General features: G+C 38.1%; 2 protein-coding genes across 5 annotated transcripts; one reads left to right on the top strand and one right to left on the bottom strand.

Moving 5' to 3' along the window:
• Positions 1–1,909: 1,909 nt before the first annotated feature.
• CCPG1 (cell cycle progression 1) lies at positions 1,910–30,116 on the top strand. Of its 2 annotated transcripts, none has more exons than XM_075208034.1 (10): positions 1,910–2,076; positions 5,751–5,815; positions 6,761–6,875; positions 6,951–7,030; positions 13,256–13,520; positions 16,979–17,224; positions 18,339–18,460; positions 20,103–20,228; positions 24,550–25,919; positions 29,501–30,116. In XM_075208034.1, exons 2-10 carry the CDS (start codon positions 5,756–5,758, stop codon positions 29,688–29,690), a joined length of 2,574 nt encoding a protein of 857 aa, XP_075064135.1. In that variant the 5' UTR covers positions 1,910–2,076; positions 5,751–5,755; the 3' UTR covers positions 29,691–30,116. The 2 variants fall into 2 exon arrangements, with proteins under 2 accessions (XP_075064135.1, XP_075064136.1); XM_075208035.1 differs by having other exon boundaries at positions 1,910–2,092.
• Positions 30,117–30,410: 294 nt separating this feature from the next.
• On the bottom strand, positions 30,411–47,915 carry PIGB (phosphatidylinositol glycan anchor biosynthesis class B). Of its 3 annotated transcripts, none has more exons than XM_075208031.1 (12): positions 47,694–47,915; positions 46,473–46,620; positions 45,331–45,451; positions 44,323–44,427; positions 42,644–42,774; positions 42,425–42,565; positions 41,968–42,019; positions 40,480–40,691; positions 38,711–38,775; positions 38,040–38,241; positions 34,920–35,100; positions 30,411–30,678 (listed from the first exon to the last, which is right to left on the bottom strand). In XM_075208031.1, exons 1-12 carry the CDS (start codon positions 47,830–47,832, stop codon positions 30,559–30,561), a joined length of 1,617 nt encoding a protein of 538 aa, XP_075064132.1. In that variant the 5' UTR covers positions 47,833–47,915; the 3' UTR covers positions 30,411–30,558. The 3 variants fall into 3 exon arrangements, with proteins under 3 accessions (XP_075064132.1, XP_075064134.1, XP_075064133.1); XM_075208033.1 differs by having other exon boundaries at positions 45,331–45,433; positions 46,485–46,620; XM_075208032.1 differs by having other exon boundaries at positions 46,488–46,620.
• Positions 47,916–56,296: the final 8,381 nt, after the last annotated feature.

Genomic DNA, 56,296 nt, shown 5'->3' with positions numbered 1-56,296 from the left:
GTTCATACTATCCTCACCTCTGCTTTGGCAAATTAGGAGCGCAGCCAAAAGTTATCTTATAGTTTTCAATTTGACAGTAATTGTGGGGCCACACAACAATATTACAGAAACTGCAGATGTTTGTAGGTGTGTGGCCAGCTGTAGCCATAACAGGGCACTTTTATTAACTATTGTTGATTACAAAAGATAAAAAGAGATGCAGTGGTCCCAAAATATGGACTGGGGGGTATTCAATTCACAGCGAGATCTCCGGAAAACGAGCGCTCGAAAAATATTACCATTAATACGGTAATTACTCGCTGAATTTCAGCTGAAATCCAGCGAGTAAATTACCGTATTAACGGTTTTTACGCACATATTACCGTATTAACAGTAATATTTTTCGAGCGCTCATTTTCCGGAGATCCTGCTGTGAATTGAATACCCCCCAAATGTGTTGTTCACAGGTAAGCACTGATAGAGTGGTTGACTGCAGTGCCCTAGGTGGCCAAACCACACGGAAATGGAGGCAAGACAGAGGAACCAAGGAACACACTCTCCTACTAATTCTAATTATAATGCATAATAAACCTCAACTTCCTGCAAAAAAGTATCTAAAGCACATGTTATTTTTAATTAGATTTACATATTTTCCCAGTGCATATTTGAGAATGAGCCCTCGATACCTGAACAAGTTATTAGATTTACAAACACACTAGTATTTCCAATTGTTTTTTTAATCACTAAAAAAACCACACACAAATCAAATGCACTTCACTAGTGTTTTATAGAACACTAAACAGTAAGTGCAAAAAAGGCTAAAGCAATACAACGGAACACAAGGCAAGTAAAAAAGCTAACACAAATAATGGTTTATATTGTCTTCCCATTAACATGCAATTTACAACGAGACTGAAGTTAACTTCTTATTCGGCCAACTTCTTATTCACCTCTTATTCATGCTCCAGATTCCTATTCAGAAAAGCTAATTTTTAAACGATTAAAGCAAGTTGCATCAATGATTTCACATCAGATTAACACCAAAGTGGGTCCCTTATACAAACTGCAATAGTATTTAGCCTGACCCAACAAGGTTTTGGCCATGAAATCAGGGGGCAGAGTGGGCAAAGTCACCATATTTTATAATTTTGAATAAAGTAGCTACTGTTTTCCAAGGGTTAAATGTTGTTGGGCCACCGATTTGACAGTGGTAATAAACACAGGGTGGTCAGTTACATGTAAAACACCTGTCTTTTGCCTGGCCCAACACTGTTTTGGGCATGCAATCAGGTGGCAAAATGAGCACAGGTAGCATTTTGAGCGTATTGAATAAGTAGCTGCAGTTTTGCAAGGGTTAAATGCGTTGGGCCACCAATTTCACAGTGGGAATCAACACAGGGTGGTCAGTTACATATAGAACACTTGTCTTTTGCCTGGCCCAACACTGTTTTGGACATAGAATCAGGTGGCAAAATGGGCACAGATAGCATGTGAGTAATTCCTATGAACCACTGAAGGCGCTACCTATACAGATCTGTACCACACAACCACTACAGGGACAACAGAAGAAAAGAGGGACATATATAGTTTGCCAGAGAAGACTTAGATAAGTTAACAACCAACATCCATTTTTAAATCAGTATGTTCATATTCATATCCTGTACATCTAGGTATTACCTGGCCGGTGCCGTCACCTCACTACCGTTTCCCCCTCGCTCAGCCTCAGAGCCGTCTTGTTTGCGGCTGGGTTGCTATAGCTACCTTGGGGGACCGGTGCCTACCGACCTCGCCCCTTTGTTGACAACGGAAACCTCCAGTTTGCTGTGTCTCATGGGAAATGTAGTGCGTACGATTGGTCAAACGTTATACTGAGGTGCCTTTGTGAACTACAACTCCCGGCATTCCAAGTAACCTAAGCACGCCACCTCCTCCGCCAGCTGTCTCTGGTCTGGTGCTCAGCGCAGTTGTTTTTGCAGAGACGTCACTGGGGAGTGGAGGTGACAGTTACCGACCAACGGGTGGCGGACTGCAATCTGTGATCCCGGCATATGTAAACACGAGGCGTGGGGGTCCCCAGGGCCTGCCTGCGTGACCCTGGTAAATCACTCGTGGGGTAAAGTCTCTCCTATGGGTAGAAGAGGGTTCATTGCACTTGTAAAGATTATCTGTGCTGGGCTGACATTGGCCTCATATTGTATGTCAGTCTCTGTGATGCTAACTTTCTGCTTTATGTGTGGTGGATCTTCTGCGATTTGGTGCAAAGTGATGAGAAAATTGAGAAAGATTTCACCAGCACGAAATCTTATTTAATTGTACAACACATGTATGTGTCATGAGGATATTTATTTATCCATATGCTAGTGACATCTGATAAATTAAACAGCATCGATTTGTGTCACTTCTGGGTCTGATCCCAACATTGTCAGAGTACAAAAATGGTGCATGTGATCATTATACAACTATTTGCTCAAGCAGGCTCTCTTTCTGCTTATTGCAGTGTATTGCATCACTTTTGCGAATAAAACAGTTACTTGGTATTGGGTCAGCATGTGTTTGCTACTGCCAGATAAAATAAGGACAAGGTGATAATGCAATTCTTGTATTGTGTTGTTTTATCAAACAGTGCAATTTTCTAATTTTAATAGACAATGCAACTCAATTCTATGGATTTTTTATTTATTTTTAACAATTGGGATATACAGTATACAGATACCATGCAACTAGTTAAACCCTCTGAAGTGAGCCATAATAAATTGTGCCTGTTAATCTTGATATGTTCAATGTCTGTGGCATCATTTATCACTGTTGTAATGTCTTATATTTTGTTTTGTTTTAAATGCACAGAGTTTTTAGGAAAGGCTTCAATTAAATATGGCTAATTAGCTATTATAGAGAGAAGATAAAATATAATTAATACTGCAATGTAAAATTTGTTTATTAAATCCATTTAAATCACCTAATTTTTAGACTAAAATAAATATTGTTTGGACATGTTCCTTTCTATGGAGACTGCTTTCTGCCGGTGTGCAATTGCATGGCTTTTTCCCCTCTAGTAAGATAATTATAGACTACAATTGGAAACATAAACGTGACTGATTCCTCCCAGATGGGGCAGAGACTGATGTGAATGAGTTCTCTGTACAGCGCTGCGGAATGAGGGGCGCTATATAAATAAATAGATGATGCTGCTGGTGACAGTAGTCTTGTGACTTTTAGGCACTGTCTAGACAGTGCAGAGGTGCACTGAGCAGTCTGTAGCATGATATAACTGGACACACCCAAAAGAAACTTGCTTATGACTACTAGTTTAAATGCATGTCTGCAGTTCTTACATTTAAATGTGCATTCAATATCTGTGGATTTGCATGGAGGATCTGCCAAACTTAGTCACTGTACAGGATAGTTTAGTAATATACTTTCTTACATTATATCTGCAGTGCATTGAGCAGACATTTCACAGTTGAGAGGTACGAGGAGCAATATTGTCAGGGGTAAAGGTACACCTGCTTTAAGTGAACCTGTCAGAATCAGACGGCTGAGGCATCTGTTCTGTGGTTTGAACTAGTATCAATTTGCAAGGAACTATTGACATCACTGAGGCAGTAGCCTATTAATATTCATGAGACCTGACCTATTTATGAAGTTCTACTTCCTATAGCAGTGTTGGCTAACCTGTGACACTCCAGGTGTTGTGAAACTACAAGTCCCAGCAAACCCTTCCAGCAATAAGCTGCTATATATTGGCAAAGCATGCTGGAACTTGTAGTTTCACAACACCTGGAGTTTCACAGGTTGGCCAACACTGTCCTATAGTCTTACAAATATTAGTTTAGTCCACATAATAGATGACTCCATGGTGTGTTGGTGAAGGGTCTATTTTAAAATTATCTGTCAGACCCCTGCTCATTTTCAAAAATACCTCCATACATTTAAACTGTCCGATGTACTGTGAAAGCCTATGTTTACCTACTCAATCGCTGAATTCCTCTTGATGATTAGATGCTCTTAATGATTACATGTTGCCTCAGTCCTTTCCAACTTACTTTTACAAGGACAAACAAGAGTTGACTGAGCTGAAATACTCTGTGCTGGTGTTAACATTCTGACACTCAGGCTGGTTGTAGCACAAATGCCAACTTCATAACTTGCATGCCCGTCTGTAACACGTTTTCAATAATTAGTACAGCACATTTGCACAAAGTAAAATGCACTGTATGGTGCGTTTACCCAGGTTAAAGGCAAAGCTTATCTACAAGTGCTTGTTTTAGGTTAAGAAATGCTTTATTTGAATTGTTGTGAAAAACACACACTAGTGGCAAATAGTGCTAGTCAACCTTAGTTTATAATGTTTTGTGTCTTTGTGTGGGCTGTTATGTAGATTACACAAGCACAGAAAGTCTAACCACAAAATGGTGACTTCCCATCCTAACGTTACATACACCCTTCTGTTTTGTTTTACTTTCTGTAAAAACAAGTACAGAAATTAATTATGTTTCTTTTTTGTAGTGATAGGAAATGGAGAGCTCTGTAGCTCCATGTACCACTGAAATAACTAATATGCAAAACCAGAACAGTTGAATAAAATGTTAAATTTTAATTTCTCTTGCAAGTGCTTGAACACACAAAAATGCAGTCCCAGCACTTCTTTTGGCCCCATAGTCTTTAATGTTTAAAGATCATTTTTAATGTCTTACTAGCATGTACATAGTAATGAGTTACATTTTTTTTTTTTTATCTGACTTTTTTTCTGTAAATTAAGTACTGGGTGTAAAATTTGTGAGCCTGAGATGTCCGTTGAGTTTAAGGCAACAGGTTTATCCAACTTAATTGGTCACTGCCATTCTACTGATAACCATCATGACTTGCCTTTTACAACCATCACATAGGCACTAAACTATGCTAGAACGCTAAGGAGGAAGCAACATCTTTATACAGCGGATGTAACTTTAAACTGTCCTTTAAATAGTGTATTCTGAATAAATTGCTTGTATCCCTTCTGTTTTTCTTATCTATTTAGTCTATGTCTTCCTTTGTATAATGCTCTATATGTACAATAATCATATCATGTGTTGCTTAGTTTGAGCCAATCCTGGACAGATAACATATTGGATGCGTAGCAGTGTGAATCCAACTGTTATCATAAGTCACTCTTCTGGACCCAAACTTGTTGTCCCTCTTTCCTACAAATTGTCCCTTATTTGGGGTCTCGTATAGATCTATAGGAACACCTCCATCAGCTCCCAAAAATTTGAATGACTTCTAAACCTATAATAGCAACTAAACTATGTTTACTATTGGCAACAATCCCAGAGTAGATCTATATTTTATATTGTTTTCTTAGATATGTAATCTTCTTTAACATTTATTATTTAAAACTGCTTAGCAGCACAGTGTGCAGATATGTAGCCAATATATAAAAAGAACGAAGGCGATGGAAGGCATAGTGGGAGGCAGTGGGACAATTGTATGTTGCTAATAGTAGAAAATGGTGAAGGCATTCTGATTAGACCACCCCATTCACATATCCCAGTTAATCTAGTGTTAATTGTACCCGAAAATGTTCCCTGTACAGCACAGACATTTTTAAATAAAAGTAACTATTAGAGACATTAGTATGATAAATGATTGTCTATAATGACCACAATTTTATTTAAAAAGCTCTCTCTTGGGTTATAGTAAAGACAGTGGAGCGCTTTCAGACCTTTATCGTCTCAATGTTGTCTCGAAAGCTGATTGTGAATTAATAATAGCCCTTTCTGTTGTATTTACAGCAAAGATGTCCGGAAACTCTAGTGACAGTGAATCATCATGTGGATGGACAATTATCAACCATGAGGTAAGTATCTACACTCTATTATTCTCTATCCCCCAGCATGTCAAGCTGTGTACAGATGAGTATAATGCATGTTTTCTGGGACAAAGGAAATATTATTATGTACCAGTTTAAGTGCCATACACTTGTTCTATTATTACGCACTGTCACTTGAATGTTAGTAGATTCATAGCTTTGTCATATCGAAGGTTAATAAAAATAAACAACCTGCAAATTAAATATATATTGGTATAGATCCAATTGTATACAATGCACAGAAATGAGCATATGTTTTAATTTCTAAGGTTAGTGCAAATAAAGAAATCTACACAATAAAATTTTTTGAACATAGAGATCCCATTGGGGGTATTTAATTAGGTTTCCAGTTCAGGGTAACACGCTGCAATGGGCCGCGAAGGCAATCCACTGTACCGAAATAACGTGGATTTTCGTACGCACCCCATAGGGTTGCGAAGGATAATCCGCTTTATTACCGTCAATACTGCACACTTTTCACAGTAACGCTCGTTACCGCAGACTGGAAACCTAATTGAATACCCCCCAATGTGTCTGTGTTAACCCCCTCTTCTCCCTCTAGTACTTCTTTGGAGCCCTTTGCTAGTCATCTCCACTAGTTGTTCAATTCAGCAGTGTCTTGCAGCTTCGATTTCCAGTCGGCCTTCATAATAGTTTCTGAGAACTGAAGGCATGATCTGGTGCAGGTCCCCAGTTGACAGCCTATTCCTGATTGTGGCTAGCCTGTCAGCCTGCTGTCACTTCTATCCCTGAATCCTCTGGCTCTTGGAGATGATAATTGAAGCTGACTGCCCAGTTATGGTAATGTAAGACCCTGCTTAATTGGAGAATAACTGGGGGCTCTAAGGGAAGAATCCCCACCAATATAGCTGGGTAAGCGTTCAAATGCTAAAATTGCTTCTAATATCACCATTTTGCTTGTATGTGCATTAGGGCTCAGATATAGAAACCCTACACTCTGAAATCGAACCATGTTCTGATCACACTTTAGAACACAGTGCAACGTTTGTAGAAAATGTACAGACAGATTCACCAGACGGACTTCCAGGTAATAGAAGTAACGATAAGGTTGGGAAGCTGATTCAGGTTTATGTGTAAACTGACATTGTTCTATCTGTTGTAGATACCTGCAGCAATGAGGATACTGTATCCAATGTAGAAAATATTCACTCCATTTTAGAAGAACATCATCTATCTACTGAGGTACAGAATGCATTTTTTTTTATTTTATGTTGGATCATGTAACATAGTAACATAGTTGATGAGGTTGACAAAAGACACCAGTCCATCAAGTTTAACCTGTTTTGGATCTCCTGCGATCCTGCACTTATATTTGAAATTGATCCAGAGTAAGCAACCGCCAATCTGTTTAAATTGTGAAAATCCACCTAGACCCAATATTGCAGTCCTATTTTTACCCTATATCCACTACTATCCTTCATTTTAATTAACGGTCGTATCCCTGGATACACTTTTCCGCTAAAAATTTGTCTAACCCTTTCTTAAACATATCTATTGAATCTACCATCACAACCTTCCCTGGCAGTGAATTCCATATCTTGACTGCCCTTACTGTAAAGAACCCCTTCCTTTGCTGGCTGCGAAACTTCCTCTCCTCTAACCTTAGGGGGTGACCATGTGTCCTGTGTATGGTCCTTGGGTTAAAAAGTTCCCATCAAAGTTCTCTGTATTGACCCTTAATGTATTTGTACATAGTAATCATATCTCCTCTAAGACGCCTCTTTTCTAAAGTAAACATGCCTAAACTGGCTAACCTTTCCTCATAACTTAATGACTCCATACCCTTTATCAATTTTGTCGCCCTTCTCTGAACCCTTTCTAGTTCCAGATTATCTTTTTGATAGAGTGGTGCCCAGAACTGTACTGCATATTCAAGATGAGGTCTTACCAACGATTTATACAGTGGCAAAATTACACTGTCTTCCCTTGCATCTATGCCCCTTTTTATGCATGCCAATACTTTGTTTGCCCTTGCAGCTGCTGCTTGACATTGAGCACTATTGCTAAGTCTACTGTCTACGAACACTCCCAGATCCTTTTCCATTATAGAGTCTCCTAAATTAATTCCATTTAATTTATAGATTGCGTTCTTGTTTTTGATCCCTAAATGCATAACCTTACATTTATCTGTGTTAAACCTCACATTCCATTTGGCCGCCCAATCCTCCAGTTTATTTAAGTCCCTCTGTAGAGAAGCTACATCTTGCTCTGATTTTATTACCTTACAGGGTTTAGTGTCATCTGCAAAAATAGAAACTTTACTCTCTAAACCATCACCAAGATCATTAATAAATATATTAAAAAGGAGTGGTCCCAGCACGGAACCTTGAGGTACTCCACTTAAAACTTTTGACCAATTAGAAAATGTTCCATTTATCACAACTCTCTGTTCCCTATTCTCTAACCAGTTTTCGATCCAAGTACATATGTTGATTCCTAGACCCAGTTCCCTTATTTTGTAAACCAACCTCTTGTGTGGCACTGTATCAAAGGCCTTTGCAAAATCTAAGTAGACCACATCTACTATGCTGCCCTGGACTAAGTTCCCACTAACTTCCTCGTAGAAACTAATTAGATTTGTTTGACATGACCTATCCCTCACAAATCCATGTTGATTCCCACTAATAATTTTATTGCGCACCAAGTAATTCTGAATACTGTCCCTTAAAATAACTTCCAGTAGTTTCCCCACTATTGATGTCAGGCTTACAGGTCTATAATAACCCTGGTTGTGATCTCGTCCCCTTTTTAAACAACGGCACCACATCTGCTAATCGCCAATCCCTTGGTACTGAGCCTGATGAGATTGAATCTCTGAAGATTAGGAATAGCGGTCTAGCTATTTCCGAGTTTAACTCCATAAGGACCCTTGGGAGTATGCCGTCTGGACCTGGAGCTTTATTTATCTTAATATTCTTCAATCACATTTGGACTTCTTCCTCTGACAACCAAGTATTAATTAATGGCATGGTTTCATTTCCATTTTTATGTATTACTCCTACATTTGTTCCTCTCTAGTAAATACTGAAGAAAATAAAGTGTTTAATACCTCTGCTTTTTCCTTAGTATCATTTATCAATTCACCCATCTCACTTCTTAGGGGTCCTATATTATCTTTTTTTAATCTTTTTGCCATTTATATACTTAAAAAACTTTTTGGGGTTTGTCTTTCTTTCTTTTGCAACTTGCCATTCATTTTCTAATTCAGACAATCTAATTTCCTTTTTGCATGTTTTATTACATTCCTTGTACCTATGGAAGGACTCCTCTGACCCTTCAGACTTAAACAATTTAAATGCACGCTTCTTCCTTAGCATTGCTTCCCTTACCTTTTTTATTTAGCCACATTGGTTTAGACTTAATTCTTTTACATTTATTTCCCATAGGAATAAACTTATACGTGTATGTTTCCAACAACATTTTAAAGACAGCCCACTTTTCTTCCTTATTTTTTCCTTCAAAGGCTTTGTCCCAGTCTATGCTCTTTATAGACTCCTTTAGCATATTAAAATTTGCCTTTCTAAAGTTTAAAGTCCTAGTTGATCCCTTATACCGTTGTTTCTGGAAACTAATTTCAAATGAGACCATATTATGATCACTGTTTTCCCAAGTGCTCTCTTACTTGAATATTTGATATTACGTCTACATTGTTTGTTATTACTAGGTCCAGTATAGTCCGGTTCCTTAGTGGTTCCTCTACTAATTGGGACATGTAATGGTCTTTTAGCGTGCTCAGAAACCTATTTCCCCTAGCTGTACCGCAGGTCTCAGTACTCCAATCATTGTCCGGATAATTAAAATCCCCCATAATTAAAATTTGACCTAGTTGTGTAGCCTTCTCAATTTGCTGTAGAAGTTGCGCTTCCTCAATCGTACTAATATCTGACTGTTTATAGCATATCCCTATCAGCAACTTCTCTGAACATTTTCCTCAGCTGGATATTTCCACCCACAATGAATAAACTACATTACCCCCGTGTACAGATCAACATGCTGCCCACTGTCTGATGACAGCGCAAGGGAAAGGTGAACTTACCGTCACATGCATTGTCACATGTGACGGTAAGTCATCCAGATCTAGCGGTGCTAAGTGCTCATAGGCCTGAATGCCTGGGCCTCCAGGTCACAGTCCTGCAGGTTTATGGTCATTCAGGACATAGGAGGGCTCACATTGCCCTCACCAGAAAATCTACCAAGCAGCATGATGTGGAGGAGCTGGGATGGCTATATTGCATGATTGGGAGATATCTATATAAAATATAGTTGGGGAGATATCGGTGCAACACATGGCTGGCAATTGCGGGTAGTCTGTGCAGTTTGTATGGTAATGTAGTTTATTGTTGTGCAGTAGGGCTGGCAATTGTTTTATGCAACAATGAGGGGTATCTGTTGAACAGGAATAACAAGATGTCAGCATGACATCTGATTGGCAGTGGGGGTATCTTTGTAATATACAGCTTGCAATTAGAGTATTTCTCTGCAATATGTGGCTTGCAGTGGGGGTATTTCTCCAATATGGGATATCTCTGTTACCAATATGGGGAACGGCGTTACTTCTGTGTAATCTATGACTTGCAATGGGGTTTTCTTTGTAGTACACGTCTAATAAACAGTCAGTTCATCTGTGCAATGGGAGGGTGGCTTATGTCCTCCACATACATTAGAGGCTAAATCCTTATATTCCCAGCCTAGGTGTATAATAATCCTCTCATTCATTTGTGCATGCGCAAGATGTACTGGGTATGTTGATAGTAGCTGTTTGCCACGTATGATAATGGTTTTCTGGATACATTAATGGGATATTTGAAAATATTTTAAAAATTCATGTGTACCCCAAATAAAGGCACACCTAGTATTTTACATAACCACATACCCTTTAACATTTACCGTCACCAACTGGTAAATACAGAAGTGTTTGCTCACCAGAATAAAATTCCATTCAGACATTTAAAAAATTACATGGAAAATTGCTCTCCAGTTTTAGCAGTATAATTATTATTATTATTTTTTTTCGTTTATTTATAATGAACCTAATTACCTAGTGCTGTACATTGAGGGATACAAATAAATAACAGAAGATAACTTACAACAGATAATAAATATGGCCCTCCCAAAAATGAGTTTTTGTGAGTGTGGGGAACAATCGATACATAAGGCAGTAGAATAACAATAATACTGGTGGGGAAATTCTAAGGCTGAAGCTTTATCATCTAGCAGTATTAATGGGGCCATTGGTGCCTGACATCTCTGTACAGCTAGTAGTGGTGTGATGTGGTTGGAATGAGCGAGAGACGATGGGAGGTGTGAAACAGACTGTAGAAATGTTAAGACAATCAACTACTGGCAACCATGAATATCCTTTACTATTTATGTCAACTTAACCTATTAGACAGATTGGAACTTCATAAATAAGGAACGTCTGAACAAAATACTAGCTATACTCATTTTAACATTACACATAATAATGTTATCTGTCATATTACAGGATCCCTGTGAAACATCTGTTTTTTTTTCCCTTCCAGCTACATTACACGTGTCAGATTTATTTTTAAGCCTGTCATGTTGTGTTGCTTTGACCTTTTTTTTTTTTTTTTTTTTGTATTTTTTATGTTAGAAACATTATCACCGAGTGGCACCCTTTATAACTAATTCTATCTGGAGCATTCCCTAATGTTTATACACAGTACATAATGCATTTAGTGTGCTGGAGATGTTTGAGTAAGAGATAATCTTTTAGTAACATTTTTTACATATCATTTCTATGAGCAACAATACAGTTTTATAGGATATTGAAAGGAATATGCTGAGAAACAAAATCAAATAGAAGACAGACATGAACATATGTTCATTCCCAGTTCCACAAGCTCTGAGTATTGCTTTCTCCCTCTAGACCAGGCCTGGCCAACCTGTGGCTCTCAGGGTGTTGTGAAAGCGTACCCTGCTAGCTATCAGCTGGCAAAGCATGCTGGGGCTTATAGTCGTACAACACCTGGAGAGCTACAGGTTGGTCAGGTCTGCTGTAGACACAAGCAGGGCCCTCTCTACCCTCTGTCTCACTTCTGCACCTTCTTCGTCATCCTTGTATGTACTTGTTCTCTTTTTATGTATGATGTGTTTGTTGTATTTGTTGTTCTGTTTCTCTGGCACTGTGGAATTTTGTGACACCTTAGAAATCGATGATGATGAAAGTGAACATGATTCCAATACACACTGTGTACCATAAACATACCATAAATACTTCTTATAATAATAGATTGCATTTATTAAGGTGCCCGCATGTACTGACATCCCTTTCACAATAAAATGTTTATATTTGAACAGCCATTCGATCTGCAGTGACTGCTGTTCAGTCCTAACATACTGTGGGGGCAAAGCAATTATACTAGGCACAATTAAGCAAATAAAAAAAGTTATTTGTTCCTGGGTGTTTAAAGTGATACTAAAGCCATAAAACAAAGAAGTGCTCACCAGCTTTGCCATGTCGGTCCTTGTGCTTCCACTGAGGTGTTACATTCTCCTCTTCCTGCTTCTGCATATAGCCCCATATTGTGTCTGAACGCCTTCCCCTGGATTACAGTGTTGTCAGTGACTCTACAATGAGGAAAGAGAAGCTGCTCTCTTAACTATATCTGTTTCCATGAAGAGAGGAACAGGAGTAGAGAGAGGGCTATCAGGCGACGAACGGAAAATAGCTGCAGGCATATATCTATCCATGTCTGTTACAGTGATAAATGAGTAATATTTACTCCCTTGTATCTCATTCTTTGTTGGCTGGGTTGGTAGTATGTGTTAGCAAAGAAAAGTCAATGTTAGGCAGCACGGTGGCTAAGTGGTTAGCACTTCTGCCTCACAGCGCTGGGGTCATGAGTTCAATTTCCGACCATGGCCTTATCTGTGAGGAGTTTGTATGTTTTCCCCATGTTTGCGTGAGTTTCCTCGTGGTGCTCCGGTTTCCTCCCACACTCCAAAAACATACTGGTAGGTTAATTGGCTCCTATCAAAATTGACCCTAGTCTGTGTGTGTGTGTGTGTGTGTGTGTATGTATGTTAGGGAATTTAGAATGTAAGCTCCAATGGGGCAGGGACTGATGTGAATGAGTTCTCTGTACAGCGCTGCGGAATCAGTGGCGCTATATAAATAAATGGTGATGATGTTAGTGATAATGATTTGCCTTAATATGTATTTTATCAAAGCAGAGTTAAAAATGTAGCATTTCAACTGTATTTGTTTGTTATCTATTCTGACAACTAGTTTGTGAACTTAGGAGCCTCAATGCCCTGAATGCTTGCATTACTACTTTTGTGGTTAGCCATTAATGCTTTCACCTTTATAATACTTGTGATGTATCACTCTTCTACCCCTGTTCTCACTTTTAATAAAGTTTTCTGCTACTGTCTTTGTTGCAGCTTGTGTCTTCATTTAGCTCTTGTAGAAAACCAGAGCGCTCACATGCACATGGAGACTGTCGTGATGAGGACAGCACGCTGGGTGATGATGGTCAATGTGAGGCTGTCAGCGATGACTCTGACATTGCTACCTTGGAACCTCCCAAGGTTGATGAAGTTGGATCTTTGGAGGAGGAAGAGATTCCAGAAGACATGAATGGAAACACAGAAATGAACATGAGCTTTTCTTCCAGTAGTCAGTACACATTCAGTCAACCAGAAACTGGTAAGAGTCTGTATGTTGAAGCTATGAGTTTAATATAGAACCTGGGTGGACATTTCATATGCATACTACGGAGCAGGCAGCTTGTCACACTGTTTTGAGATATTTGTTCCAATTCAGAGTGAAGCCTGAATTATATTGTAGAATTCATGCAGCAGGGGTCACCTTAAGGTTTGTTCATATTAAAACCCTCTGGTTCTTTAGACAGGGTATACTTACATAATGTCTGTTTTGCTGTACCCATACAGGACCCATATCACATATATAAATTTGAGGGGGAAAACAATTACCATAATTTGCCTATGTTATTACAATATTCTAGTGTTTGAGATGCCTCTAATTCATTGTGTTGGCTCATTTGTCCTTTAAAGCTCTAACTGCTATTGACAAACTTTCCAGAAGTTGTGTGAAGAGTAGGGAATGAGGCAAGAACTGTAGACTGATTGGTGGTACGCAGCTAGGTTGTCCCCTGTGGGTTCTTCAGTATATGCAGTGAACCTTGCTGGGGAACACTTATGGATTGATAGGATAATTAATACCGCCTCAGCACTGCACCCACACAGGAGCAGCAAGTGACTAATATTTTCATTCTTTAAAGCTCACTCAAATGTCAAGGATTGTATTTCTAGGTGACGGAATCGTAGTGAGGAAGGTATAGGATAATATTGGTGCCACCATCGCATGAAATGTATTGTCACTCTTAATTCATATTCTACATGGGAACGATAGCTAGACAATACATATATGTGTCACCTTCTCAATGATACATAACAATTGTCCAGATTATTGATAGTGTACAATATTGTGACCTATGTTGCTGCTTTTATGAATATAGTGTTAACATTCTTACATTGTTCGTTTCCATGATAGTTCTCTTTTTCTCTCCTTATGTTCTTCATTTTTTATGTTGTACACAAAGGGGATTCTGTGGAGCAGTGCAGAAGATACCGATTCATGTAAGGGCATGGCTCAGTGAGCAGTGAGAGCATGCTCCTGTCTGCTTTTGAGAACATGCTGATGTGACATTATTAATAAAGTCTCAAGTTACATATCTCACAAACACAAAAATATTGCTGGGACAACTGCAGGGCTGTAAGCAGGGCTGTGCGATAGAGACGACTGCCCAGGGCGCAGCGCTGAAGGGGGGCACAGTTTATGAATATTTTAGTTTGATTGAGCGCTAGGGTGGGCGGCATTTTTCTTTCTCACCCCAGGCGCTAAAATTTTATGCTCTGGACAACTGTGCCATTAAACTACTAGCTAATGCATGTTAACAGTACATTGCTTTAAAGCTAATGTTTTTGCACTGGTCACGTGCACACAGTAGAGGCAGTCATTGACTTCAGGCCAGTAGGCAGTAGGTGTGTGTGTGTGTGTGTTTGTTACAAATCGCATCTTATTCTAAGCACAGCATCTTTCATTACTAATTTGTGCAATGTGCCTGAGTAATAACCTTCATGAAGTACTAACTGTAATCTACCATCTAGATTCTACTGCAGTGCTGTCTACTGTGAAACATCATTGTTCTGGTCCAGACTATTCTGTCATCTTCCACTCCGTGCTGCACTTGTACAGTGACACCTCCCTCTGTCACTGTGGTCACTGGCTGCTCACTACAGGAGCGAGTTCCGTGACTGACTTAGTGAGAGGAGTAGGGACAGGAGAGCACTGTCAGTCACCACACTAAAGTGATTGTAAAAAGAGTGTAGGAGACTTGTCAGCCAGCGCTCCTTCTCCAGTCCATGATTTCAGAGTGAGCGGTCAGTGACTGGAGCAGTGGGAGAGGTGGGCAGAGGCATGTTGTGGTCAAGAAGGTGATGTGCGCACCTCTTCTCTTCGGCCCCTAGGTGGCGCTTGAGAATATGTTCTCACCTGGACTTATAGGGGGGAATTCAATTGACCGCAAGATATTTTTTAACACTGTGTTAAGTAATTTTAACGCTGTATTTGTATAATTTTCAAGCGGGTTAACTTTATCCACAATTCAATTCCATTTTTAACGCTCAGGTTTTTTTTCATGAAACGGTCCTCTCGCGCTCCAGTAGAAGGTCTATTGAAAGAATAGGGTGATTGAGAGCTCGCTGCGTTTAAAGCTATTCAATTGTTTTTTAACGCAGCGCCTTAAACAGTCCAATATGCTGTTTTATCTCGCACCTCTTTGGGGTGTGCTAAATATAAAAAAACCTATGAAAACTATTTGAAATCATGTAAAAATATTAAAAAGAAAAAAAAAAGATAAACTATGTTTATCAGTAATGCATAACATGTAAAAGTTGATTTTCTTGTGAAAAAATAATGAAACAAGAAAAACATAACAAAAAAATCACTAAATATATTTATGTATGTTTTTTGTACAAATATGTATGTACTAATGTGTTTTGACATGGTATAGATGATTCTATAGTAAAAAATAGAGGTTAATGTAAAGGCAGGTAAGACATTGGAATGAGGCACATCATGCAGAGGTCACACTATAGTAGAAACATGAGACAAACTGCAATAAACAACCATTATTAGCAATAAGCTTTCAAAAGAATATTGAAGTACATGCTCTTTCTGGGGTTACTGTAAAATGCTGACCTTATACAAAGGTTATTGGTAAAATGCTAGACGGCACTGGTGGAACACAAGTCCCTCATACTGGATTAACAGTATTATACTTTTTAGACTAACAATGTAGGACAAAAGTTCTCGGTAAACCTTACTGTAGTAGTTATATTATAATACTACTAGAATATAGAACTCTGCTCAGATAAACCTTTTACTACAGTACTGGTAAATTACCTGGTAGTCCAGGGTAATACACATGTCCCATGTAGAGCTCGTACTTTAGTAGTAGTATTCTATGATAAAACACAAGTCCCAGCTAGACCTCCTACTATAGTAGCGCTCGTTTATCATTAACATTATAAAAGGGTCCTATACATTGATGATGTCATTATACAAAGTTGATCTAACTATAACAGCCTGATTTTACCTCAATCATATTTTTCGTGAATTAACCAATTTTTCTTATTTTCCGTGTTTTTAACAGTCAAATACAATTGTCGATTTACTGCCTCTATAAAAAAGAAAATAAATAAATAAGGTGGCTATTTAAAATTGGTTTAATACTTATCTTACCAATACTTATCTTCATTGTTATATTTGTATATAAATTCAAGAAATACATATTAAAGCTGAAAACGTGTTAAGCATTAGTTTTTTATATTTTAACTGCTAGTGATATTTAAAGCATTATAAAAAAAAAAAGAAAAAAAAGTGATAAACCTAGTTATTTAGCTATAGACAATGTGGTTTATGTATCGCCATGCGGAACGTCCTTGATTTACATATAAATATCAATTAAAATCATTATTTTAGCCCAAAAAATATTATATTTAGTCCTGTTAGCTGGCTTTACCTATGTTTCTTTAGATTAGATGTGGACAAAGTAGTAATGATCTGGTCTCTTTCTATAGTGTTCCCATCCCACAGTGCAGATGACTCAAGTAATGATGAAGCCAGTGATGATTCAAGTCCTGTTCTGCGTCGACGACGTTCTAAGAGATCAACCATGTCTGGATCAGAGTCTGAGAACAGGACTTCCGCTGATCATCCTGTTCCTCCTGAGCCTAGAACATTGTTGCGGATCGGTAGCAACCTGAACAAGTGTATTATTCTCTCTCTGGTCATAGCAATAAGCATGGGTTTTGGACATTTTTATGGTAAGTTCTTTTTGTTTTTGCTGTAAGCACAGCATATGGTATCTGACTGTATAAAATCAGGATGCTGCTTTTCAATCATGATTCCAGCAGTTGTAATCTGTATAAATGTGGGCCTGATTCAGTCATACCCTCCTCTGTGTGATGACAGTGATAAAAAGCGCTCACAATACTAAATCACATTTTGGAAACCACAAGATTTAATTCCAGATTTTTGACACTTTAGTTCTGGCTGATGCATTCTGATTGATTTGACGTAATGAATGTTCTATATAAACATGATCAAATGTCAGAAAATCAGCATATTTTGCACACATTGGAAGACCGTGATGATATGGGCTCAGAAAATGTTCTTTTTTTATTTTGATAGAAGATGATTGCTGATTTCCTTCATTGTTTTGCAAATCCACACTTCAATCCATCCTAAATGCTGCTGCGAGCCTGATCTTCCTCTCTCATCGCTCCACATCTGCTGCACCACTTTGCAAATCCCTACATTGGCTCCCTGTGTCCTCCAGAATCAAATTCCAATTACTCACCATTACCTACAAAGCCCTCAACAACACTACCCCTGCATACATCTCAAATCTCATATCAAAATACTCTCCCTCCCGCCCTCTTAGATCTACCTCTGACCTGCACCTTGTTTCGTCTCTGGTAACCACCTCTCACTCCCACCAATAAGACTTCTCCTGAGCTGATACCCACTTATGGAATTCCCTACCACGCTTAATCAGACTTTCCCACAGCCTTCAAATATTTAGATGCGCTTTGGAAACCCATCTCTTTTTTTTTTTTTTTTTTTTTTAGAGGTGACTTTATCCTCGATAACACTGTTCACACTAATGCACCCTCACAACTGTCCCAATCTCAACTCTAAGCCACATTTGCTCCTCTTGTTTCAGCTGTTCCCTCTTCCTCTTAGAATGTAAGCTCTCTAATGAGCAGGGTCCTTCATACCCTTTGTTTTCATGTCTGCATTTATTTTGTCTACCTTGTATGTCCCTGTTTTAATGTATGTACTGTTTTTCCCTACTGTACTGTGCTGCGGAGCACTGTGGCTCCTTGCAAATCTATGATAATAAAAATAATTGTGAGATTTTTTTTTTTTATAAAGGTACTATTCAGATACTGGAACGGCAAAAATATGTGGAACAGATCCACGAAAGTGAACTAAAGGATATGAAAGATGACCTGTTTCAGTGTCAGAGGGACCAAGACACCACCATGGAGTCCAGAGTGAGTGCATTCGTTACTTGGTATTCCTTACTGGAGCTAAACAATTGCTTTTCATTTCATGTAATGTCTAAATAGGGTCAGAGCACAATAGTGTATTCAATCTTCATCTCCTGCTGGTCTGGGATGGGCAGTTTTGAAATAGAATCCTCAGAGCAACACCTAGTATATCGGAAGATGAATGTGCTGATGTCGTGGGAGGCAGTGACCTGTCCACTGTCGTGTTATATTGGGAAAGCAGGATTGCATGTGACAGGGCCACTGTATGCTCTAAGGAAGGGAATAGAGGCAAGCTGGAATCAAAGACTCAGAAGATTGTGATGTCATACCCCCACTATATGAAACAAAATTCTCATATCAACTTGGCAAATTACTGTGAGAATATTCTAGCTTAGTCACGATCCATTGTCATGTAATTATAATGCTCAGAGTGTCAGCTGAATCTGTTATACAGACACTCAAATGGGGAACTCTAAATTAATAAACACAAAAAAAATCCATACCCTCCTATAGTTTATTGTCATCAAAATAACCTCGTATTGCATATGAGGTTAAAGTAATAAAAGCAAGAGCGCTTTATTGCACATATACAGAATAAACCAATTCAGGTGTTGATCAGTTGATCCTACTCCTTTTTTTTTTTCTTCTTAATTATGTCTCTTTATTAAAGAGTTTTGTAACATTGAAAACACATAGAAACAAAATAAAACCTAAATCCCAACTACTAACTACCTCAAGGTACAATATCAGTATGTGCATCACATATACTCTGAAAATTCCTGCCATTATCTGAAGAGCTGAATATACTAAATACAATAAGTATAGGAAAAAAATAAGTTTGAAAATTAAAGGAGTATCTACTGTTTGTATATATTGTAGAATATAGGACATTGGTAAAATGCTTCTGAGGTTTCCTGATATACATAAAGGCTCTGTTAAGCCAAGGAAGAAAATATAACAAAAGTACTCCTAAGATAATACAACAAAAATTGAACAGTGATTAGAGACTGGGCACCCAGGAAGGTAACCATCCACCAGCCATTGTAACGCACTGTGATCTCATCCATCATAACCAGATGATGATATATTTGTGGATAGAGTTTCTGCTAGTGTAAATAAATCTTTCATGCTTCAGAGTCATTAAGCAAGGTCACCCACACAATTCTTCTCCACTTTGAAAGTTCTAAATTGATAATATTTACTCACATTAGCCTTTGCACACTGAGAGCCGTAGCAATATATCTCATATTGGACAGTTCTGAGCACTGAATGTGAAAAAAATAATCAGTAAAATAGGTTAAAAGTTGCATGCAATGCTGCTTACTTGACAGTTTATTATCCATTACCCATCCTGGATAGTGGGATAGGCGTTTGCATAAATATGGAAGCTTCCTGCAAGGAACTTTTTAAATGGTTGTCTGAGGAAACAGCTGTTCCCATGTTAAAGGACAAAGGTAAGACATTCATTGTCTACCGCAACAACAGGAAAGTTGTTGGTATTCTATTTGTGAGAGGAGAATGTTTTATCTGATACATGAGCTTTGCAGTACAACTGCCGTCTAGTTCCATCCTCTGTACGTAAGAACAATAAAATGGAGTGGAGTTATTTGTTTATCAAAGTTCAGTAAACGTACGGCTTTTGCAGGAAGTCGTAGAGCAATTTACAGAAGATCTGGAAGAGAGACAAGATATGGTACTATCTCTCGAGGGCCTAATGGATAAAATTACAGAAAAAAATCGGATGCTTAAGCAAAAACACAGAGAGTTAAAGGTAATAAATGTGACATTCTGTGTGTTCATTTCTACATTTTGCATTGTATACGGAGCATAAATGCACATCAACCAGCCAATCTACAGGAGCCAGTAAATATAGAGTGGAAGTAATCAATCATTTCGGGCAGCGTTATGTTTTTATTTAATCTTTCTTTAAAATATAAGAAGTTAATATTTGTTATCTTGTTTCTGTACATGCCAATCTCATTCTCTATTGTTTATCACTATAACTAAATGGGCTATGAGGCAATGGCATAAATATACACTTAATAACAGGTATACCAACTATGTCCATTTTAAAGCCGTTCTAGGTGGCCTACAGTGTGAATGTCCAACAAGAGGAACACATACATGTATACAAAATGGAAAGGTTAGTTCCCACTGCACACTGACTGTTTTAATGAATCTCTAAGCGAATAGTTGTTGACATGAACAGTTCTATCTACATATGTTAATGCATAATTAATATTTGTTTGCAATGTTTTACAGCTTCAGAATAAGAAAACAGTCAATATTGCACGTGCAAAACTTTGTCCAACGTCAGGCAGTACATTGTAACCCCTCCGGCCGCAGGAATAACCGCTTCCACGTGTTTCCTGTAGCAGCTAAGTCTTTCTGTTTTTGCTGTCACCAGTTTTACCCATTCTTCCAGGCAGAGTAGCTCTGAAATATCCCTAAGTCGTCTTGCATGCAATGCACGCTTGAGGTTTTCAATAATCAAATCAGGGAACTGTAAAGCCCATTCCAAAACCATCATCTGTTCTCCTGTAAGTACTTTGTGGCTGACATTGAGGATCAGTGACTTTGCTAAAACATCCAACCTCTCTTCAGCTTCAGAATTTGTTAATGTTTAATAGAGTCCATTCTTCTTTCCACGAGCACAGTGTTTTCTGCACCACTGGCTGCTGTACACCACAAAGAATAATAGATCCAGCCCTGTGCTTACTAGTGGGCACCATGTTCTTTTCTTCAAATGCTTCACCCATTTTATTGCTAATTTGCCTTTTGTAGGTAAATTGTTTCATTTTTGTTTCAATAGGTCAAAGTACTTTTATCTAAATAAAGCTTCAGTTTTATTGTGAATTTGTTTGGCATATGGTGCTTTTGACAATAAGTGTAGGAAAGGTTTTCTTCTAACGCATGTCTCCTACAGGTCAATCTTAGCATTAACTGCTGCATTACAGCTTCCCCTTTTTAAGCAGGTCATTCTATGTAGAGTAGTGTAGAGGACATGTGTTGGGATCCAGTAATCATGGTGGTTCACAGCCTGTGCTTTTGTATCCTGACAACCGGTGTCATTGTTGCATGGTGTTTGCTTGATGGTTTTACCCTTATTCAAGATGGTGAATGCTGCCTCACTGAGTCCCTATCTTCACTCTTAAAATGATATACTGTGACAGCTAAGTGCTAGACTATAGTGATTCCTGCATTCTTTTGAATTTCCTGATTAATTCCCTGTTATTAGCAATATATATAATGGAAAAGGACAAAGATGGCGCTATTGATATCATCTAATAAGAACAACAAGTAAATAAAAGTCCCGAATGAACAGTTCAATAAAAAGTCAATAAAAGTCAATGAAAGTAAATCTTGATGATGGTTTTCACCTTAGATCAAATCTTCTTGATTCCCACATCCATCCGTTGATCATAAAAGGAAGGGAACATCCAAAGAATATATCTTAGAATGATTTCTATCAAGCATCCAAGTGGTTAAACTCGTTATGATCTCTCTATTCACCGGTGAAATTTAACATGTACCATGCAGCACCCCGTGATAAATATTTGATGTCTTTTCAAATATGCACTTACACAGAAAGACGGATGGCTGGATCCAATGGATAGTTTCTCCCCCTTTACTGAAGTCAGTATTTACTCTGATATAGAAAAAAGGGGAAGTTCCTCATGTGTAAAATCATTGATACATTTATTTAAACAATGGGCACACATCCCGATAAAACATGAAAACAAATAACATGTAAACCACGACCATCAGGTGAAGGTGGACTCTTACCCCCACTCAGAAAATAACGGGCACGTAAGGAGATGTTAATGTCCGAATCCGGACCGCGGCTTGATCACTCACGGATCCCGCTGTTGCTGGGTGGAAGGGAGTTCCCCTGCACGTACTTCTGACGTCACCTACTCCTTGTCAACGCGTTTCGAATATTAAATCTTTATCAAGGCATCATAACGAGTTTAACCACTTGGATGTTTGATAGAAATCATTCTAAGATATATTCTTTGGATGTCCCCTTCCTTTTATGATCAACGGATGGATGTGGGAATCAAGAAGATTTGATCTAAGGTGAAAACCATCATCAAGATTTACTTTCATTGACTTTTATTGACTTTTTATTGAACTGTTCATTCGGGACTTTTATTTACTTGTTGTTCTTATTAGATGATATCAATAGCGCCATCTTTGTCCTTTTCCATTATATATATTGCTTAAACTTGAAGCACAAAAAGGGGGTTTGTGCTTAAAGGATAAAGAGGCTGCATTTGGTTTTGTGCGCAGGGGTTTCCATAATATTTGATTTGGCAATTCCTTGTTATTGACTTTTGCTACATTTGACCAATCTTCTGCCTGCCGCCTACCCACCTGTGACCCCTGCTACATTTCACCATTCTTCTGCCAACCTTTGGCTGCTGCTATGTCTGGTTATCCGATTGCTTGAGTCCTGTGACTCCCATACATGGCATTTCATTCCCCAAAGTCTTCCCTGCCATGACATCCTGCCAATGTTTGTTCACTTAGAGATTCAATTAAGCAAAGTTTGACAAAGAGTTCCTAAACATGTGCACACAACTGTAGAAATGTATGGAGCACAAATAAACCAGAAAGCCCTGCTTGAAACTGGCAGACATGGTTGAAAACTTGTAATTTCAGAGAGGGCTGTTGTAGAGCTCTGTGAAAAGGTGAAGACACAAGAGATTTCCACCTCTGAGATTGTTTTCTTATTTAATTATTCATGTTTATATACTGCATCTAAAGGACCAACATAAATTATTCAGAATCTAACACATGAAGAATTTATCATAGTTACTTAAAACCAGTGGCAACATGTTTTGGGTTTTGAGTTGTGCACATATCAAATAAAACGTTCAGTCTATACTGTAGGTTGATAATGAGCATAAAATATAAATGATTGAAATAAAATAAAAAGTAACCAGATTTATATAACGTAATCAAATTTTCTTTACTGCATTTTTCTATTTTCTGTAGTCTTGTGTATGTATGCGGGAATTTAAAATATTTTTTTCAAAGGCATATTGCAAAAACATATATCTTTATTTAATGATATATATATTTGTTACAGAAATATCTACTTTTAAAGTTATTTACCTTTTATTTCTGGTGTTTTATACAAACTAGAGGAAAAAACCGTGTTCAGAATGCATTCTAGTAGTTTAAAAAGAAAGATGTCCCTTGTTCTGAGAGCTTTGATGACATGGTAATAAACCAGTTATTTTAATTTAAGCATTCAGTCAAGTAGAAAGTAATTTTCTAAAAAGTTGGCATTGCATTGTATTTTTTTGAAAAAAACAGTAAATCATACATCCGGAATGACAACATGACCATGGTACAAAATGAGAGAAAAACTTGAGAAAATGAAATATTGAAATTGACCAGTTTTCAGAAAATGATTCCTAAAATATAAGTCTATGGGGTAGATTTATCAAACCTTCTAAAAAGAAAAAGTGGAAGTGTTGCTCACAGCAACCAGTCACATTCTAGTTATCACTTTCTGGAATGTCCTGGATAATTGATAGCTATAATCTGATTGGTTGATATGGGCAACACTTTAGATAGAATTCCATTCATTGGGTTCTAGAATACAGAACTATACTTAGTTGTTGTCTGGTGTTCCCCCAGAGGCCTGTAATGGTGCAGCAATTCACTCCTCACTCCTATGAAGGAGTGTTGTTGATTCCCTGCCCAATCTGACAGGTTCCTTCAACGTTTCCAATGGTCCAGCTATTCTCTCTTTTCTCATACTACTACTTATTTCAAATAAGCAGTGGTGTTGTTCACACCCGTCCTGTTTGATGTAGCCATTTATACAAATTGTAGTGACAGGAGCATCAATACAAATAAACATATGTGAAATAAATACAAGTTTCTCACTGCTTACCCACAATTACACGAAGTAATGTGAGTTGCGATAACATAATACTTGTATTTTAAATACGGCATCGCTTACATTTTAGATGATATTTTACATATAAATTGTTTTATTGAGCCAATCCGTTATTTATAAACATGATTTCTAACAGTAAATTAGAAGTAGCTAAATATGTTTTATTATATTGCAGTTAGAGGCGCATGACCTTGCAACCAGTTTAAAAACTACTGAAGTACAAAATGAAAATCTTGCACTGGAAAACCAACATCTTAGGGAATCTTTAGAGAAAGAAGAACAAGCTTTATCATCTCTTAAAGAGGAGCTCAGGAAGTTAAGAGAACAAATCCGACACCTGGACAAGAAGGAAAACCATGACATTGTGTTAACGGAAAATCAGAAGCTAAAGGAACATTTGAAAGGGGAAAGGCAGAAGGTTCGCAGTTTCCGAACACAAAAGGAGACCCTTTTAAGTGAAGCCCAATTACTAAGGAACAAGCTTGACAAAGAGCGACAGATTACTGATTCATTAAAGGTGGAACTTGAGGAAATCAGTAACAGGAGATCCTCTGGTGCCACCTACAATAGCGACCAAGAAATTGAACATTTGAAGGACCGTCTTTCTGAGTTAGAAAAAAAACTAACTTTTGAGCAACAGCGGTCAGATCTGTGGGAAAGACTTTACATCGAAGCTAAGGAACAAAATGAGAAACAGGAAACTGGAAACCGGCATACTCACCAAGACCAATTTAATGAGGGAACTGCAAAAGGTAAAACAAACAAGAAGACAAAGGATACATTTTTTAGTTCCGTAAAAGACACTTTTGATGCAATGAAAAATTCAACCAAGGAGTTTGTGAGACATCACAAGGAAAAGATCAAACAAGCAAAAGAAGCTGTAAAGGAGAATTTGAAGAAGTTCTCTGATTCTGTGAAAACCACTTTCAGGCACTTTAAAGATTCCACCAGAAGTATGTTTGATAAAAACCGCTATAGAAAACATGCAGAAAAGAAGAGGGAAGAAACCAAGGAGGCGCACACAGTACGTCGCGAGTACAAGACTGATTCTCAGGAGCATTTTCCTAACAAGGCAACAGACAGTCAACAGCAATACAAAGAGCCAAAAAGTGAACAGAACTTTGAAGATACAGCTGACTGGCAATTCACAGGTGCCAAAAAGAGCAGTACTCACCAATTCACTAACAAGAAGGGTTGCTCTGGTGTGTTTGACTGTGCTCACCAAGAGTCCTTTAGCCTCTTCAACAAGGTGGTGGACCCTGTGAGAGTTGAAGAGTTCAGTGACTTGATACACACATATTTACATGAACAAGTAGATCATTTCCAACACTGGAAGGAACTAGAGCAGTTCATTAATAGTTTTTTCCCTAATGGTATTTTCATTCACGATCAGATGCTTTTTACAGATTTTGTGAAGGATGTTGAGGATTACCTTGAAGATATGAAGCAATATCAGACTAACACTGGTGGAGTGTTTGAGGACCTTGATGAATTTGTGTACAGACACTTATTTGGGAGTGCCTATTCTGCACCCTATGGACCAAGGTTGGTTTATATTAATTGTTCAGAATATGAACTGTTGCTTTATGACTAAACATAATGTACCATAAAGTATCTATGCCACGGTTTATACTGTATGGCTTTGGAAACCATTTAAGGGATTGTGCACCTTCAGACAGCTTTATTATATTGCTTGCACATTTTACCAAACATGTTATATGTACCATGCATAACTATATTTGCATTGGCCTTGGATACAACACAGATCTGCTCTGCACTTTCAATACACTTTTATTCACAGAGCAATTATGTCATATCCATGATCATCAAAACATACTGCTCTTAAGTTCCAGGTGAAAAACACAAAGGGACGCAAGAAAGTTAAAGCCATGTATTAACTTTCGGGGTCACACCTAGGAACCTACTAAAAATACATCTGTGTTCTCTCCAGCACCTATTTCCTGGGTGCTGCACCCAGCTGTTTTTACTTACCACCCAGCTGTTGGGAGTCCGACTGAGTCCTGCTATAATAAGACAAACCATTGTTTGTCATATTACAATAGGCACTTTGTGAGCACTACAGTCAGCAGAGTGTGTTAGACTATTGACACCAGTGCTGGCAGTCAGTCCAGGCAGGCAGAGGCTCAGGAGCCAGGCCTAAAAAAAAATATTAGTTCTAAAAAAATATAAGTGTCTACAGTAGTGGTTCCCAAACTTTTGCAGTTCGCGGCACCCTTAGAGTCTCCATAATTTTTTCAAGGCACCCCTCCAAAATAATAACCAAGCAGTCCCGTTTTATAAGCAGTTGGGGCAAAAAAACGTAATACGTATTTAGTTCAGGATAGAAATACTTATTTAGTTGTATGCAAAAATAATACACATAAATCCAAGGGAAAAGAATATTTTTATATATTTTTTTCAATTATATTTCTATCAAAGAATAATTTACAGCTAACTCACACTGTGCCCCCTCTGCATCTCCGCTCACACTGTGCCTCCTCTGCATCTCCACACACTCTGTGCCCCCTCTGCATCGCCCCTCACTCTGTGCCCCCTCTGCATCCCGGGGGCCAGGAAAAAAAAACAAAAAAAAACGGCAAAAACACTTGCCAACCCGGCGGCGCCCGGGACCCAGCATCCTCCTCTCTCCTGCCGCTTGTCACTGAATGTCGAGCCCAACATTCAGTAAGGAGGGAGGAGGATGCAGTTCCCGGGCGCCGCCAGATTGGTAATTTTTTTTTTTTCGCTGTTTTTTTTTTTTTCTTCTTCGTCGCTGCCGGATTGGTAAGTTTGTGGGTTTTTCCCCCAGCTGCGGAAACCATGTGACAGCGCGGTGCACACTTTAGGAACTGCCGGTCTACAGTGCAATCAGCAAGTGGGCAATAACCTCCAGAGTCTTTGTAAATAATATAAGCGTTGGCAATATCCTCCAATATTTTTCATTATTATTATTACCACCAAGTATTACATTACCCCCACCTGGCTGCTTATTCATGCAACATTTTCTGGGGAGAACATTGTACATGTTTTGTGGGAAATTTAGTGTATAAATACATTTTGCTCTAAAATTATTTCATTCAATACTTATATAAGTGTTTGTTACAAGATTTAATAGTAGTATTCTAAAATATACTTGCCAGGCCTTTTTATATACAGTCTAGACCTCCAATCTGTAAACCTTGCATGGTCATAAAACAGATATTGGGACTGTTCTATAAAAGTGGATGAATCTGGAAGACACTCTTGGAATGACTACTGAGCATATTTTATGATTTATATATTAATAGATCAAAGGTCCTGTTTGTTAGGATGGAGGAATCGTTATTTAGTTCTTAAAAGTAATTTTTTTTTTTCCCAAGCTTTTAAAGAAATATAGTTGTTATCTTTTCTCTTCCGATAGAATAATTTCCTACTCTTTTATGCAGTGTTGATCCAGTACGGAAAAACATACACAAATAAATGATTGTAGATTAAGGCCTTGTACACACAGATGTCAGTTTGTAGGTATTTAGGTACCAATTCATTAAGGTATGCAAAACAAACGTAAATTGTGTTGTTGGTTTTTTTTTTAAAAACATAGTCAACTAGGAGAGGATCCAAAGAAACATCACTTGTTAAATACGGATCTAGGTCATATTTGACAACTCTCCCAGAATGTCCGGGAGACTCCCGCATTTTGCGAGAGTCTCACGGACTCCCGGGAGAGTGTGCAATCTCCCGCATCTGGCAGAATTCTGCCCACTTTCTACTGAAGTGGGGAGAATTGGGTCCAAAATGATGCGATTCAGCGGGAATCACTGCGTTTGGCACCGCCCCCTGCTGTCAAATGACGTGTTTGTGTCCATCCGTCACGGGGGCGGGGCCAAAATGACACCAATTTTGGAGCCCCACGCCCACCACTCCCAGAAGCCAACTTCAGCAAGTTGGCAAGTATGATCTAGTTACGCTCTGGCAAACAATATACTGCAGGATACGCACATTGATTACAACCATACGATCAGTGTCCTTTACGCTTGAAGATGAATTGTATGTTCATGCACTCATTGGTGTATTGTGCATTTCTGAGCATGCGCAAATATAATGGATTTCTATGGTTGCTCTCATTAAGTACATAGTTTTTCTCAAAGCTTCCCTGTAGCATAGTGTACTATGTTAAAAACAAGGACAAAATACAAAGTTCTGGATACGCAGTTTTAACTAGCATTTTTTTCACACCTATGTGTATGAGCACTAAAAATTAAGTTTTATTGTGATGTTATTTAAATCACTCCCACAAGAAGTGTCAGAACAAAATGGAGGATAACTGGGCTAGCCATATTCTTGAGTCATTTAAATTGATGTCAATGCATGTACATCTTCCATGGCTCCTTAGAAGCTCCAGCCGACTCCTGAATTGTTCTTTAATCGCACCATGAGTAAAATTTCCATTCCTTCACTTTTATAGACTGTCCCCACTGGGTCAGACCATGGACTATAAATGGTACATTTCTGCATAAATACTTCTTGTTTTCCCAGAAACGTTTTGTGTGTGTATTATAACTGCAATTGCTATGTGAGCAGGACCTTAGCACTAGGTAGCTGTTGCAGGCAGTGTGTTCTATGTTGAGCCAGTCAAACAGGGGTAGGTAACCTGTCGCTCTTGAAAAATTGTAGATTAGAAACTACAATTTAACACGGATGGGTCTCAAACTAGGAGCCCTATTAGTACAAACAACAAAACTTTGTGTTTAGCAAGCATCTCACCCGAATATATTGATAAAAACAGCAGGCCTCATACTATGTTCAGTAAAACAGCAAGTTGGTATATACATTGACCCCTCACTCCATGTTCCTGGTTATACCTGCATCACTGCTCCCATGCAGGCCTGGACTACTGCCCCCAAATGTGCTTATTATAATGTCTTCAGAGTCTCAGGTTGCAAAGCTTGTATGAACAGCTTACGTTGAGATGTCCCCCATAAGGCCTGTATTGAGAATGTAGTGCCCAGTACACCTTACCCTAAAGAGCCCTGGTTGTAAGAACTTAAAATGAAAAGTGGCTGTAGCTATCAAAAATATTAAAATGCACATGTATTAATCAGTGTAAAGCCTTTCTACTTATATTAAAAACACTTTTTTTTTTTTAGAAAACCTGAAAGTTTACCCCCTTCCAAGGATCCAGAATGTAACAAACACAGAAAGCAAGAAGAAGCACAGAAGCAGCAACCACGATATAAAAGGGAATGTAAGTGGCATAAGCATGGGCGTGCCAATGGCAGACACATGGCAAATTTTGAAATAGAATTAGGACAGCTGCCCTTCGATCCTAAATATTAACCAGCATGGATCGCTTCAGGTCATGTAGACCTAATGATTAGATTCAAGCCAGCATCCCGTGTCTCTGTAACTGTTCTTGAATGACAAATCCCACCATCCTTCCTACTGCTGGAGAGTCTCTGGTTTCTTATTCTAGTAATGTCTGGTGTTCTCTGTAGTGCAGTCTGTTTAAGCTTTGCTAATGTTTTATTTTAGTAACAGATTACTTTAGGTTGGTTGCATGATTTAATGTCATCTTTGAATCATAAGAAGTAATCATGTCTGGTTAGTCCTATTAGGCATGCATTGTTCACCTTTTTCTAATAATGGAATACTGGCTATTAAGTTTTGAAATTCTTTCTTATCTGATTTTATTCCTTGCTGTTTAAAAACTTGTTCTCTCAAGCGAATAAAAGAGTGGATACAATTACTTCAAATCATTTTGTCATTGTTGTCAGTATGTCCATTTATAAATGGGTTAATGTACTTCTTACTGTAAAATACATGACCATATAAAAAGCATGAAATGTGAATCTAAGGAGACTTCTAATATGTGGAAACATGTAAAATAGGGGCTACATTGTTTCTATAACACACGTTTTATTGAAAAAGCTGTTTCACACTAAAATATCTGAAATCAACTCAAATTACCTTTCTGCTTGTTTAAATACAGTCCATAAAGGGCAATTAAAATTTCTTAAAATGACAGTGACTCAATGAACCAAAACTCAGAGCAATAGATCTACATAACTTTATAGGAATGGCATTGATTTTTATTATCACAACTTTGGCACTTGGAATGCAATCACTGTATTTTCACATCTTCTCATGGCCTTCCAAAGGCCATAAACTCAATAAATGGTCACATCTAATAATTCAAACGATCTCTTCATGTTGGTTCCCGTTCATACATGTATATCTGGCCTCCAGTTCGACCCTCAGGCAGATGGGAATGAAATACCGATGCTGTCCTCACATAATTGTTTTTTGCTAGAAATGAACGTATTTCCTATGAAGAAGACAAAGTTTACTGTATGGTTGTATAAATATTCAATTACTACATCCATCTTACACCAAGCTCTAGCTTCAGGATTTTCCTTTTTCTTTGTTTGCAAAACAAACAATATGACATAACATTGCACTTGGAGATTTAGGATTATTATTTTGAAAATGTAAATGGATTGTGATTACATATTGCAAGGAGAGGTTAGATCACTACCATATAATGCAGGTTACTTCATAGAAAATAGCTGATGATGCAATGTTGGACAGTTGGCGACATTTGCCCTATAGACAGTAGTCAAAACAATGTAGTGTCATTTTTCTTAAAAGCTTTACTCTTGAAATTGCATTTAACTATGATACATTACCACAAAACAATTGTTACAGTTTTGCAATGACATTAATTTACATTGGATTGTGATGGTAGTTCTCACTTAACCCCTTAACGCAAAATGAGGTTTCTAAAAAAAAAAAAAAAGAAGGGGGGGAGGGCAGAGGAGTTGTTACTCAGGGGACGTTGTGAGGAGTGGGAGGGATAAGATAAGGGAAAAGGCACTGGGTTGATGCCTACCAGGGGTTAATTGATAGCAGAAAGACAATCTTGTGCCAATGTTTTAGTATGATATACCACTCACTGTCAAAGCATTTGTAATACCCTTAGAACCAAGTCTCTCATGGTAAGAATAAAGGTGTTATGAACAGACTTTCAAAGAGCTTTGGGGGTTTCCGAAGGTCACTGTTTCCCGAGTGTACACCTGTTGACCAATCTACAGGATTCCTATTTGTGAACATGATTTGAAGTGTCTAGGGGAACGGCGTAATAGAAAATCTGTTATCTATTAAGGAGGTTAACGGGAAGACATTAGGTGTAATTAATTTTAGAGATTTTAGTTTCCTCCAACATTATGGTACTGATACATCCATTGGTGGACAGAGTCGAGGGATCTTAGCTCTCCAAGGGATAATCTTTGCTGCAGTAGGGAGGTAAAGTTCCTCAAACTACATCCATTGTTTTGAATCTTTGCGAAAGTCAAGTCGATTTATACAGTTAAGGATGTTTCAGTCCATATAAAATATCTTTGCCTCCTCCCCACCCAAAGTCTCTGACTGCTTTTTGAAGATTATTATAGGGTGTGTGTATATAAGGAGTGTCTGCTGGAGACAAATTATTTTTAGCAAAATGTTCACTTTAATTATATTTTTATCAAGGTAGGAGAATTGAGGGAAGTATGATTGATTAGTCAATCACTTTAGTATAGATTGACTTCTTTTAAACATTGTCAATGGAAGGTGGGATGTGTGTGGGGGGGAGGGGGGAGAATCATGCTCCTGCGCACGGAGGATTGTCGGGGGGGTTCTCCCCGCCGAGCCAAAAAAAACCCAAAAAACAGAGAGAGAGCCGCTGCGGACAGGGAGCAGGGACAGGGTTGGTTCTTGGCCCCACAATATATGCAAACAGTGGCCATGCCTGAACTCTGCTTGTACAATACAATAATGCCGCAATGCTTCTGCATTATCAAATTAAGTCGCAGTGACCATACCATGTGACTTTCTCCCAAATCAGCTATCTTATGCAAGGCATTGCTATTAGATCAATGCTTACATGGATCTACTGGTAACTTATTTCAGACTGCATTGGACCTTATAGTAATACAAACAGGGTAAGACCTATTTGAGTTTCTTACGACACCTAAAAAGTTAACTGGATTAAAAAAAATGTGAAGAAAATATTAAAATTATACACACATTTCTCCCCTTAAGACCTTGATTTAAATTGACAAATATTTGGTATCCCTATACTATACATTTCAGGGTTATTTTTTAATTGTTCCAAGTATGTAAAAGTAACCAAGAATACAAAATATGGTGTCTTCCTTAACAAAGGGATGTAAAATAAAAAGCTATCCGTTCCAATATGCTACCGATCTATAAACATCAATTAGCCACATCATTAATAGCACCTGCCTAATATTGTGTAGGTGGCACTTGTGCCATCAAAACAGCTCTGACCCGTTGAGGCTTGGACTCCACAGAACCTCTGAATGTGTCCTGTGGTATCTGGCACCAAGACGTTAGCAGCAGATCCTTCAAGTCCTGTAAATTGTGGACTTGTTTTTCCAGCACATCCACAGATGTTCAATTGGATTGAGATCTGGGGAATTCGGAGGCCAAGTCAGCACCTTAAACTCTTTGCCATGTTCCTAAAACCATTCCTGAACAATTTTTGTAGCGTGGCAGGGCGCATTATCCCAGAGCATCACAATGACTCTTCAGACTTGCCTTCTACCCATAGTGCATCCTGGTGGCATCTCTTCCCCAGGTAAATGACACACATGCACCCGGCAGTTCACATGATGTAAAAGAAAATGTGATTCATCAGACCAGGCCACATTTTTCCATTGCTCCACGGTTCAGTTCTGGAGCTCACATGCCCATTGTAGGCACTTTGCATCAGTGGCTACACAGCCCCATAAGCAGCATGCTGTGATGCACTATGTGTTCTGACGCCTTTCTATCATAGCCAGCATCAACTTTTTCAGCAATTTGTGCTAAAGTAGCTCTTCTGTGGGATTGGACCAATTAGGCTAGCCTTCGCTCCCCACGCGCATCAATGGGCCTTGGGTGCCCATGATCCTGTCACCAGTTCACTGGTTGTCCTTCCTTAGACCACTTTTGGTAAGTAATAACCCCTTCATACCGGGAACACCCCACAATAACTGCCATTTGCAGATCCTCTGACCCAGTTGTTTAGCCATCACAATTTGGCCCTTGTCAAAGTTGTTCAGATTCTTACACTTGCCCCTTTTTCCTGCTTCCAACACATGAACATTAAGAACTGACTGTTCAATTGCTGCCTAATATATCCTACCCCTTGACAGGTGCCATTGTTACAAGATAATCAATATTATTCACTTTAATTGTCAGCAGTTTTAATGTTGTGGCTGATTGGTGTATATCCAATAATAGAACAAAAAATTCTTGGTTAGAATAAGGAAGCAAAAAGTATGAAGCACAAAATTGATGGGTGTCGTTATAGAGTTGTAGCCCGCGTCCTGTCTTAAAAGGGTTAAGGCATAAAATAGAGGTAATTAATAAAATGAATAGATAGTGTGTAAAAGTGGCATTTGTGACAATCCACATGCCTAGATTTCAGACTGACCAAATTGGGATTATTAGTGGGACCATAGGTGTTTCCAGTCATGCACATAACAATTGCTGTTGTGGACTGGGAAATGTTTTACTGGTGATGAGAGAGCATAGTTTATTCACAACACAAACAACCTGGAAATGAATATCAATAGGAGCACATGCAGGCATAGACAAAGCATTTAACAACAGTGTAAATAAAGCTTAAAATCAGTAGGATATACAAATGAATTACCTACTGCTCATTATTCTCTCAGTCCCAAGTTATTTAATAAGAATATTGGATTTAAAATGTGTTTATAGTACAACAATTTTTTTTAATAGTGGTTTGATCTTATGAGTGAAAATAAGCAAATACTCAGACATTAGTCTTGCATTGGATTCAAAAACTGAAACATTCATTTCTATGTATTTTCTCACCTTAAATGAACCGGAATCTGTAAATTTTAAGACTAATTAACAAGCCAGGGGTTAAATGTATTAAGCAGTGAATTCTGCAAGTCACCGATGTTCGGCGACTTTGCAGTGAACATTTAAAACAGCAATGGCTTTCAAGGCAAAAGTCACTTGGGGCTAGATTTACTAAGCTGCGGGTTTGAAAAAGTGGGGATGTTGCCTATAGCAACCAATCCAATTCTAGCTTTCATTTATTTAGTGCTTTCTACAAAATGACAGCTAGAATCTGATTGGTTGCTATAGGCAACATCCCCACTTTTTCAAACCCACATCTTAGTAAATCTAGCCCTTGGTCTCTCTACACTGGTTTGTATGGATGCAGCTGAAGCAGATAGGAACTTTGCACAAAGCTGTCAATATCCCTCCCTTGTTAGTGTCTCGGTGCATCCATATAGAAAGCTCATAGTGCAGGGTCATCAACCACACCACTGCCTGTTTGAAACAAGCCAGTAGTTGATGGCTTATGGAAGCCCACTGTTTAGGCCAATAGCACATCGGGGGTAAGTAATGATGGCCCACATGAGCCAATCCCACCACTCAGCATTTGTATTTTATTTATAGTAAACAATTTATCTTTCTTAAAAGATTGGTTTAAAGGAAAAAGGGGGAAAAATGACAGATATGATGAGGCGTTTATGGGCTCACCTTTTCTAGAACATCAAACATTACCAAGTGTGTTGGCAGTCGACTTCTATTGTAAAATTCTGCATTAAGCCAGGCCAGAGGGCTCACATAAAACAGAGCAGCTTCGTCAACATATGTGTCATGATCTTCTAGATCCGGTGGGCACTCAAGGAAATTCATCTTTATAGGACAATGCACATAGCTGGAAAAAACAGCTATATAATTAGAAACCAAATAAGTTTACATTTTATTCTCATATTAAATGTACTATTAATTGAATTAGTATAACATAATACAATTCAGTTTTATATTAGGCATTATCTATTTCACTTTAAACGACAGATCTGCTACCTATTAGCCACATTAACTAACAGATGTTTTACATTGATCTAAACACCATGATACTTACACAAAGTACAAAAGAACAGTCACAATTGTTATTTCCATCACTATCATTGTCAAAGATACCTTTTGGTCAGGGTTGTGTAATAGCTTTACCTTAATATAAAGATGACTGAACACTGTGTGGATATTTGCATACTTCCCAACTGCAGTCACCTTTGACCCACAGGTAGGAAAGTTGGCCTATATTTCCTGACTCTGGTGCGAGCAGCAAACAATGGGGGTTCTGAGAGGAGGAGGAGAGCAAGGGACAGTCCAGTGCTTGGAAAAGCTAAACATGCCACCGGGGTTTGGATAACCCCCCACCTTAGTTGTGTGCCCTGATTTAAAGAGCTGCAAAGCTGGGAAGTATGTTTTTTTTGGAGGGGGGGGGGGGGGGGGGTGGAGATGTATTTTGCTTTATATGAAAGAGACACCAAGATAATGTTATTAAATAAATATTTCAGAAGTATTTTTTTTTTTACTTTTCTTTTTCCATTGAACAACCAGTCATTAAACTTAATGAAGGATTCTCCAGTGTACCATTTTGAGCCTAGAAGGGCTGATAATGGAGGCGATTGAGAACACACATCTTGACATGGAAACATCTGCATGTATTTTATTTTAGGGTTAGACGAGCAAATATAACCTAATAAAAAGATTATAAAGCAAACTTATGGCAAGCCTGCTTACCCTGTCATGGTGTGTACATAGGCATATCTAGCAAATATACTTACCTGAGCCCTGACTTCTCCCAATCTTTCCTTGTTGAAGCAGTGATTCCATCTGCTACTGACAGGTCCCTCTCACAGCATCATTGGCTGATAGTGTTCAGTGCAGAGCAGAGACAAAACTGAACACTAACAGACAAGTGGAGTTCAATGTGAGACAGAAATGCGAATGACTATCAGGCAATGTGGATAGCTGTTTGGCCCCAAGAAATGAGGGGAACAGAGGGACCGAATAGGAAACTACATTTTTTTCATTCACAGCACATTTGGTGGGATTTACAGCTGAATTCGGGTTTAGGGTGTCTAACTCAGGAGGAGGATGACTTTTTCCCCTATAGATGCACCACCCCACTGTCCATCATTCAAACCTACAGAGTGTGGCCACTGTAGTGGGGGGGGGGGGTGTGTAGAGGGTTAGAGGGTTGCTGTGGTCTGTCATACCACTGAGAGAAGATCCTTTTTTTTATTGGAGAAACTTGTATGTTATGGCCAGCAGACAGCAAAATGGTATACAAAAAAAAATAATTAAGCACATCTTTAACTTGCGGCTGCTATTATAATTTGAATTCTTAATACAAGTCCTACTAAGGAGCTGATAGACACCCTTACGGAATTCTTTTCACTCAATGAACCTCCTGAAATGTCTCACTCAGTGGTTTGGAACGCTCACAAGGCTCTGTTCCTGGAAAAGAGAAGGAGCTTAATCTATAAACTGGAATCCCAAATTCTTGATACAAATGTGCTCCTCATCTCCTTTTCAGGTGAGCAATGGGACTCGCCAAGGATGCCCCCTATACCATTATCCATCCACTCTTTAAACCCCTGGCCATAAAAAATCAGGTGGAGTCTAGATATTTCCAGTATAGTGATTGCTTCAGGCAATCACAAGGTTGCTCTCTCTGCAGATGACATCCTTCTTACCATAACAAATCTGTTTCATGAGATTAGAGAGAGCTGAAAACTCAACATATTTAAAATTTAATACCACAAAGACGGAAATTGTAATGTGCAAACCATACTCTAGTGTAAAGAATTGAACCTTGAATATGTGGATTTAGCACAGAGTGTGCAAGCATTGGGAACATGGCAATAAATAAAGGGTGCATATTGCTCATTATGGGGAAGGCCAATTGTCATTACATAATAGCAAAGCTAGACAATCATTTCCGTATATCAGATCTCTCATTAAGAGAGCAATGTGTATGTTACCACTATGTGCTTGTGTACTAAATACTATTAAAAAAAATAAACATACTTTTGTACTAGGAAGGTTGTCAAAAACGAGGAGGGCTGCAAAAAAAGCCACAAGGTAGCTTACAGTCCATACACCATTTCTGCCTTATACAATGCTACCAGAGGAAAGAGAAACACAGTATAGTGTTTGTGGAAACTTACCTCCTTCAGTAAAAGACTGGTGCCAAACCAGAGATAGGGGCTAGGGATACCTGCATCTTTAATATGGTACACCAGGTGAGCCAGGAAATATTGTGATGTCTACAAACAGCATTCAGTTTTGAATGCTATTTGTACAGTACAAAACACATTATTCCTTAATGTCAATGAAAATACAAAAATAAAATACTATATACAGTATATTTCAAAATGTTACCAAATAAAACCCCTAAATATTACTAAAAAAACTGTATACATTTTTTTGGGGTATAAAACAAAATTCAAAAGCAATCAGCAAAACCAAGACCTTGCAAAATGATGAAAATGGGGCTGGTCATAGAGGTGTGGGCCACCTTCAATCTTGAAAGGGTTAAGTTTCATTGTATTTTACGGACGCAAAATAATTCAGAAAATTCAGTTTTGTGTGGTGTATAACAAGATAAACAATAATGCTAATTATTTACTTGGGGTCTGACGCTCCTTAAGAACGGGCGAGTCCCCCAGTGTCTAAGAATCCAGGGATGATCTCTTGATAAAATGACCTTTCTTCAAAAAGCTATCCTTTATTACTATGCTGTGAGGTAAACATGCAGGTCTTAATAATTCTTCACTTCAACGACTGATAAACGCTACTCACCTATAGTGGGGGATGGAATGACAAGGCATCAGAACTAATAGAGAGGAATTCTCCATTTTGCATAACTGTTGAACGTTGGACATTATGTCCAGTACTCCTCTCTGATGAATTAACCCGGTGTAGAGTGCAGGAACCAGATTTGATAAAACCAAAAAGCCAACAGCTGCCTTCTTCCAACGTTTAATACGTGAAAACGAAAATCCTGTTGAGTGGAATTATTGCACAGAACACAACAATATTGATTTTTGTACATTAAAATATAATCCACAACAACACATGCATCACAAGCAACAAGACATCCCTGATATCGCTGTTTGGATATATATATTTTCTTTAATGATGTGATGCACATTTCTGTCTCAGAAAGGTACTGGTTTTTCTCCATCACTGTGAGAGCACAGTCCAGTGATCTATGCCAGATCACATCTATCTATACTGGGTGTTAAATAGAGGAGTTTTATTAAATAAAAATATCTTATAATTTGAAATTCTTCAGAAAAGAGCATGACAAAGCAAATACATATTCTTTAATATTCACATTTTTACTGAAATGAGAACTTCATCCAATGAAGGTGGGGGTGGAAGAATGTTATAGCAGTGGTAAAACATTTACAGACTCTCTAATAAGAACGCTGTAATGTTGCAATAACAAGAACAAATAAAGTTCTTACCACAAAACACCATACAGAGTGGCAGCACTGGGTAGATGAAGCGGAATTCTTTATGGCTCAGAGCACTAAAAAACAGAAACATTACCTACAGTATAATAAAATCCGCATTTGGTTTTAAAATGGATACAATATAAAATTGGTTAAATTATGTAGAACCAAGCAAAACGTTTATATACACCAGAGCATACACGTTCTTAACCATCCAGTGGTTATTGAACTACAAGTCCCAGTGTGTGCTGCCAGGCCAATTAGTGCCACAACAACCAGAGAGTATTCTGGATAAATGGGGTCATCAGAACTGTGCCCACTCGGCAAGTGGCATTACACCCTCACACCCCTTTAGTGTTGGAATCTTGTGCTCAGGACAATGGGATATAAGAGATTCCAGTGCTTAATAAAGGAAAGACATGGAAGGGTCATGGGTTTTATTACTGACTAAATGCTGCAAGAATACCCAGCACACTTCAGCAATACAGGATTGTACAAGCACTAAATGCAGCTGAACCAGTGACTTCAATTTGTAGTGCAATCCATCTTTTGTAATGAATTATTACAGGCAGTGTTCAGAGTCTGATCACAACTGTGGTCACTGCTGAAGATGGGGAAAAAAGTGCACTGCCCACTAGTGTTCTCAGTGCAGTAAGAGGTCTCAGAAACACAAGTTATACATATTAGTTCTGGAAGCTCTTTTACTTGAAAGTACATGCACACGGTTCCAAAGCAACTATGTGTACAAATCCTTGGGGTAAGGGGGTATGGGGGGGGGGGCTTTGGGGGGGGGGGGGGGGAGGGGCGTATGCACATAGTCAATGTACAGTAAGGGTGTGCCAAGCTTTAGCGACGCAGCAATGTCCGATTCAAGCTTGGGGCATCTCTAAGGTATGTGCTTTTCTGTCATATCACTTGCAACATAGTGCTATGTGCAGTAATTCATAGTAACCAGATGTTTGCACTCATTCTAAACCGCACTAGAAAGATGACCGTTCTCATCCGATTGTTGTCGGTGAGCTACAACACATATAACCTTAGAATCAGCAAGTAGTTCTCATTCAGGTGTTTTCTACAGCGCTAAATTCGAATTCACTGGTTTACACGAATTTCTTCTATGTGGGATCACTTTTTTAGAACTACTGCACCTTGTGGATAAAAACACTTTATAATTTAGGTTTTAATCACAATGCACCTTAAAACATGCAAATATAATGCACTTTAGTTCAAAGTCCATTGCAGCTTAATTAAATATTAAACTCTTAGAATATTACTAAAGGCTGTTAATATAAGAGAGGAAACTCAGTATAGCACATCAATTATTTCAAAGTTGCTGTGACATCAACAGCCCTGTAAGTGAGCCCACCAATCCTTACATAACTTTTGTTACCTAGGATACTGCAAGCTTATATTATACCGTTCTGCAGAGGCCACAGAGATGCGAAGTAGTGAAGCTCTGTTCTCCTATACAGCTGTTTAAGAGGCCAACTGACAATAAATGGATGGAACAAATAACATCCTGAACTTGACCCAACTACAAACACTTAGGTTCTTCCAGGTATAGTATTCACTTCAGTAATTCTTACATAAATCTCCAAAATAGCTTTACTTGCTCTTAAAATGACTCTTTAGAATGTGGGCTGTTAGGTGTATGTAGACACAGGGTCAAGAAGCTTAAAATTACAATGGTGTAGTAGCGGTACATAAAAACATTGTTTATATGCAGATTTGCAGTTTTCATATTGTACATTCTGTCATGAAACCTAGATCATTTCTCTTACCTATATATTAGCACCGTCCAAACTACAGCTGCTAGTAAAACTCGATATCTTCTCGGTGCCACTGTACAGCCGTGTATAAAGAATGGTAAGTGGGTGCCAATGATGACTGGAAATCCCTGAGTGATGTACCAGTGCCAAGGATGAGACCCGTAGAATGAGCCAATATTTTTCAGTACATTAAACTTCAAAAAGTTCCACTGAACAATGGTCCACTAGAAGAAAGCAGATGCCTTATGAAATAAGTCTTGTGTATGCCATTCACAGTTTAAACTTGACTACCTCATTATGTCTGAACCACTTTGATAAGTACAAAATGAACTCTACTGCACAACACAGAACATTATTTCTGAATACTTTACTATTGCATGTTCAGATATTCATCCTCCTATCAATATAGGGTGATTTTTTAAGAAAGATTATAGCTTAAATATCAACTCCTAATATTACAGAAATATTAGTATATTCTGTATTGACAGTTATTTGTCATTGTGATGGCAGCGTTCCTTCACAACCTTCACTTTCTGACCATGAGCACAGTGCTATTGCTATCTATGGCAATACTTTCATTCTAGACTCTTAAAAGCCAAAGCTTTTAACCTTACATGAAAGTCATACTTATAGCATCCACAAAATGTTTATTTAACTCTAGGAGGTAGATTTATCAAGCCTTCTAAAAAGGAAAAGTGGAGGTGTTGCCCACAGAAACCAATCAGATGCTAGCTATCATTTATCCCCGGGATGGACAACCTGATACACACACTCTAACCTCCACATTGCTCTTAATGTCAGTTAATAAGTTAAAACAATATATATTTAATCAAAGAAAGAGACACCTATCTGTAATAACATATAAGCAGGCATTTTAAACAAAGTGTTACAAGCTATAATAAACAAATTAGACAAAGCAGGAAGGATCTGGGGGGCGCAGGTGAAGGCTTGAAGCACCATCTGTTGTCCACCACCGATCTATCTAGTACATTATATAAATTAATAGCTAGAATTTGATTGGCTGCTATGGGCAACACCTCCACTTTTCCTGCTTAGAAGGTTAGATAAATCTACCCCTGCATATTTCCAGAACTCTATGTACTTGAAAAGGGCATAGGTTCTCTAAGGAAAACATTATTCCTGCATAATCCAGTTGCAAGTTTAACACATACCAGAAACAGAGAAGAGATTAATGTAACATTGTAACGGAAATCATCATGTAGTCAGTAAAGTAATAAGAATAAAGATAACTGTTCATAGGTAACTTACTCCTGCGCAAATGACCATTGAATCACAAAAAACAATGGATAAACTGATTGGGCCTGTCAGTTTATCCATTGTTTTCATGTGTCATGATATAATAAATTACATGGTTTAAAGTCTAAAATGTTATCAAAATAATAATATAAACCATTAAAGCATTTAAATCAGTATCAAAATGTTCCTAATCTTCATTTTGGTGAGGGAGTGTGAGTTTTCTTAATCTTTACCAAAACATACCTTACCAAAAAATACCCTGTCAATTATTAATGAAGTCCCAAGGGTAAACAGTCTGCAAAACAAACACATTATTAATATTCGTATTATAGATTCAGAGAAAAAAAATTAAACAAATTAGTGTGGTGTATAATAATTACATATCTTTGAACCTGTGCAATAATATTGGAAAGTCAGAGATCATTCCACAGATTATGCATAAGTGTACATACTGATTGATATGTGAAACCACATTGCTTTTTTAAAAGAAAACTAAACGTACAGCCACTTTCTTCTACAATACAAACTGAAAGCTGTCTGAACTAATTAAAACAAACTATTTATGCTTTCTAAACTTGGCTGATTTTTTTATTATGACTGTATTTTAATTAATTCTTGTTACTCTACCTTGCATTGTTTAGAAGACAAAAAAAATGTTGCAATGAGATTCAGTTTGCTTTATTTCAATGTAATTACTTACCCAACAGGCACACATTGTTGCACAATCAAGTTAAATTTCTTCTGCTCCTTGAAAAAGTGATAGAAAAGCAAAGGAATCCAAAGAATAACAGCAGTTGGTCGGACAAGGAATGCCAGTCCAACAAACAACAAGTACTTGACACTGTAAAACAAGAGGGAACGATTTAGTATGTATGTATATAGAAAAGAATGCCAGAAGTTGTCTAGCAAGTTTTTACACCTTTTCTTTGTACGTGAACCTTCCAGAGGGTAATAATACAAGGCCAGAGTGCCAAGTACTGTTTCCATTGTGTTTGTGAGAGTTCTTGTAGAGCAGTACCACGTAAACCAGGAGCACAGCTGACAGAAGTACTGAAAAGAGCAAACAAGACAAGTCTTATTATTGTATAAACTGATTTTCAGCAATGATCTTTCTCTTAGAAACAAAGAAAATATATTTTCTGTATAGTAAGGGCTTGTACACACGTCATCTGTCATTCATCTAGTGGTCACTATTATTGGTACGTGTACTGTAGACTTGTTTCTCATATTCTAAGTTTATACTGTGTTCACAGCATGGGCACTGTAGTCGGGGGATAAAGATCAACTGTGCGTTGGAGGCCCTTCATGTGTCAAACCACTGTATGTTTAACTGGTACGGTTTAAAGCTATAATGAATGGAAATTTATTATAGCATTAACATATATTATAAACAATCATTCTGAATTCATTATATAGGGCCAAGTAGAATTTAACTGGTAGATATATATATATATATATATTATAAATGTCTAGTGGCGTGTGTTAGTCTGTCTGTGTGTGGAAAAAATAAAACCAAGCTGCAGCGCCACCTGCTGGGCGGAGTTATACACTGACCTACTAAATTCTTAGTGTGTGTGGGAAAATTTTTTTTTTATATATATATATATATATATATATATATATATATATATATATATATATATATATATATATATATATATATATATATATATATATATATATATATAACAAGTTAACCCGTGCATGATACTCATGCATTCTAGTCAAATCAAGATACTTAAGGTCTTAAAAAGGTTCTTGTCATGCATTTGGGCCTAGCCCAGGCCTCCTCAGGGGAAGATCGTTACTTCCCAACGCAAGCACCCTTTTTAATGTGTGTTCATGAGGTAAAATTACCTCACGAAAATGAGTTTGACCCCTCAACTCGTAAATTTAGCCTTTACTACCCCTCCCACGGGGGGGGGAAGATGGAAGTTAACTGACTTGACTATTCTAATTTTTTTGTCAAATAATGTCAGTATACCAAATTTCAGGTCAATTGGATGAGCCCTTTCTGAGGAAATAGTTTTTTCCACACACACACACACACACACACACTAACGCACGCCTCTACACATGTGTGTTCATGAGGTAAAATTACCTCACGAAAATGAGTTTGAGCCCTACCAAATTTCAGCCCTTTTTGAATTTTTTTCCCCACACACACTAAGAATTTAGTAGGTCAGTATATAACTCTGCCCAGCAGATGGCGCTGCAACTTGGTTTTTTTTTTTCCACACACAGACGCCACTAAGCATTTATATATTAGATGGTGTCAAATCAAACTTGCACTAACAATGAACATGAGAGACCTTCTAAATTCCAGGATTTCTGTGCAAAAGAAAGGGCTTGTAAGTCACAACTAGATATTTGCATTTATTTTCCAAACTGCTCTACACAAAACACCAGAATCTGACTGCTTTCTTTGGTAACATGACTCTTTTGCACAGTTGTGTGCATTAACTTGCATAAATGTTCCTTAATATGTATACATTCTTTTATTAAACAAACCCCTTCCATGTTCAATCATTAAAAATCTGAAATATACTACATTATATTATTATAGATTGTGAGTGATGATTAAAATGTTTTACTTACTACCCACTTAGCCACATCTGCATTTTCCATGTGTCTCAATAAACTGTACAGTTTTACATCTGCTAGGCTTGAGAACACCGCCTGTATCAGTCTTGGAACCCAGATCTGCAGAAAGATTATGAATTTGTTAATAATGATGTGACCAATTAACATAAACAAAGCAGATATCCTAACTGTCAACATTTTAAATAGTTAGCAGCTCTTCTAACACACCCATGAAGTGAAGTGGCTGCCCAGTGTTGTTTTTGGTTTTATATTAAATGTCCTCCAAATCCATCCAGTGGAAGATTCAAAACAGGCTCCCCGGGTCACAGTTTTACCCAGTGTACACAAATGGGAGATGTGACCTGGACCCTAAGCCCCCTAAAACCTGGCAAGGATCCAACTGGACCACCTTGCTTTGGTTCATTGGTTTCATCACAATTGGTGCAGGGGTGTCCGAATGCAAGCTCAGAACAGGCTCCCCGGGTCAAAGTTCTGCCCAGCGTACACCAACGGGGGGTCCGAACGTGACCCCAACTCCTCTGAAACCTGACCAGGATCCAACTGAACCACCTTGCATTGGTTTCATCCCAGTCGGTGCAGGGGTGTCCCAATGCATAACTGGACAGAAAACAAACAAACAGAACAATGAAATTATATATAGATGCACCATAGGTACCGATTAGTTTTATAGTATATACAAAAAAAGTAGTCAGATATGACAACCAAGGGTCTCCTCCCACAGTAATGTTGAGGAGCACCACTAGACACTTTAAGGATGCCAGAGATAGTTTGAAGACAGAGACAATTTTAATCATAATGTAGCATATTTAGGAAATGTTAGAAACAGTGCTCCAAATTACAGAAATCCCCTTATACAGAATTGTTTGTGTCCCAAGCATTATGGATAATAGATCCCATAACTGTATTTCAAACTACAGAAGCTTTGATTACACTGTATATAATAATGTCACTCTACAATCTTTACATTCAAGAAATCTATAAGTCTTACTTGAGTATACTTACCAAGAAGAAGACATCATCCTTTCCAATCCAATCCAAAACTTTATAAACACTGGCAAACAGCAATGGGTATGCGAAGCCCCTCAAGCCTTCATTCCACTCCCACGTTAAGTAGCCATAATTACTATTGTTAAAGCAAAGTAATAATAATAATAATAATAATAATGAGCAGCTAAGGCTCTTTGATATGGAAAGACAAATACAAACACATATTTTATAGTATCCCATACATACAGGACCCCCGAGTATAAAATACAATTAGCCTTTATAAAAGAACTACTATTAACATTCACAATTAGGTATGTAAAACTTTCGGAAGCCCATCATGAAACGAATCAAACCTGGAGATAAAGGTGTGATTGGCAGAATATTTTCCCTATAAACATCAAACAATTATATTTGTTATCATTATGGTGATAGTGTTTATTAAAGCCTGTCAAGTACAACTGACCTAAACACAGAGACATGATCACTATAGAATTTGGGCACACACATGGGTGGCCAATTGGGCAAGATTCACATTCAGGCCGGATCCCCTGCAGTTTTATGGAGACTGTTAGAGACCTGTGTGCGCTACCTTCTGATCCTCTGACCTTATTTGTCAACATGCCTGATAATAATCATTTTTATTTTGATAGGATCTTTATGCAGTATCTTGCCTGAGTTGGGGACATAGACATTAAGCCAATTTTGCGCCAGTTATATTGCAGTGAGTGTGGTCAGCAATAGAGATGCTTGAATTAGCCATGTTTTGATTTCCGAATCGGTTATAAAATTTTACAATTCACAGAAATTTCTCCAATTTTAGAACCATAAAAATAAAATCGAAAATTTAAACATTTTTTTAGTTTTTTTTTTACTCAAGTTTGGAATGTCATATAAAAGTCAATAAATAAGCTTGCAATCAGGTGCATGTCAATTGTAAACATGGCTGCTGCAGAAAGGACTTTGGAGGTGCAAAGCATGGCCTAGGTCTTTCGATAAGCAAATGCAGGGTACTTGCAGTCAATGTAAACATACATGCACCAGTACAAGGACTTGTTATAAAGTATTAGGGAAACTAATGTAATGCCAAGAAAACAACAAAAGAAAACTATGGAAATATGTGAGGTGCTTTAACTATCAAAAAATGATACTATTATTACAATAAAGGATATTTAAAAGTCATATTATGTGCAACTTCAAGTGACTGCCAGTATTCATCTGGAACAAAGCTGGTTTGTACCAAGACGCAGTTAACAACACGAAAAGCAATTGATAGCAAAACAAGGTAAACATTTTCTCCAAGGATCCCTATGGAAACAAAAAATGAGAAATCATTCACATAAAAAGTTTTCAAGAAATAATAAAATCTTTTCACCTGTTGATAAATATAATGAATTCAAAATGGAGGCTCTCTTGTTAGGGTTTCACATAGTTTGATATAAAATGAAATGTTAATCTGATGACAGTTTAATGTTTATTCAGCTTGTGAATTCTGTTATACATATAATGATGTGAACATTTACCCTTTTTTACCCCAAGGACCTGTGAGCAGGGTGCATTTAGAATGAGTGCTGTCCAACACATAGTGAATGACAATGCCCTATTGCTGTACTAGTAAATGCTCACACCACATGTTCATTCCTTCCAACAAAAAATACCCATATTTTTAACTCAATAACACATTAAATGAGAACAGTAAGTAACAGTAACATAAAACCATTTATACGCCCAGAAGAATGCTGGCCCAAGTATGTGCCTAGTTTGCATATACAGCAAATACAAAACTGATAATGTTACTTTGCTTCCCTCAGGATAGATAGACTTGGTATTCTGTCATAAAAATAGTATTAAGCTGTCAACAAAACCCCCAAAGCAACACTAGAAATGCAATAACGGTAGTTACCAACTATCTCTCATTGCCAGGGATAGTTACAGGATCTACCAGAAAGGTGACTGGTCTTTGAACGTTGACCAACTGAAATGTGTCATTTCTCTACTTATGTATGTTGGAAGCATTGTTCACTAACTATATTTTATAACACACGATATGAAAAAAAAAGAGCTTAGTGAACAGGTGTCCAAAGTACAATAGTAAAATGTTATGATCATTGACCGTATCAGGAGGGTGTACAGTGCTGCAGTGAACCTGCCCCAAATAAGTGTCTCTAGGAAATATATAGAAATCGGCAACTACACAATGAAGTTTAGTTGTTTTATTTCCCGAGTTGTAGACTATGAGCACTTCCCCTATATATTGATATCTGGGTGGTGGTGGTGCAGTGTAGTACATGACCAGGTTATCATACAATGTATGGCATGGTGCATGGTGGGCTCTCATTCATTCTACACTGGCCGGGTCTTCCGTGTGGGCGATGTGTTACCTCTTCTACTACCAGCTCCGCTGCTGTCTTTACTGTACAGTTTGGATTTCCTCCTCCTCAGCTGCACGGGGCCCGGTGAGCTCCGCCTCCTGAAGGGAGACATTGCTCGGCTTCTTATCTCCTCCATTATGGGACCCATATCGGTGTTGTTATGTGATACCACGCCCCGCTGTCACTTTCCTCTACGCCCTGCTCACTTCACTGGCTTGTGTACCATAGAGACCGAACTGCTGTGTGTACCATGGTTAATGAAGGCAGCCGCCATTTCTCCGGAGCCTGAGATTGCTCTGGATTAATACAACTGGCACCCCAAAAATGTCTCCTCCTCCATAACAATAAATCTTTATAGACTGGGCTTTAAGAGTGTAGCCCGCCGCATATAGTGGAGGAGGCATTTCACTTATGTCACAATGTTTGATCGCCAGACTCATAGCTACTGTCTGCTTAAAAATAAAATTGTTTACGAAATCTCGCTGTGCGAATTTTGATAACTAAAATGATTTGGATCCTGTGAGACGCCGTACACTGTGACGTCACCAGACGCGCTTTTGTCTACGGTAAGGGGCATGTAACCTTCGCGGTGCTTGTATGTGACATAAAGCTGGTAACACGTTACGCACTGTGTGCTGTGGACCAATAAGTTCCAGCATGCTGCCATCCCAGCCTATGTGAGTCTAGGAACGCACAAATCTTTCTAGGCTGTCTATACATGAGATAGGGCAATGCTAAGTTGTCGGTTCACTGCCAGCAAAATAATGTAGTGTGTGATAGCTGTGCATTGCAGATTGTAATCAGTGTCTTCCCTTCTATGGAAGATGCCATGCCATTTTATATACACATAAGTGTGAATAAATCTCAACATTTGAAAAGCAAATATCTGGACGAGGTAAGCGCACCTCATCAGATTAGTCTGCTATGCCCAAATTTTTGTCAAAGTACTACCCAAGTCAATGGGCAGTTGGGCAATACTGAAATTTTACAATGTGCATAAAAGTGAGAGAATAGTATCAAACTGAAATTGGTATAAAAACTAATGGAGAAAACTTATCAGCTTGAGAATTATTGCAGTTTTCCTATGCAGATAGATGTTGACCTGATGCTGAGTTGAATTTAGCCTGTACATGCTGACACAAAAAATAGATGCTTATTTGCCATAGCATACCTGCTCATATAAGGTACTTGCACCTCATGACTGGAGAGGTGGAATGAAGCAGGAAAGGTTGGTAAAATGCAGGCTGAATACAATAAGGTCTTGTTCAGACAAATGCGGTTCCTGTGGAAAGACACATACATTCCAGTTAGGAGGCATATCTTTTGCACTTGCTAGGAGGCGGGTACAAATATACTCTGATGACAATGATTTGGTGTAAACCAGGTGCATATGCTGCCGATGTGGAGCTGGACACATCTCGAGATGTGTCATGCGCTGCATATGGGTGGAAATACTCTGTTTTGCTTTCGTTTAGTGTAATTTACACCCATTTTTGCAAACAATTCTGCATCAGCTCCTAAATGTCTTATCATTTAGTTATTCTTTTCATTTTTTTTTTTAAAAAAAACCTGTGATTAATTGATGACTTCAATTTATCCAGTACATTGAATTCTGTTTTTCTTAATCTATTACAGGTACACTGCACTTGAAAATAATTCATTTTGATTGAGAGATTGAAATAGTTCTACTAAAGATGAATCGTCGACTCCCTTTCGGCCAGCTGTTCTTGGCAGTGTTACTAGGATTTACGGGCGGTGTATATATATATAGGCCAGTTTTTGAACAATATCGATTTGAACAGAAAAAGTTAAAAACGGACATTAAAACTACTGATGCTGTTGAAAATGAAAACGAATAAGGCTCTTTTCAGATTGTTTTACAGTTTTGTGTTTTGACTTATAATTGAAAAACCAAATATTTTTCATTTATTCTTTGTTTTGTAAAACAATGTTGCACAACAGCCATACAGTGTGTAAATAAACTTTAAATATAAAGGTGAGCGCACTGATCACAATGGTGTAAAAAAAAAGTAATTGTTATTTAAAGGAATACATGTATTAAAGTTATAAAAAATAAACGTTAGAATGATAATCTATGGAAATTAGGACTGAATTATGTGTTCTTAATGCAAGTTTTCAAATACAAAACTTTCATGACCTGGAAGCACATAAGGATTCTCTACATTGCTGATATGTGAAAACACACAAAGCAGTTATCGCATGTTTTTTTTTTTTTTGCTTTGAAATCAGTAACTTCACAGCTCTAAGACAGAGTTATGTCTAAGGTATTAATCTTATAGACTTTTAGATGAGAGGACATCAAGATATAACTTCTTAAAGCCTATGATTTTTAAGGGTTGGACCGGGGAGGAAAGGGGCTTATGCACTTAGTCAATGTACTGTAAGGGCGTGCTAAGCTTGAGCGCACATACATACATCTGATTCAAGCTCTGGACACCTCTCGGGTACGTGATTTTCAGCCGTATCGCTTGCACTAGCTACAGGGCAGGTGTAAGTGCCGAATTATAGAACATGTGTTTGCAATCAAAAGCAACTGTAACAATGCTTTTTTTCTACAGTAGACATTAGTAACACCATGATAAATGTATTTCATGTTAAAGAAAAGCTTTTTTTTAAAGAATTTCCATTAATGATTATATTTTTAACAGGTGTTTAATAATTATATTTTTCATCTGATGTGACTTTATGCATTATGCATATCCTGCAGTATGTTGTGTTTGTTTGTATACGGCATGTGCTGTATAGGCTGAACAAACTTACACCCATATTCAACTAGAAAGGTTTCTTGAGATTCTCTTGTTGATTTACGGGCATACCTGCTTATATTTTCTGTCAATTAAAAAAAAAAAAAAGCAAACGCTAATTGCGTTCTCTTTGCGTTCCCTGATGAATCATGCCCATAATCTCTGAAGCAAATATATTCCTGATAGTCCACAGACTTAAGGTCAACATTGTCTGCCTCCCTGCCAACAACCTCGACCTCCTCTGAAGGAATATACTTAACACCAGCCAAGATGCACACAATGAGACTGTGCACCTCTTCGGAGTGCCCCAGGTGCGGTATCACTGAGAGCACTTTTTGGCATCTTTTATGGTCATGTCCAGTCCTTCTGGAGCCAAATATGGAACTGCATTTCCTCCACATTACCTATGACCCCTTTGTTATGCCTTAAAATCTGTCTATTTGGCACTACACTAAAAGAAAATTTAAGTAACCCACTCTTCAAATATATATTTACCTTAGCCTCCCTAGCTAAGGTTATTATAGCTAGGGGATGGATGGCGACTGAACCACCTAGGATACCTCACTAGATCAATCTAGTTACTGAAGTATGGAGGCATGAATGGTTCATGTATGAAAGTAGAAAGGCCATACATAAATACCATAAGATATGGCACCACTGGTATAAATAATGTTATCCACCTTTATCAGGATGATATGATGGATTTGGGGATGGTTAGCTATCAGCCCTATGGAGCTCAAATCAATTTAACCTGCAATGCAATAAAAATACTATGATGGTATCATCGGCCTAAAAGTTCACAAGATATCACTGTATGTTTATAGCGACATAGGCAGGCATAGATGTTTATTTAAATTGGATGTTAGATATGTTATAAGTAAAAAATCTCAATAAAAATACTTTATTTTAAAAAAAATGTATGCAATTGTTCTGTGGTTGGATGTAATATAGGTGTGAGAAGCCAAGGGAAGAAAGGGTACATGCTGCCTCTAAAAGTAGAAGAAACACACTTTAGAAAAAGGAACCAGCCTATGTGTGTATTTAAATGTTTTGTTAATTCAGACACATGACATTATCACAAATGTGTAGCTTTATAGTTGGGACAAGTTAAAGCAGCAATCCCTTGTAAAAGATGTATTTTTTTTACTTTAAAAAGCAAGTTAAGTACCTTTTAAGCATACAGCTGTTATTTTATTAGCTATCCTCCTACATATCGTTATCACCATTTAAAAATATCTGTTTAACAAAAATTGAGATACCAAGACGGTGAGATCTGAATAAAATAATTTTTTTTAATAAATTCTGTATTTTGAAAGAGGAAATATACAGATGTAAAAACGGGAACAGAGTATTTGTACATCGAGTTATATCAATCACGCTGGACATATGCCAGAGAAGCTGGAAGAACTATATAACAGTATTCTATGTATAGGTAATTATACTGTAGTAAAAACTTAATGTTACCTTTTTGTTTTTTTTAAAAGTGAAGGGAGATAAACATAAATAAGGAAGAAACAGAAAGTGGAAGGGAAAGAAAGGAAAAAGGGAAAAAACAAGGGGAGAGGGGATAAGGATGGGGAGGTGGAGAAGAAACTCTTGAAAGGTTCTATTTCGGAGGTGAATGTAAGTACCTACCATAACAAGCAAATAAGAAGCCGGAGGATCCATCTCCCACGGAACCCATAGCTAAATAGAAAAGATGATTGATATATATATATATATATATAATTATGTGTCCCTTTCGACATTTTGGGGAGAGTGTGAGAAAAGAATCTTAAATTCTTCAGACTCCTTGAACCCCATCCAGCTGAACCAGGTGACCGTAAAATCTGAATATTTGTCATTTGCAGAAAAAATGATATCATCCATAGACATATAATACTCTCTAGTAAACCAGTCCTTTATCGTAGGAGAGGAACGGGACCTCCAACATGTAGGAATAACTGCTCTGGCCGCATTATTCCAATGTTTTAAAAGTGACTTTTTGTATTTAGATGAAGGAAATTTGGAGAGAGACAACAACCAAAAACCAGGGTCTTCAGGGACCTCGTGTTTAACTATGGTCTTCGAGAGCCTAACAACTTCGCTCCAGAAGAATGAAATTCATGGACATTTCCACCATATATGCATCAACGAGCCAGGAGCTCCAATACATCTCCAACACCCTGAGGACATGTGTGGATGATAGTTATGTAATGTGGAGGGGCATCTATACCATCTGGTCAATAATTTATAATGTGTTTCAACAACTGAGACACTCAAAGAGCAGCTATGGGTGTTTTGATAGATTTTGGGCCACGAATATTGTGAGATATAAGGTGCTAGATCATGCTCCCAGGGACCATGTATGATGGTGCTGACTGGAATACAAGAATAGGCTTAGTTTTTCCATAAAAGCTTTATAGTAGGAGATCGAGAAACCATCCAGGCCAGGGCTTTTCCCTAATGGGGATGATTTGATGGCTTTGGATATTTCAGCAAGGGTAAAAGGAGAGTCTAGAAGTTTACTAGTTCTAGTGAGATCTTGGGGAAGTGAATTTCCTTAGATATCTATCTATATCTCCCTCCCTGAATGCATAGGCGTCAGCTAATGATGGGGGACGAATGTTGTATAATTGTGATTAATGGTCCCGAAACGCTCCAGCCATTTTTTTGTCTGTGTGTTTCAATACTTTCTTGCTATCCTGGATAGATTGTATGTAAGTGAAAGATCTTTGGGCATGTACAGCTCTTGCTAAGAGGCGTCCCGGTCTATCACCCCATTGATTATATTTATTTTTGCAACGTCTACAGGTTAATTTCATTTGATCATTCAACAATTTAATTAGAGCTGATCATTTATTTTGTAGCTCAACCAGTGTCTGAGGGGAGAGAGAATATTTGTGATTAGTTTCTAATTTTTTAATGTCTGAAAGAAGAGCGTCTTTAACGGCCACCTTCTACTTTCTGAGGAATGTGCCTAATTGTATACTCTGCCTTGGATGAAGTATTTGTGGGCCTCCTAAGCCACCAGTTTAGATGTCTCATCATTATTATTGGTATATATATATTCATCAAAAGCGGAGTTCAATTGAGACATACAGTAATGGCCCTGTAAGAGTAACTCGTTAAACTTCCACATCCATTGTCTGGGAGGGAAGACAGCCATATTGATAGTCAAATAGACAGTTGTGTGATCAGACTCTGTCATTTGCCCTATCCAGGAGTCATCTACCAGTTCAAGACACTTATGGGTAATAAATAAATAGTCAATGCGGGAGTATGAGAAATGAGAGTATGAGAAAAAGGTATAATCTCAGAAGGGTGAAAAATTCGCCATGCCTCGGACAACTGGTGGTCAGGTAGCTCTTTTCTAACCCTGCTTGAATCTTTGAAAGACGTTCTAGGGGAGCCTGTGGAAGAGTCAATTTGGGGGATCAAAGCCCAGTTAAGATCTCCACCCACAACTACCATTCCTTCTAGTTGATCCTCAATCTGAGATAGGGTTCTAGTTATGAAGGCAACCTAAGAACTGTTTGGTGCATACATTTTGACAAAAGTAAATGGTTGTAAATCCTGACTTTAACTAGCAGAACCATACCTTCCTCTATTATGGAGTTAGAGAGTTCTGTTAGTCGGAGGCATTTATTTAACAGAATCGCAAACAACTCTTGTCTTACTGGAGGAATAATTATTAAAAATACCTGTTGGGTAATGACGGTTAATAATAATTTAGGGGCTACACCCTTCTTAAAATGGGTTTCTTGTATAAATGCCACATCAACCCTATTTATATGAAGTGTATGTAAAAGGTGAGATCGCTTTTGCGGGAACATTTAAGCCCCTAACATTAGTGGAAATAAATTTCAACGTATCCATTGTAGAGTCGTTTCAAAGGGGACAGCATAAAATCAAGCTCATCAGAATGATGAGCTCGATGGATGGAAGAGTCCACAAGATGATGGAAGAGTTCATAAGATTATTACAAATCCTCTGAATGATATAGCTGAGATGGAGCTTCATAGGAATTAGGGGGGGGGGGGAGAAAGGGAGAGATGGAGGAAGAGAGATAGAGACAGAAAAACAAAATAATATGAAGAACATTACAATACAATGCAGAAAGTTTGTAAGAATCGGCAAAAAAACAACCGTCACAAATACCAGGGGAGAAGGCTACAAAACCCCCTGGACAATTTCTAAAGGACGGGGTTATATTGGGTGAAGGGGATGACAGGGCAGCACCAGCCAGGATTAATGCAAGTAAATGCGAGGACGATAAAATTATCAATCTCCACATGTATTTTACAAGCGGGGCAACTACATAAGAAGATGAGATGTAATGATAAATGGAAAGAGATATGAAAATGGGGAACCATTTTTACTGATATTTTATTATCTAAATTTATAACTGACCTAAAACAGGTCAACTTATCAACTGTAACTGTATTTTATAACAATATTAATTACTTGAGTAAATCTAATGTAAAACAGAAGGGCGGTAACCTTCAGGCCTAGACCAAAGGTCACTTTGATGAGGGTCATAAAATACGTGCTACCTGTATTAGGCAGACACAAAGTTTAGGCTATCTTAAATGATACTACTAAAGATTATAATGAAAGTTAAAGACAATATTATGAAGACATCTTGAAATAAGTCCTTTAACTGAAGTCACGCTTTGTTCATCGGAGGTGTTAGATGGACAAGATCTCCTTCTATTCCTTGAAACTTTGCGTCAACCTTCTCCAGTCGCTGATGGAAGTGAAGTCAGCAGTGATGAGGGGTTTTGCCGGAGGAATGAGAAATGAGGATTTTAGGAAGGTTGAGACTTTCACAAAATTATTCAATTTCAGAGTGGTTATGAAGAACGAGGCCTTTACCCTCTTGGTTCACTTGGATGCTCAAAGGAAACCCCCAACAAAATCTTATAGAGCATTTCTTAAGTTCATCAGTAAGAGGCTTCAGCAACTGCCTTTGTTGAAGGGTGGACCAAGAAAGGTCCTGGAATATCTGGATCTCATGGCCATTAAATACTAGACTTGAAAAACCTCGAGCTTTCCTGAGTAAAGCTTCTTTAACTGTATAGTAGTGGAGTCTACAAATGATATCGCGAGGCTTATCAGATTGTGCGCTTCTTGTGCGAAGGGCTCTATGGGCCCTATCAAATAGAATTTGGTTGTTAGGATCTGCCTCCAGTAATTCATTGAAAATCTTAGTGAGAGCATCTGTAATTCACTGAGGGGAAACCTCTTCTGGTACTTCTCTAATTCTAAGATTGTTTCTCCGACCTCTGTTGTCAAGATAATCTAATCTCTTGCGGAACTCAGCAGAATCTTTTCCTTGTTGCATGACAAACTCTTGAAGTTTATCTATGCGAGAATCCGTTGGCTCCTTGTTTTTCTCCCACGATAGCACCCTATAAGAGATCTGAGTGAGATCAAATTGAAATGAAGCAATCTGTGACTGCAGGGTCTCCTGGATCTTGGTTTTAGTGCCTGGAAGTCTGATTTGGTGGGTAACGTTTTTAAATAGGCTAGAATTTCACCCAAATCACTTCTGTCTTGTATATTTGAATCAGGCCTGGAGGGCGAATTCTGTGGAGACCCAGACATATTTGAATGGATTGGTTGAGATGGATCGGGAGTAGTTGCAAGAGAAGCTTTACTGGAAAAGAGCTGATGAAAAGCAACTTGTGTCGTGGATTCTTTCACATTCTTCTGAACTTTCTTCGAGGGAGCTTTCTTGACTTTTCCCATTTAACACCACTGCATAATCATAAATTCTCTAATTAAATGCAGTAGTTGCCTTACAAGAAAAACCTGGTCATGAGGTCCCCCGGACCCATTCCCCAGGGGGACATGTTAACCGGC

Source organism: Mixophyes fleayi, chromosome 4 (genome assembly GCF_038048845.1).
Source record: "Mixophyes fleayi isolate aMixFle1 chromosome 4, aMixFle1.hap1, whole genome shotgun sequence".
Classification (NCBI taxonomy): domain Eukaryota; kingdom Metazoa; phylum Chordata; class Amphibia; order Anura; family Limnodynastidae; genus Mixophyes; species Mixophyes fleayi.
Note: the sequence above shows the minus strand (reverse complement) of the source record. Positions and strands in the feature narration are given on the sequence as shown.

What these genes read in the sequence shown, in the direction of transcription:
- CCPG1 (XM_075208034.1), top strand. Translation starts at nt 5,756, where the DNA reads ATGTCCGGAAACTCTAGTGACAGTGAATCATCATGTGGATGGACAATT. An exon ending in ATTCAGTCAACCAGAAACTG is followed by an intron (nt 13,521 to 16,978) that starts GTAAGAGTCTGT and finishes CTCTTTCTATAG; the next exon opens with TGTTCCCATCCCACAGTGCA. An exon ending in AAAAACACAGAGAGTTAAAG is followed by an intron (nt 20,229 to 24,549) that starts GTAATAAATGTG and finishes ATTATATTGCAG; the next exon opens with TTAGAGGCGCATGACCTTGC.
- PIGB (XM_075208031.1), bottom strand. Translation starts at nt 47,832, where the DNA reads ATGGGTCCCATAATGGAGGAGATAAGAAGCCGAGCAATGTCTCCCTTC. An exon ending in ACAGGGTATTTTTTGGTAAG is followed by an intron (nt 40,692 to 41,967) that starts GTATGTTTTGGT and finishes GCTTTCTTCTAG; the next exon opens with TGGACCATTGTTCAGTGGAA. An exon ending in TGTTTGATGTTCTAGAAAAG is followed by an intron (nt 30,679 to 34,919) that starts GTGAGCCCATAA and finishes TCTTCTTCATAG; the next exon opens with GAAATACGTTCATTTCTAGC.